We start from the raw sequence: 72,089 nt of genomic DNA, 5'->3' as shown, positions 1-72,089 counted from the left end.
TGCCGCGTGGTAAGAGGCCTGGCCGAACCAGTGTAAGTTTGGCTGAACAAGAACTAAGAGTATGGATTTACAGGGACATTTATACTAAAACTTGTGAATACATTATTATTAACACTTTGCATAAAATGAAAGGGGAGATTATTATTTATGATACATATGCTGAATATTTCTAAGAAGGGCAATCCAAATTTGGAAAGGGGAAAGTTCTTATACCATATTTGGTCATGATATTTTATGAATGAACTCACTACTCTGTTGTAGTGGTCGTCAGCACAGTGGAATGTGCTGGTCAAATGTTTAGGCAGAAATCTAAAACAAAGGGGCACTTAGATGTGGGTGGAATGGGTCAGTGGGGACTGACCACTTTCCAAATAAATCAGTGCGTCAGCGTTATAATGCGCTGCAAGGACATCTACAGTGGGGAAGTGAGGAGTGGGGAAATGGACACAATTTTGGGTCTTACACTATTATGATGACTGTATTGTGTAATCTTTCCTTTTCTAAATACTTAAATACCAAGTCAGGTCTTACAAATTGATCATCGCTGGAAAGGAAATAACGGTGTTTTTTATCATTATCATTATTTTCGAGTACACCATCAAAATCAAATAATTTCAAATATACAAGTATATTTAAATATCAAACAGCAACGGGGCTGTGTAAAAATTCACTAATGTTCTGAATACCTCCAACTTTATACAGGCATCAAAGATGTGAAGTTTGTCTTTTTACGTATACTGATATCATCTTTGTCGGTTGGAAAATAGAAACCACACTATTGGGATATATGGGAAAACATTGATTTTGTTATAACTTCCTGGAAAGCAGCACATATAAAGATGTCATGAGTTACTGAAGGAGATTGCACGTTAGGTTTTCAGATACTGAGTAACATAGTCATGACCAATTGCATCAAGTCTGGAGAATGTGTAGACATAAATGCGCATGAACATCATGATAACTTGAGAATAATTGCAGAAATTAACACCGAAGTCATAACTGCGAATTGCCCCATGGTGCAATTCGCAACTATGCCTTCGGTGATAAAGTGCCGTAGTTTCTGAGCCATTCTCAATCTATCAGTTAATTACTGTATCGAAGCAATCAAATTGACCGAGTTTGCTTTAATTTGCTTCCCCAAAGATCTTGTGTCGCAAAAGCAAGCACAATTTTAGTTACCTTGATATATTTTCTCAAGTACATGTATTAAGTTTTTCACTATATCCCTTATACTATTGTATTCATACTCTCACGAATACTGGGTGGAGCAACTTGCAACTACTTTCGATAACCAAGAATGTGTGTAAGACGTAATTGCGAGGCAATTACATCACCACGACGTCCAATTTGCTGCGAGGTGGCTGATTGCAAACCTATAGGAATTATGGTAGGAATTACGTATTCAACCATATCACGCGACACAATGCTAAAATGTCAACGCCACATCTAGGGAAATGCAAGCATCATGATTAGATTATTTGCCGTTAAGAGACGCCACATTAATCGCCCACGAATCCATGGTTACTATTCATACACTTAACAGTACAATTGACGTCCACTGCGACCCAGTTTTACGCCAGCCGTGACAATTATTCACAGAGGGAGGCTTAGTTTTACAATGTCTATATAAGCCAGATGGATATCGGGAGAAGAAAACAAAATAGAATTAAAACAAACAAATAACAGTTGTGTCTGTTCACGCACACTTACGACGACAAATTTCAATTGAACGATGCACACGTTCTTGTCGTATCAACCGTGCATAATTTTCGAGAATAATATGTTTAGCACTTTCAAACCGTATTAAATTTGTATTTGAAGCTTTAAAATAAGCCAGTCTGGAGTTTCACTCTAAGCATGAGCAGAAAAAGGTCATTTGTGCCAACAGACATGTTGGTTTTCAATCATCCTGATAGAAAAACATCTATGATAATGATTATTAATGGAATCCCTATATGCTTACACTGTACATGGTGCTTGCCAGCACATCCACCTGACAGCAAGACCGTTATTTGGTAATATCTATAAAAAGAAAAGTTTGTCAATATACACTCAATGACAAAATGATAAAATGGATGATTTCCCGAGCGTTTTGTTTGCACATGAGTTATGGATTTCAAAAATTGTGACGTCATAATCAGACAAGCTTATGCATAATATCGTTTTGAGAACGAGTGAAGTGTCAGACTAACTGAGGAAAAAAATAAGAAGGTAATTTGTACCAATGTGCAAATGAGCTAATTGCGAACTGGTTTATAGTTACATACATAATATCCTTGTCCTTTAGGTGAGAACCTTAAGGAGCAAATACAAGTAGGGTGTGTACACATCATCATGCCTATCCATGTGAAGAGTTTCACAATACGATGTCAGAACTGATTAATTAATTCATTAATTATAGTTGTGATTATGATGGATTGATATGAAATTCTATATTGCCTTGCCTTCAAAACTAATTGACCCACAATGATGTTGTCTTGTTTCAGGAGGAAAACGTTACAAAAAAAAATATTGATGTTCCCGATCGTGACAGATGGCAATGAAAACATCAGTTCTTATATCGTCTAGACCTTCAACAGACAATTAGAGTATACAAAACATAATGGCATGACGACAGTCTTGCATTATGTATTGGAAAATACAACGTCAAGGAAAAAGTTAAAATTGCATTGTTGGCTCGTACGCCTTCCCTCATCGCCTGTTTCAGCAAATTCTATCTCCTGTTGGTCTCCTGTGTTTTTATCTTTGTTTTTTCTAGACTTGTTTCGCCATAGGTGGAGCTGAATTTTATTTTTTTTTCATATCACGCTGAGGTTGGTACGACCGAAGAGAGATGTCTACTGGCCCCAGTTTTATGGGGCAGATTGAAAAATTACAGCATGGAGCTACTACACTAATGCTCCATGGTTTTAATCTAGAGTAGCTTTGGACACAATTTCAAGACATTTCCTCTGCAATGGCGATTACTGTTAATTAAACTATATGCAAGTCCTTTTTGTGGAAAGAACAACAACAAACAAACAGACAAGTATTACAGCAACAACCATGACAACTCCAATTCTTCCTCACGTGGACAAAGACAGAGAGGTTGAAATGTTAAAAACAAATTTTCTGGGGTGTTCTGTGCATGATTTTGAATAATTTCAGGCAATTTTTATCATCTCCTAAATTTTGTTACTAAGACATAGTCAAAATTTTGAGTAATTGCCTACTTTCGAGATAACTTTACTGGTAATCATTGCCCTTTCGCTTCTTCGCGTCATCGTGATGTTTTCGAGACTTCGGGGAGACTTTAGTGGCGTCAGACTGCTGTGCCGTCGTGGGCCGCGGCGACTTCGTCTTGTTTTTCTTCGGCGATGTGCCGAAGTTGTGGCGCCTTGCGAGATCTTTCCAGTCGGGAACGGTTGGGAAGTCGGGGATGGGCGGGAAAAGGCCGTCTTCCCTGCCGGGCCACAACGGAGATGGCGTCGGATCCTCGGGGGCAGATATCGGCAGTTGCCGGTGGTGGTTCACGTCTCCGCGGTCGGTGGATTTTCTAATCGGATCGAAGAGAACATCGTTGTCGTGAAGAAGGGACGGTTGAAGCTGCTCTTGCTGCTGTTTTTGTTTCTGTCGCTGCTGGTGGTGTTTTCTTGCGGCGGTAGACATCAGCGATTCAGACCGAGAACGGCGGGTAGCTGTCAAGCCGGAAAAATGAGCTTTGTGCTGCCGACTCGCGCCTTTTTCGCTCCCAAGCCTATCTCCCAAGCCGTCGTTTCTCTGAAAGCCCTCTCTACCGTTGTTATCATCATTGTCATTGTCATCGACGTCGTCGAGCATGACATCGACCTGAGCAGATTTCCACCGGCTCGTCGGGGAAAGATTGGGTGAGGAATTCCACACATTGTTCTCCGACGTCTCTTTGCCCCTCGCATTGTACCCACCGACCGTCAATGACGAGATGCTACCGAGAACGCGGGCGTTCACACTTGTTGGCGACCGGGAGAATACGCCGGCAAAAAGGATCAGTATAAAGTTGAGACGTAAAACCGAGAAAGCCATCTGTCTTCTGTCTAATCAAACAGTATACGTATGAGAAAGGAATCTTGTGACCGCTCTAACGTCTGCTTGTGATGACTGCATCCAACGTATTCAACAATAATTGACGCGTCGATCGTAATGTGAGTACACCTCTTCACAAAATTGACGTCCGCGTGGGTAGCTATTGGAGACAGTAACTGCGCCAAAAGGTAAATTCGTTGACTTGATTTCACCTGATCAGCCGCGTGAAAAGGTATGTGACATGATTATGGCCAAATGGGGTGTATCTTCAATTAGCACTATGTCTCTTTTTGCATGAATGTACATGGAAAGGAAAAACAGGTCAATCACTTACAATAGGCTGATCAACGGGACAGTAATCTTGACTATCAAGTCCGGCCTTGACACGAAATACTAAGTTCAAATTTTCACTTAGCCAAAAAATTTAGTTCCAAAAGTTACAGGCTACAGATAATTCATATTCCAATCACTGTGTCTGAAATAATCGACCAGGAAAAAAAAGGAACTATACAGCTCACTCGTATTCACTGAAGACGAATAGAACCAAGCCAATTTAGATGCACGTCGTGCGGAGACTAGAAGTAGATAACACCAGTGATGGTCTGCCTGACGCTCCCGTCGATCGCGGGTGTTGATGGCGACCAGTAGAGGAAAGCCAACTCACTGACTGAACTGCCGTGCTGCAGGAGTTAACAACCGTATTTATTCCAAGCGTATATAGCAGCGGTGATTGCATATAGGTCGAGCCTACTCAGTATTTTGTGACGTAGACATGCGCACGTAGAGAAACACATGCAGAAAGGACAAAAATACAATGAAAAAACAACAACAACGAGAGGAAGGAGGGGGAGGGAAGGGGGAGGGAGAAAGTTAGATACATGAAACTAGAGAGAAACGTGTAGTAGCTGTAAGCTCCGTAAGAACCAATGGGAGTGCCGCAAAATTACCGACATGCGCAAACGCCACTGGCGCTATACGGTATGTCCATTGTGAAAGAAAACTTCCTTCCATGGCTCTACAGGTACTAAGAAAGCATCTGAAAGACATCAAATTCTACCAACTTCCTGTGTCTATTTTCAAGGTTCTGTAGTTTCTAGGTTCATTATTAAATACTTTTCCAATTTTGGATTGAACTAGAATCGGAAATTCCGCTCCGTCACGTGCTACTCATGAACTTATAGGATGATAACACCTCCATTGACCTCGTGAAGTAATTGATGCATGAGGCCAATTGGAAAATCATGATATAACTAATCAATTTCGTTTCTTGTGTATCACAATGTAAACACAACTTAAGGCAATTTCGATCAAGCGCCCTTTCATTTAAAAGTTACGTTTACACGCAATTGCCAAACTTGAACTTAGGTGGAAAACTAAATGTTAACTGTTGATGATTCGCTCCACCCGTGGATTCACGACGCGGGTTCACACGCGCACCTAAACTTTAAGATGAAACTTACGAGCGAATCCCGCTTGAAGATTATACCGGAAGTGCAGAGTCTTCGCTATGACCTTATGCCCATACAAAATACACTGAACTAGAAAGACTGTTTCTAGTTCAGTGACAAAATAGCGCAGCTGGAGGTTGACCCGGAAGCGGACGAGAAGCGAGGTTCACGCTAACTCATAAGCTCGTTGATTTCACTTTCAGGAAGCTTTATTTTCACTAGCTCATCTTGAGTCCACATTATTAATACAAAAGTAAGAGCATTCAGACGACTCGTTGTATGAAATAGTCTTGGAAGGAAAAAATCATCTGCATCAACGAAATGAAAGAACAAGAGGCAGCATATCAAAGCAAGCCAACCGGAACTACCATCACAATACGATCAATGTAGTACCTGTATAAATACAGAAAAAGTATAGAGATGAGAATGAGGTTGGAGAGAAATAGACATGTGGATTCAACAATATACAAAATAAAGAGAAAATGGGAAAGAGAATGACGGATTTGATACATTTATACAATTACAGAATGTTTTTAGAGAAAGTTTTGAAGGAATTCTTTAACTTGAAAGTTCTGAAAGATCTGTAAAATCGAATGCCTCTCACAGTGTTTTTTTTTTCTTTTTCGCTGAGAAACCTAGCTAACCGAATTTGTTCCAACTGTCGTCAACAGTCAACGCCCTGCTTCGCCCGCGCGTTTTGACCTTTATGATTTCGTCCTCATTAGATTCTTTATGACCATGAAGACCGACTAGCATTGTTCAGTCGCCTTGTTTGGTGTTTTTTTTTTCTTTTGGGATGACGTTCTCAATGACTTTGCTGCTAAGCAATGTCACAAGAACGAAACCATATGTAGCCTTTCACGTACGAGCTCTGCTATCATTAATTTTTGTATGACAGCTCTACAACAAGACATAACCAAATACTATTCTGCGATATGCATGTATAAGGCGGTGAACCTATATTGTTGATATAGCGTATACATCTATTAATATCATTATGAAGAGCTTGCTTCTAAAAGGCGCTAAATCCACCATTTTTAATGTATTTAGCGCCTTTATGGTTGAAAGCTCTTCATATATACACAGCAAAAACAGGAAAGTAAACACTTTTTCAAGTTCATATTTTTATAGAAGATTTCGATGAAAGATCAATGTATAACCATGATAATTATCATTTAAGGGTGATTTAATTGGCTAGCAACTTATGAATATTGGTCAAATAAAGAAGAACTTTACGCATGAGTGAACACATTCATTTTTGTACTCCATGGCACGAAAGCAAAATTTGCAAAAATTGACATGTTGTCTTTCATTTGCATATGCCCTTCAAGATCACATCGATAACAAAAGACAAGTTTAACACGATGAGAGACATGGATGAAATACCATGCAATGAATAATAGAATGAAATGTCCCTTTATGACCTCAAACAAAATCAAAGTGGGAAACTAAAGGGGGAAAATACGAATTTTTTATCAACTCAAGCTTCAACTTATAATGATACAGCGAGTAGAGGCACAAGGTTTATTAAATAAACAGAATATTTTTTTTCATTCATTTAATTTAGTAATTTAAGAATTCATGAAACAAATTTAAGAACCAAATATTTGCGCTTTTCCTGATTTGATAAATAAGTTCAAATTTGTACCATTTTTTAATGTATTGCTTATTCTCACATTTCATTTGGATTTGGATTTGCCACAAGATTCTCCATTTTCCTCTATCACCTTAAGCCTTTAGTGATCTTTTGGGCTTCAAAGATATTACAGAGATCATAGTTTTATTTTTGGAACTCAATTCATGTTTTTTATTGTGCTAAATTCGTCTTTTGCTCTTATTGTTACATGAAAGAGCACTTCCGCATGAATGACAACTGCATGGTTCATTTTTGCAATTTTACTTTTGAGCCTTGGAAAGGGCTTTTTACACTTGTAAATTTTTGCTTAGTCCCGTACCAACGGTGGGGCTAAGGGGGGCCTTAGCCCCACCGTTGGTACGGGACTATCCTTAGCCCACTTTCTGTTTACACTCGTTTTTGCCAAAGTGGGCTAGCCCCACCGATAGTCCGGTACTATCTGGCCCTGCAAAATAGCAGGGGTTAGCACCGCAATTGCGATGCCAAGGAAGTGAGTGTAAACAGAACGAAAAAATAATCCTGGGCTAAGTGACGGAGACGAAATCCGACCCTCATTGACCAATCAGAAACGAGGTAATCAAGTGCTGCCGGTGCGTGCGTGTACGTGTACAGTACACAGCGTAATTATGAATATTCATGTGGTTTGGAAAGTCCGGGGCTAAGAAATACGAGTGTAAAAAGGTCAGTTTTCTCCTTAGCCCCGGACAAGAGATAGTACGGGACTAATTGGCGAGTGTAAAAAGCTGAAAAAATTGGTACGGGACTAACGATAGTCCTGGGTCAGAGAAAGTCCGGGGTTAAGAAACACAAGTGTAAAAAGGGCTGAAGAGAAAAACAAGTGTTAATTCATGCATAAAGTTTCCCTTTTGTTGACCTTCCAGATTGAAAGCCAATTAGATTACCTTTCATATAGTATATAATACAGAAACATTTAGCCGAATATTCTATGAGAAACATTAACTTGAAAAAGTGTTTACTTTCTTCTTCGTCGTCTTTTTGTTGAGGGGGGGGGGGGCATACGGTATATCTTATGATGTGTCATTGTGATGTAGACTCAGACTAAAAGATGGATAGATAAATAGATAGATAGATAGATAGATAGATAGATAGATAGGTAGATAGATATAGATACGTGGCAAGAGAGATTAGAAGTAAATGCTGACAACGGTGAATGAATGCTCCTTGACTACTTTAGAGGACAAGTTCACCTTCATAGACATGTGGGTTGAGTGAATGTTGCAGTGATGTTATTAGAACACATCAGTGAGAGTTTGAGGAAAATCGGACAATCCGTTCAAAAGTTATGAATTTTTGAAGTTTCTGCTCAGTCACGGCTGGATGAGAAGACTACTAAAGCTTGTGATGTCACATGTGTACAACGATATAAAGAAAGTATAAAGAAAATTCAACATACTGTATTTTCACTTTTCTAGCATAACAAAAAGTCACTCGACTTCTCTCTTTTAGAAGGCAGGGGGAATAATATTACCGTCAACATACCTCAGTAACAAGTTGAAGAAATGTGCACTTTATTCAAAGAGCAAAGTTTTGTGAAATTCTCTTTTTATTTTCCTTATATCGTTGTACGCATCTGACATCATACACTGTAGTAGTCTTCTCATCCAGCAGTGATTGCGCAGACACTTTAAAGATTAATAACTTTTGAACAGATTTTCGGATTTTCCCCAAACTTTCACTGATGTGTTCTACTAATATTGCTGCATTCACTCAACCCACGTGTCTATGAAGGTGAACTTGTCCTTTATATCAGTATGAGCAGCTATACAAGTGCATTATACAATAACATTGAGAAATGCCGGTTCAAATAGTTCTGCCAATCTTTTTTCGATAATATTCATTGTAAAGAAAAAAGAAGAGAACTATGTGTCGGTATTTCAAAAAAGGGAGAACATAACAGAATAAGGCAAGAATTATTATTGCCTTATACTCTTGTACTCTACTACCATAACTTGTTTTCTCTACCACAATGACGTCAACAAAACACGGACTGGAAATTTACATTTTAAAAGCCAGGTAAAAACAGGCATGGGCGTTAGGGGGATGCGTGGGTGTAAACGCACCCCTTCAGACCCTTAAAAAAAATAAAAAAAGTTGCGCTGAAGAGGCCTTTTTTTTTGGGGGGGGGGGTGGGGGGTTGTAAGCTGATAAAACCTGGAAGTGGAACCAGAAATATAAACGCACCCCCCCCCCCCCTTGAAGAAAAAAAAAAGCTGGTGACAGACTTGAGCAGGCATTGGAAAATTGATGTCTTAATTTTGCGTTTAAAGAATATTGACAGAGACTAGCTCACTTGATATCAATACTTTATTGAACTCATTGTGATCGTTAAAGGGGATGGCTAGTAACTGATCAGTGGGAATCAGTGGGAATGCTGGGGGAGGATTGTTAACGGCCCGTTAACGATCGCCCCGACACTGTAGGTCCTACAGGCATGCTAACCTGGTACTGCACATTACTTGATATGAGACCATTCTGAAGCAAATAATTTTCACACAACAATAGCTATATAATGTACTCTTAAATGAATCCCACAAGAATTGGAACAATCATCCCCCGGCATTCCCACTGATTCCCACTGATCAGTTACCAACCATCCCCTTTAAATCCCCGCAAAATTGCAATTCACATTCAAGAAAAATTGCCCTGCAATATCAAACCAGGAGAGATAACGAAAGGATGTGACATATCGACCAAAAGAAGCAATTAACGTGTAGTATGTTGAACGTTCTTGATATCGATGATAATTGCATTTGGCTCAATATTTTCAAAAACAGACCATGGCTCAAGTTTATCAACTCGTGATATAATTGAGATTTCCTCAGAAATGAGAGAAAAAATGTCTACAATATAATCTCTCACTCGATCATCTTGAATACCACATTGTAGTTTCCCTATACTCTTACGGGCAAAAGCAAAATAATGCGTGCCGTTGCATGTGTACGTGTGTGAGAAAAAAAACACACTCACACACACACGCACGCACACACACACACACACACACACACACACACACACACACACACACACACACACACACACATGTAAACATTTTAATCATCATTATTGTCAGCCGTTGCGGAAATGACATCATTTCTGTAACCATTGTAATGACCGTCTGTGGGTAGGCGCCTTATAGTAAGGTCATAGAGATTGAATACTAAAATTACAATCACTATAGGGTCAAGTTTCCCTCTCAAAAGTGGGACAAGTTCAGGCCACGGTTCAGGCACATCGTCAAAGCATCACGTGACTCAGGAGTGACCTGTATATGCGCACTCGCGTATTTTTGTGAATAATAGTTTCTCTGCAGCCCCCCCCCCCCCTCCAACACACACACATGCACTTTTTACGACATAAACAATGCTGTATCATTGTGGGCCTGTTTAGCGGAGAAAATTAGGCAATTGTTATGAAACAAAATCGTTATTGTCCGACAATGTCGTTTGCTTGTTTGTTAGGAATATTACCAGGGAATATTACTCAACAACAACAACAACAACAACAACAAAAACACTCCAGTTATAGGATAGGACCGTAAGGGTGAAAGGAAGAGGTAATTATTTTAAAAGGGTGCGTGCATGCAGAGTTTTTGTTTGTTTGTTTATCTGTTTGTCTGTTTGTCTGTTTGTGACCCTATGGCGATGGCGAAGGCTTGGGATCTTCGAGCGCTTGTAGTTATTGTGTTGTTGTTGTTGTTGTCGTCATCGTCGTCGTCGTCGTCGTCGTCGTCGTCGTCGTTGTAGCTGAAATAAAAAGGACCAGCATTATCATAATCCTATGAATAACATGCTATTTTTCAAAATGTTATTGCAATCTACAGTGCCATTTTCTTTGTTCATTTATTCAAACTATGATTTTCGAATCATCAATACACTGTACACACATCTTAACAATCTAGAGGGTTACCCGGGACCACACATTTTGCACACGACGATATTTCTCAAACATTACAAAATGCATTTTACAAATACTCCTACCATTTCTAAATTCACCGTCACATATCTGGAGTACATTCTCCTATCACCGACACTCAAGATCACAACCACGTTGTCCAAGTAACAAGATAAACTCCCCGGACAAACACATGGATACGACTAATTTCATGATGTTCGAGGTAAACGATATTGAAAGATGAATGGACCACGGGTAGCGGAACGTTTGTTAATGAGACGAATGTTGATGTGGGACCCTTGAAAAGTCATGTTGTTTGTATTTCAATATTTCATTTACTTATCTATTTGTAAGAGCCATAAGTGTGTTTGTGTGTGTGTGTGTTTGGGGGGGGGGGGGGGGGCTGGACCAGCAACTCACAAAGTTCAAAAATGCACAAATGTATTACATAAAGAGTCTTGGCTGCAGTTACACAAAGAGAGAATGAAATACGAGGAAGACAGACCGAGTGAAAAGTTCCAGATTCGTTGATTTTTATTGATGACTTTACCAGAGCCTCTCCTCTCACTGCTCTGGAGGGTACCCGCTTGTAAACACAGTTAGTAAATTAGTACCTATAGAACATAGAATAATCATACATTTAGGTCTGACATTAGTACATGACAGAGATATGAAGAGTTGGGAGGAGCATATATGTAAAATAATATTTTTAAGCAATGGAGACAATAAGCATTGATTGATAGTATTCCATATTTCTTTTTCATTTTAGGAATACTCCAGATATGTTGTCCGTTTATCAAAAAGAAAAAAAAAAAAGCTTGTTCAGGTGTAGCTTACAAGAATCATGTACATGACATGAACGAGACCGTTTTACTAGTACAATTGTATATTCAAATCTGATACATATCTCTATGACCAATGGTTGCTCCTAACAACATGAAAGCTGAGCGGGGGCTTGCCCAACATAGCAACACCAATTGCATGCAAAACTGTACTTGAATGCTTTCAGTGATTACACATGTTGAAGAGCTCGTTTCCAGATTTGTGGGAGGGGATTCATGCATAAATTTGAATACATGCTGAAGAGATTGGTAATGTTCGGTAATATCATGAACTATTTATATGTCAATTGTGTCATTTCTTCAGTTATAGTGACAAAGATGCAAGAATCGGTTTACTGACATATTCAAAGCTTTACTGCACATTAACAAAAAAGGGGCTTTCGATTTGTTGACTGTTGTTTTGTTTTGGTAGCCATTTAGGAAGAAATAAAACAATCATAGGCAAGTAACCATGGCAACAATGATGATATAAGTCCCTTTCTGAGGCTAGGACTGGTCACATGGACAAAACGCCTTGCCCATAGGCCATCCCACTACCAACTGTAATCTTGGACAGGGAACCTAATGATTGAGAGCCCTTGGCCTTACCAACGAGCCATGTAACAACTCCAGACCTTTACAATCAATCAAAAACAAAACTAAAGTGTCAAAGACTTGCCTGATAAATCAAGGGGACTTGAATATTGGATGTATTGTACATATACTAGCATTTACTATGAACAGTTCAATCGAAAAGGTCGTTACTAAACCCTTGGAAGAGAAAAGTATCCTTAAATTTGAACATGTCAGTAAACTGACCCATTAGTCCAATGTATGATAGCACATTGTCAATTCTTCAAAGACAAGAGAAAATCAGTTGCTAAACACGATCAAATCTGCAAAGCAGAATTTCAAACAAAAAAGGTGCTCATTATGAAATACATCACGGCAGTAGCACAGACAGCTGGTATAGAAAGACATGATTGAAAATGAGCAGAATATCTCGATCTGTGACAAAAGGTAACACGGGTTTCCATGAAGCAGGTTGGTAATCAGCCTTTGTGAAGATTGTACTGAATATGTTTGCTGGAAACGAACAAGCAAAAATAACAGCAGAGCAAAAAAAAAAAATAAATCAACAAATGAATCATGCGGTTATACTTATAACCTTGCAGCACATTTTAATACATGCATCTTCATTTTTTTCTAGTCTACACGATGATTCGCAGTTCATTTCTTCATCTGTAAGTACCTGAACATCTGAGAAAACCCTTGTATATGGAGTAATGGAGTACATGAAAGTACATGCAAGTACAGAAATATGTCAGATGGCGGATTCATATTCCTGAAATAATTCATCAATTCATTTTATCAATTTACACAGGACATTACATTGTTTTCAAACCGGTTTCCTGAAAGATTTGTATCAAAAGAAGCACCTTTTTTGTTGTTGTAGTTTAAATAGTTACTTAAACATTATTATCACCAAGTGTAAAACATCAAATTTAAGTGCTGGTCATGAACATGCTAAAAAAAGGGAGATCTGGCAGAATTTAACAGATACAGTACACAGATGCTGAAACATTTGCTTGGGCAGGGTTCTTAGAGAAATCTGGTAGTGGTACAACATGATGCGGAAGTACGTGGGGATACCTGAAAGGCAGCACTGAACATTTTGTGGCACTGAGGGTTTCCCTCGCAGGGTGTAGAAATATTACAATGTTTGGAGGTATCCGTGTTTGGTATATCATTTCACATCGTTCTAACATGTCTTGCTACGATCATCTCACAATTCAGCAGTGTGTAAAGTTAACTGGTTTGCAAACCATATCTGAAAACTGGGAGAAAAGCTGGCGAGCAGTTTTGACCTAAACTGATTTAAACAAAAATACTTTTGATGGTTTATTATTGTCCAATTTGTAGTAGCAGCCATTTTTCATGTGCTGGGAATATCATTTATAAACTGACAGATTTTTTTTGTGCTCTCATACAGCAGCTGCTGTGGTCACGTTCAATTCCGGTCGATTCGTTACAGGCCACCTAATGTTTGAATCACATTCATGAATATGGAATGGGCAGGGGGTGAGTATAATGGCAGGGTTTGTAGCTATTCTACATCATACATACATTGTGAAATAATATCTGCCTTGTCCAAATCGACATGAATGACATTTAGCACATGAATACTGTACAGCTGAGCTCAGCTATGCTTAACAAGTCTGGGGCTTTCGTTGAACTCTAAGTACTACTTGTTACCCTGTTTGTCTTCGATGATCTTTCATGATATGATTTCCTCAACTAGTCACTGTTTAAAGACCTCTCGCACAATCTTATTAAAATCATGATTTTAAATGTTAAAATGATGGCAATATGACTTTATACTATGAACACACCATAAAATGTGGCATGATTATTTTACACAAAAGTGGCAAGTAAAATGGGATATATGTTACAATTTTACTCAAATACATGTTAAATTACACAAATCAATAATGTCTGTATAATGCCAATATACATTTAACTCCTCTTCAATGTTAGTAGTCTCAGATTGGGTATATCAAACAAACAACACACATACTAACAGACCTTCATGGAGTATTACACAAAATTCATTATATAAACTTCAACTGTTGGTTATGCAAGGGTGATTGTATTGTAATTATTTGAGGCATACATGTGTGAATTACAGGACTTTTAAATATTCGCAGACATAGTCATCATGTAAGTCATTGTCAGTTTGACAAGACATCCTATACATAATCCGGGATAGATCAGATTGCTCGCAGTGTTTAAGCATACCACGTACAATGTAGGTCTTATCTGAATGTAGCAGTTCATTAATACTTCAGTCATTGTACAATTGAGTACTGATTGCTGTGTCCATAATCACAGGGAAAAATTCCAACATTGTGATATTCACCACCATATGAGCAGCTAGCGCTGCTTATTACATCTTAAATGGGATAAAGAAAAAGCAACAACAACACACTCAAACAATAACAAATACCACAGCAGGACTAACCCACTATTTACGCTGCTCCCAAACATCTGCAAATAATGCATGGAGAAGATGCTGCACAGAGGAGGCCAGCGAATCACCATAACACACTGTCCACTGCCTCCTCAACCTTTTACCATAAATTTGTGCGTATCAAGTGCGGCAACACAACATTTGCTACTACGACAATTGCTCTGGTCTTATTTTCAACAAGGACTTAGGGTTAGGGTTGTGACATGATTTTAGGTTTTACTCTGATGTGAGGATTAGGGTTAGGGTAGTATGTTTCTTGGTAGAATTTATGTTTGGGTAGATAGTGTACACATATATTTCATGGGAGCAATTGTCGCAGGAGCAAATATCATGGAACCATCAAGTACAACAAGCTCAACAGCTTCACTCTCAATCTATTGCATCTGATTGTCCAGTGAGAGCAATTAACACAGGGATGAATGGAAGTCATTTTAACCACTTAAAGGGAATCAATCTATTCTTTTTGCAGGAAACACACTGTCAGGTAAAAATCAAAGTATAAAATTCTCGGATACTTCCAATGTACAATGTACATACTGTACAGGGTATGGAGATCTTGGGTGTTGTTCCCCCCTCACATATAAAAGATAAATAGAGATAAAAAAAGGAGATATTGACAAAGAGCAATTTGGGGGATATGTGTTTCTTTTTTCTTTTTCGTTTTTTCCTCCTCATGTGCCTGGATGAATGCTTGGATGGGTGGGACAGACGTGGTGGATGAGTAAAATTTCACAGAAATAGAATATCTACAAGTTTAAAAAAAAAAAAAAAAATTATGAAAGACCTCATCCAGACTCAGTTTATACATTTATACAACCCGAGATTTGCTCATAGGTTAAAAGAAAAGAAGAAGAACAAAAAGAGAAAACTATAAACTTTTGTCAAAAATGTTTGGAATGTACTAACTCATACAATGTAGGTATGTGGGACATCTTTGACAGGGTATGAAGCCTGCGGGAATTCTAGTCATGTTTGAGCAAAGAGTGTGTTTCCTTTTTGTTGACCAGAATAGCCAGGTGTTGGCTAATGAACTTGCCCTTCCATTCAAAATATCTTTCCTTTATTTTTCCCATTTTTAAAGAACCCTTACTTCACGGAACACAACCAATCCACACTTTCTACACTTGCAAGTATGTGTTATGAACAACCCTAAAAAACAAAGGCTTCCCGGCTGTACGACAACCACTTCTAGCACTTGTTCTTCAACCACCGCAGTCGACAGCCCCAAAATACATTTTAACACACTTTAAGACCTGTCCTTTAAGACACTAGCTTTAAGAAGCAGCTAAAAACTTAGGTGAAGAGTACTCAAGGGATTAGTAAAAGGAGTCATGGATCATACACGGCCATAGCAAACACACCGAATTGGAAGTTTTATATAGTTATATGAAGACAGCACCCTACACTCTGACACTGAGTTCTTGTCTATGTGTGTGCATTCAACAGACCACTGGCAAGCTTATGTGTAATAGACTCCTACTTCTCTACACATGCTACACTAGCTAGTGCATACATACACAGAGCCGGACGGTGCAAGGCCTACGGGGAAATGTGCGCTTCTCTCTCTATTCACACCATCGCAATGCTATCATGTACATGTCGCATAAACAGCGCCCTCAACCGAGAAAGAAACTTTAAAGAGTCATTGGCATATCAGCTGTGTCAACTATAACCGTCACGGCTAACATGCTTGTTAGAGCAGCACATCCAACAAACATGAGCCATATGGCTGAGGAAGAACTACACAGCCTTATCTCTGCTATCTACTTACTTATTTATCATTTTTTTTTTTTTTTTTTTAGTCCAGTTGTTTTTACCTTTGGCACAGTGAGTGATGTTCCTAGACTATTGCTTTATTTTGCTTTTGGTTCTACTTCGACCAGATGCATGTGGCGAACCAAAAATTTGCGATTAGTGACGCATTTCACGCATGGCTTGTTGGTCATGCCATCTGTGTTGAAGTACACTTTACATGTATGACGTTTTCACATCTGTGCCCCACCCCCCATCCCCCCCCCAAAAAAATACCGAAAAATGTAAAAGTTTGGCGTTCCCAGAAGTACTACATACAAACAGCGCCACTGACCAGACTTTTATTTCAAGCTGCAGCAAGACTTTTGATTGTCATCCAAGACCTTCATGAGCTATGATCACCTTTACACTTGCAGCCGGGTAATGCATGACTGTATAGCACACTTCAGGCACACATCCTACACCATAGTACATGCTTTTGCAATTTGTCTATAACAATGCAGTTTGTCTTGGTGACCAGACATTTGAGCACTTTGCAATTCAGCTCCCTGGATGCTAGTGCTGGAAATCGCCGTTTACTTTTAGATGCAGATATCGAGCACACATAATACAGCCTTTCACAATCAGTGCATCAAATCCTTATCTCTACCCACCTTATGTTTTTTTTTTTATGTTACCATTTAATTGTAGCAATGTCATTATGGCTTCACTTTGTTATAGCACATAACTCTCACAGGTATGTTTTGTGTTCTTGGGAGGGTTTTTTGTTTTGTTTTGTTTTTTGCTGAAGGGTGGGAATGTACCGGGTACTGCCTTTTACACTGATCCTAGCAAATTTCAAAATCCCTTTTCTCACAATTCACATGCTGCACTGCAACACTCCGCTGCACACTGCTCACAAATGCAGTTTCAAACACCCAAATATATCGAGTGCCCCTCACGTTTTCGCTACATCTCGGAACTTTGTGGGAGGCGCATCTACGCTACAACGTCCTAACACTACTGGGGTGTTGTCCACGACAGTTTCAGTCATGGTACACGATTGCACTTACAAAAAATTTTTACATGTATAAGATAATACAGTAGTACAGAGTGGCAATACGCTTGTTAGTAACGCACTGGAGTTGGAGGAAGGGGTTGATATCGGAGAGACGGAGCGAAGACCACTTTTAGTTCTTTCACCTCTCCTGGTTTGGCATTCGGTACCTCATGATGGCGTCCCACACACGGCACTGGGCACCCACCCTGGAAGGACGGGAAAAGTCACAACGAAGAATGAAAAATTTGTGAGAAATCTACAGCACAGTTATGAATACCTGAATATAAAAACGACTTAAGTTCATTCCAGAAAATTTAGAAAAAAAAATAGAAATCATTAAATAATTTCTTAATGTTTTTACTTTTTTCAGTAAGAGGAATGTTATTTATACAAATTCAAATGTAAAACATTCATTGAACTCATAATCTATCTTAGCATGACTTCATAAAGGGTCTCCACAGACGATAGCCAAATTTAGACTTGGGTTGTTTTTATATTCAGGTACATGTGTATTTGTTTCCCTGCAGGCTCTACATTGAGAATGTCATATATTTTGTGGGGTTTTTATTTTTGCAAATCTTGAGAGTTGGGTGCTCTTTACAAATTTAACAACACATGAAAATATTAAGTCTAATCCTGACATGAATGCTACGTGCACACATACACTTCTACATGTACAGTACGTTCATTACCGTACTCCACTATCGCGAAGTTGAGATGTTGATTGATGATTTGAAATATGAGATGTTAATTGACGCTCACAAACAACAGATACAGTCAAACCTGTCTATAGCGGCCACCCAAGGGATACGGAAAAAGTGGCCGTTATAGACAGGTGGCCGCTATAGACAGGTAATCCAACTTTGTGTGCATTGCCTACATGTACATGTATCATCGTTGTATACATGTACATTTATGTGTGTACGTATGCACACGTGTGTATCATGCATAGCACAATGCCGGTGTTTATGAAATTGTTGCACAGTACACTAGATGTAGCATGTGCACAGTCATGAATTAGTGCATTATTGTGACTGAATAAGTGATGAATGCAACGGTGGCGATCACTGAATGTTGCCCAGAAATGACTGGCACAGCTAAAAAGCAGAAAAACACCCTGAATTATCAGCTCGGCTACGGCTCCATCGGGTTTTTGGCCGCTATAGACAGGTTAAAATCTACCGCGGGAAACAAAATTTGTGGCCGCTGGCCGCGTTAGACAGGTGGCCGCTATATACAGGGTCTTTAACATGGCTTTTCTCTCGGGGGGATTTTTCAGTGGCCGCTATAGACAGGTGGCCGCTATAGAGAGGTGGCCGCTAAGGCAGGTTTGACTGTATGATGACACACAAGCCAAGTGTCTATGAATCATGGTATGATATGAAATACCTTTTTTTGAATAGCCTCAACACAAAGTAGCTTCTTCAAAAAAAAAAAAAAAAATGCAGACTGGCATCACAAATAATGTAAGAAAACGGAGAAACAAAAGAAATCACATTTTTGACATAAAATGACCTCAGAATTTCACCCACCTGATTCTAAGGTCCCTAAGGTCATCCCGGGTCATGACATTCAGGACAAGCGGCAGGGTGAAGTCCTCCTCGATAAACTGGACACAGATGTAAGAATGACCAAAAAAGACGCAAGTCACTTGTCGTTGACCGGTGCAATGTAAACACATTTCTGTCATCATCATCACGGATGCTTCGTCTTTTATTTTTAATGAACATTATTATAGCTTCATACCATTATAAACTACTGTATTTCTGTCCAACATTATAGATGGTAATTAGTAATTCACTAGTGCTTCCAATTATTCATCAATGACCTTTTATTCTAAAGACAATAACTACTTTTAGCATCATCATTTATTGAGAGTGATACAAATTAATAATGCAATGTACAGTAATAAGATGTGCTTATAGAAATCAAAAGCTGCCTTACTACAGAGAAAATATGAACAATTTAGAGCATTAAAGCAAGTTTAAACGTTGATGAATTCAGAGAGCACTGAATTTTCTGACTGTAAAATCAGATTCTCTGGACTCTAAGCTTGCCAAGACTACATGATTTCTCGAGTTATATTTCCAATATTTCAATATGGTAATTTTTTTTCCCCCTCATTGAATCGTAGAAAGGACGTACTGGCAGTTACAATTTCAAACTTTCATTTCAGAGCAGAAAACCATTTCAGATTATTTCAACAGAAAATTTTGTTTTTTCGATCTTCACAGCAAGAATTCTAGCACACATTGTGGACCTTGGTCACAAATGTCTTGCTACTATAGGAAGTGCTCATTTGGTGGAAATACAGCTCACTAATATTCACATCAGTGAGTCTAAGCTCATAGAAGATAACAATCAATAGAGGGCGCCACTCACCCTCTGGATGCTGTCCTCATCAACTCCTTGTCTTCTGAGCCACTTTTCCAACTCCCCTCGGTCATTTTCAACTGAACCTGACAAGAAATTTAAAAAAAAAATGAAAATGATATCAATAATAGCAACAGTTATATGTAAAGTAATTGGAATGATAATAGAAACAATATATTGCAGTAGTAATAATATTATAATTAAAATTAATTGATACTATTATTAATCAATAATGTCATAACTGGGATTTCCATATGCAAGGCAAAAGTAAATCTTATCTGTTCAAAAGTTAAGTAAATATGCTCTTCATTTAATTAGCAACACTTTGATGATTGTGCATTTCCTTTGGTTGATTCTTAATTTTGTCAAATTTCATCCTGCATAGAATTCATTTTGAATTTCACGTAGCCTCATTCAAGTTTTTTAAACAAAAGCAAAGTATTGTTTACAGTATATGATATCGGCAAAAATGAGAAACTTATATGATACAAAAGTTCACGCATTAGTACAATAGAAAGCAAACACAACAAAATACACCAATAATCACAAGTTATCATGATTTACTGATTGAAAAGATGGTGAAACATTCAAATGGAAACTACTACTCATGACATTGCAAGTCTCCCAAGTAAAACGCTGTAAACAGAGATGCAATGGTCAGGCACATGTTTTGGAGATGCATTAACTATGCAACATAATTGGCATTTGTTTGTATGTGTAGGTTATATATTTTCTCAACACTTCAGACTAAATTCCATGTTTGTCTCACCTCTGTCCTGTACTCCAGAGTCCACTGATCTTGCACCATTTGAAGCAGAACTTCTGAAGGTGATAAATAGAATACTTCGATTTACACAGACAAGGCATCACTCAAAAAAAAAAAAATAACTAAATAGATAAAAAACGAGGGCATCCTGTTATTTCTTCCGAACTAGAAGAGCAACAGGGCTGAAATAACTGAACTCTTTCTTCCTTATTGCTCTAACTTTCAATCATCACTAGTTTTTGTTTTTTGTTTTTTGTTTTTTGTTTTTTTTTTGGGGGGGGGGTTCAATTTGTAGCATTGAGAAACAATGTATGTGATAAGTTGGTAGAAAATGATTCTTTCATCATAGGCAAGATAACATTAACAAAATACGTGCAAGCTTGTAGTGGTAGATATAAAGGCAACGTAATGCTGCTGCTTTTGGCAATACACCTAATTTTTCTATAATTGACGTAAACGTTTGACAAATTCACATACGTCACAATTTTTGATAATTACCTATTTTAAAGGGAACGTATAGTTTTGGTAGAGACCTAATTTCAGGTTTCTAACATTTTTGGTGAGATAATGAGAAACCTCTTATGAAAATGAAAGAGCATGTAATTCCATGAGGAATTCAACGTTTATTTGATGAAAATTGGTCTTGAAATGGCTGAGATATCCACAACAGAGCGATTCTAATAAAGTGTGGGACCCACATTCTATTTGTTTTACTTTGTTTTTGGATGTTTCAGTCATTCCAAACCCGATTTTCATCAAATAAACTTTGAATTCCTCTTAAAATGGTATGCTCTGTACTATTTCATAAGTGTTTTCTTGGTATCTCGCAAAAAGTTAAAAGCCCAATTCTCATCTCCACCAATACTGTACCATCCCTTTAACGACGCACAAACAAAACAGGGAATAAAAAATGTGTCCTTGATAACTCTGGAGTCATGAAGTCAAAATCAAAATCATTATCATTACAATGCTTATTATCATCATGAGTAGCAAATTTAAGTATGACAATTATTATGAAACATACCACATGATTACCTCAAATTTTGTTGTGGATTTTTCGATAACAATTTTGTTTCATGATTGTGTTCAAGGGAAGGTGTAAATTCATAGCCTACTTATTCTGGGTAGCACACTAATTACACGAAGATCAATTTTGTTGCCCATGTATTACAATCAAATTGTTGTGCATGTGACTTCATTTCCGACTTCTTTACACCACACACTTCCTGTTAAAGAAGACAAGGGTTTTACTCCCAAGTCTTCATATTCAAGTCATGGTGACTGCAGAGAATTGTAACAGTTGCACCACACACACACACACACACACACACACACACACACACACACACACAAAGATATTGATGATAGGAGACTCACCCAATGTTGTCCACCACTGACTGGCTGACACACAACTGAGTCTGAAGGACACTGTTTAACGCTCTCTGGACGTCCACCAGCTCCTGGAGTAATCTGATACAAGACAATGAGGGCAGCATTAGCATTTCCTTCCTTCATATAAAAATTGAACAAACATTTCACTATTAGAATGACGGGAAAGGAGAAAGAGGAATAAAAGAAGGAGGAAGAGAAGCACAAAGAGGAGGGGATAACAAGATGGCTGAAGAGGATGAAGAGGGGGAGATGAAGGAGGGTATGAAGAACTAGAAGGAGGAGGAGGGGACAAAGGGGAGGTAGAAGATGATGAAAATGTGGAGAAGGATTAGGAAGAGGAGGAGAAGGAAGAGGAGCATGAGGAGAGGATGAAGAGGAGGTGGAAAATGATGAAAGAAGAGAGGAGATGAAGAAGGAGAAAGAGGTGGTGGAGGAGGAGGAAGAAGAAGACATGTAGAAGGAGGAAGAGAAGGAGGAGGAAGAGAATGGAGAGGGAGAGAAGATGAAGGAGGACAAGCAGAATGAGGAGGAGGAGGTGAGGTGGAGGTTGAGGAGGAAGAGGAGAAGGAGGAGGGATGAGGAGGGATGAGGAAGAAGGGGAAGGAAGAAATAGGGAACCAACCCACCTGCCCTGCTCCTGGACCAGTCTCTGATGGTCCCCCTGCAGCTGTGCCATGGTGCTGCGGTCCAGGGCGTAGCCCTCGTTGGATTTACTGGAGCTGTCGAAGGTGGACACGCCCGACGTGTTGCCCGCCTCCTCTTCCAGTCGGGCGGGGATGGGGAGGAAGTGATGGGAGGTGGTCAGTCCCCCCGGTGGGTGGGTGTCCATGCCATGGGAGTGGGCGGGGCCGGGGCCATGGTCATCCTGGTCTTTGCTGCCCGGAGCGATGTTCTCACCAAGATCTGTCAAGAGAATAGAAATGCAATAACAACAGTTGCAACCAGCTTCTTTTATTTTTTAGTATTTATCAGGTATGAAACAGAACAATGCATCTTTCATCCCTAAATACATACTATGATGTATAAAAAATTCAACACAAATTCTTCTCTTTTTTTATGTAAGGTACACTTTCCCTCAACTTTTTACTAAAATATGTAAAGAGTAGTATTAATCCTCTTGCCTTCTGAAGGAGTTAAATTGAGTGCAATTTAATTATGTAGAAATATAAAAATATGTCAAATTTGCTTCATATTAAATGCTATTTTACACTCCTGTGACATAACAAATTGCTGTTGCTTTCTTATCCAGCAATGACCACACATGGTTTCAAACAAAACTTCTGTCCAATGCCCTAAACTTCACTGAATGCATGTACATGCATAATTATTATGCGCATATTTATTTAGGGGTACATTTCCCTTTGAGACAATACAATTTTTGCCTTCTATGAATACTGTGCATCACTGCTCTGACTGAGTGCGTGATGTGACCCTCAAAGTGTTCCTCCTCTTAAACTCACCGGGGCTGAGGATGGTGATGGTGACCTGCACAGCATCCCGGATCAGGTTGTCGAGGGCAAACATCCAGTGTGGCTTGATGTTGTGCATGTGTTGCCGCAACACCTGGTTCACCTGCAACATGCACACATAACACAATTTCTTATATTTCTCTGTTTCCACCTCATACATGTACAGTATTTCATGCCACATTGTTACAATTGCAATAAAAATCAATTCTCCCCACATTAGCATCATGTACTAATGATAGTACACAAACTGATACAATATTATCATAATATACAATTTAATCATCATTATGTATTCTGATACGGACACAAACTGATACAATATTATTATGATATACAATTTAATTATCATTATGTATTCTGATACGGACACAAAATGAAGTACAGTTGAACCTCTCGTATCCGGACAAGTCGGGACCGGGGCTCATCCGGATAAGGGATTTGGCCGGATACGGGAGACTCAATGCTTTATACATGTACATATACATACACATGTACTGATGTAGCCCATTGTAGTACCACATGTAGTAATGTGTATACTGCAACCTTTTCATTGTTACATTTGGGGATGTTTGGGGATGTTAAAATGTCTGAAGGTAAGTAATTTGGAAGGAAATTTGATGTAATGTATGTTAATCATGTTGGAAGTAATATGTAATTCATGTGTGTTTGTGTAGGAGTTCTCAAGGAATTGGGAATCCCCCTTTCCTCCCGTAAATCACGGCGAGATTGCGTCCGTATAATAGAGAGATCCGGATAAAGGGAGGCCGGATAAGAGAGGTTCAACTGTATCTTCTTCCAAATGTGAGACTTTGTTTTGTTTGGGTTTTCTTTTTTTGGTTGGTTTGTTTTTCTTTTTCTTTTTCTTTTGTTTTTTGTTTTGTTTTTTTGTTTTTTTGTTTTTTTGTTTTTTTTTTTTTTTGGGGGGGGTATTTTCTTTACTGCAGCGCATACTTATATTAAAAGTACCAAGTAATGTAATGATGACAGTACTTTACGTTTCTGAATAAGGACTAAAAAAGCACTGTCTCTCGTGTCGGTTTGCCCTTTAAAGTCTAGAAGTCATCACACACTCATTCAGTTTGACTCACCGAGTCTTGAAAGACGTAGAGCGCCGTCTGGAGTTCACTTAGTGCTCCAGGGTCGTAGTCCAACTCATCTCGCAGCCTTTCTGTGATTGGATGGAATGTAGGAAAGGAAAACAAAAATCATATTCGTTACAGAGCACACATCAAATCACATTTCATAATGCACAAGAAGAGTAAAGTTCACACTGCCTGCAACATTCAATAAATTGCTGATTATTTAAATCGCTCGTGCTTAATTAAAACATTTGAAGAATTTGTCTTTGTCCTGGTTCTAGCTGGGCAAACTTAACCCGTTGAGGACGATCTGATTTTGCTACAACACGTATTTCCCATAGACATTTGCCCGAGTATACTCAGGACCATGGGCGTAAATCCGGGGGGGATGGGGGGGATATATCCCCCCCTGAAATGGAGGAGGGGGGGATGGCCTGTACAATCATCCCCCCCTGATTTTGAAAAAAAAAATGGAGGAAGCAGAAATGTGATTGTATCAATTTTGGCATATTGCATGAAGTTTGTACGCCGGCCTTCAGACAGGTAACAGAGCTGAACAGTATTCTATCTTGTAGGAAAATGTATACATAATTTTCTCAAGCGCTCGCTCGCTTCGCTCGCTCGCGAAGAAAGTAACATCGACATACACTGTAAGGTATGGCTCAGACGTTGACAACGTCAAATAATATAGGCCTATATGTAAACATGCTATGACGCAAGTAACTGGGGACCATCTGCAAAATATGTACGAAAACAAACTAACAAACAAACCATAACAAAAACTATATCGCCATAATTGAACCCCCTCCATTTCCTGAATCATTCCTGAGAAACGACAGTGACTGGTGACTCAGTCAGGATACATCTATGAGCATACCCAGGGAAGATCAGGGGCGTCGAATCTATCTCGGGGGGGGGGGGGGGGGGGGGGGGGGGCAAAGGGGCATTTGCCCCGCCCCTACGGAAGTGTTTAGGCAGACAAATCATTTATCCCCCAAGCAATTCCCGAGATGAGGACAAATCTCGAACTTTCTTAATGGAAAATTGTCCAAATATCGCCAGAACTATGCACCAGATCGTTGTATTGCAGTCATAAACATGCAAAAGCTCCGCTATACAGGATCCCTTTCGATAGACTTTGTACACTTTTGAGATTGACGTATATTTCCCTAATTTATCAAAGAGTGTGCAGCAGATCTTTCACTTAACAAAAGCACCCTCATATGCAGAGGCGTCGATGGGGGGATGGTTCCCCCATAAAAGTGGGACAAACAAAAGCGAAAATATAGCTACAAACGGCAGTGTTTGGAGTGTAAAATGTCAAAATTTTAAAGCTCGCTCGCTCCGCTCGCTCGCATTTAATCGCTATGCCATTCTCCTGATGATGCTGCCAGTGAATGGCAGCAGTTGCGCCCGGTGCGCCCCGGCCCCTTAATTTCCAAAGCGAAAATATAGCTACAAACGGCAGTTTTGGGACTATAAAATGTCAAAATTTTGAAGCTCGCTCGCTTCGCTCGCTCGCATTTAATCATTATGCCATTCTCCTGATGTTGCAGCTAGTAATTGCCAGCAGTTTTCACCCGATGCGCCCCCCTTAATTTCCAAAGCGAAAAACTATAGCTACAAACGGCAGTTTTGGGACTGTAAAATGTCAAAATTTTGAAGCTCGCTCGCTTCGCTCGCTCGCATTTAATCATTATGCCATTCTCCTGATGTTGCTGCTAGTAATTGCCAGCAGTTTTTGCCCGGTGCGCCTCCTTAATTTCCAAAGCGAAAAAATACAGCCACAAACGACAGTTTGGGGGACTGTAAAATGTCAAAATTTTCAAGCTCACTCGCTTCGCTCGCTCGCATTTAATCATTATGCCATTCTCCTGATGTTGCTGATAGTAATTGCCAGTAGTTTTTGCCCGGTGCGCCCCCCTTAATTTCCAAAGCGAAAAAAATACAGCCACAAAGGACAGTTTTTGGGACTGTAAAATATCAAAATTTTCAAGCTCACTCGCTTCGCTCGCTCGCATTTAATCGTTATGCCATTCTCCTGATGTTACTGCCAGTAATTGCCGGCAGTTGCGCCCGGTGTGTCCCCCCCCCCCTTGATTTCCAAAGCGAAAAAATACAGCCACAAACGACAGTTTGGGGACTGTAAAATGTCAAAATTTTCAAACTCGCTCGCTTTCATTTAATCGTTATGCCATTCTCCTGATGTTGCATGCTGCCAGTAATTGCCAGCAGTTGTGCCCGGTGCGCCCCCCCCCCTTAATTTCCAAAGCGAAGCATATAGCTACAAACGACAGTTTTGGGACTGTAAAAAGTCAAAATTTTCAAGCTCACTCGCTTCGCTCGCTCGTATTCAATCGTTATGCCATTCCCCTGATGTTGCTGCCAGTAACTGCCAGTAGTTGCGCCCGGTGCGCCCCCTTAATTTCCAAAGCGAAAAAATACAGCCAAAAGCGGCAGTTTTGGACTGTAAAATGTCAAAATTTTCAAGCTCGCTCGCTTCACTCGCTCGCATTTAATTGTTATGCTATTCTCCTGATGTTGCTGCCAGTAATTGCCAGCAGTTGCACCCGGTGCGCCCCCCTTAATTTCCAAAGCAAAAAAATACAGCCACAAACGGCAGTTTTTGGACTGTAAAATGTCAAAATTTTCAAGCTCGCTCGCTTCGCTCGCTTGCATTTAATCGCTATACCATTCTCCTGATGTTGCTGCCAGTGATTGACAACAGTTGCGCCCGGTGCGGCCCCTTTGATTTCCAAAGCGAAGAAGTATAGCTACAAACGGCAGTTTTTAGCATGTAAAAGCATTATGTCAAAATTTTCAAGCTCGCTCGCTCCGCTCGCTCGCATTTAATCGCTATGCCATTCTCCTGGTGTTGCTGCCAGTGATTGACAGCAGTTGCGCACGGTGTGCCCCCCTTAATTTCCAAAGCGAAGAATATAGCTACAAACGGCAGTTTTTGGACTGTAAAATGTCAAAATTTTCAATGTAAAAAGATTTCACCGTGGGAGGGAGAAACCCCCCTGACCATACCCTCCCCCCTCTCGCTTGCTTCGCTCCCTCACGATCTCATAACCGCTCCCCCAAGATCAAATCCTGTCTACGCCGGTGATAGGCCCCACTATTTAGTAGGCCTTCGCAGTGATGTCGCACAGGCGGAGCAAGAGCTGAAATACCACGATTTAGTCATTCAATAACATATTGTGAATATTTCATTTTCTATTGGTTTTTTAAAGAAAAAACAAACAAAAATTTCACCAAAAGTGTGCACCAGATCGCTGAATTTCAGGTCTGAAAATGCAAAATCTTCCTCGTGTGGGAGAGGGACACCCCCCCCCCTATACATCCCCCCCTTAACCCGGTCGCTCCGCTCTCTCTCACAGATATTTCAAAAACAAAAAAAAAATGTCTTCATGCTTTTAAGGTCTGATTTTCCCCCGCAAGTCATCTGACAAGCAAAAAAAAAAGCAACAACAAGAACAAAAAGTCTTCATATTTTTGCTGCCACTTTCCTTCCACTTTATATTTCATGCAAAAGAGTGGGACATCCGATCCCTGTAAAGTGTGCGTGTGGGGGGGGGGGGGGGACACCAAGCTCCCCCCCCCCCCCCCCCAAGGCTGCGCCGGTCCGGTTATGGGCTTGTAATCGTGGTGATGGTGACCATCCCCCCCACTCCTCAGTACGGATTTACGCCGTTGCTCAGGACTAGTACTCAACGGGTTAAAGACCCAGAAGTGAGTGGATACCATGGAGTGGTAAGATTGGCTTGGTTTGGATATATTCTAGAATTCCTGTAAAATTAATTATGTACACCTTTATCACTGATCTCATGTAAGCACACACACAGCCATAGAGTATTGACTAGAGTCAACTTGACTGTTACCAATGAGCACATGGCTTCAATGCCCATATTCGCTGATGGGCACTATTCCTAGTTTTTATTCTTAATGTACCCTGGTTGGCAGCAAAATGAATAAAGATTGATTCAACCTGACAACTCACATTTCTCCATGCTACCAGGTCTTTACGCTTTTTAACCCATCGAGGACAGACTGATTTTGCTACAACACGCATTTCCCATAGACACCTGCCCGAGTATACTCAGCGGCTTAAAACATGGACTGCACCAGGCTGAGATGATCCCATATAGAGTTTGACAAATAATCATTTCACCAACATGGCACATATGACTCTATGCTACACTCGAATATCACATGTATTTTGTTTTTCTTACATAACACACACCCCATGTGGACGACATGCGAACAAAGGTTGGGCTTGGGACTTACCTATGGTACCAGCCAGAGATTTCCGTTCCCTCTGCTTAATGAACAGTGCTATCCCGTGGTTCAGCTCAGTCAGGTGTTCCTGATTGAAAAAATAATAATAATAATAATCGTAATAAATTTTGTACAAAGTTGTACTAGAATTACCCAAGAGGTGTGCCTAAAACTTCTAATGTATGACTAGGAAATACATATCAAATTTTTAGTAGTAATTTAATGATACGAGCATTGTGTATAATGTATACATACCGTGAATATTTAGTGTCTCTGTATTGAAAAATATTCTGTTTGAAATCAATATCTATATCAACTCTGTTTGATCTTCACCACGGGTTTACCAATAACTCGGTTTACAAAGTTTGTGCAGCACACTACAATTCTCGCTATCGCCAATGACGTAAAAAGTACCCGGATGTTGATTTAAGCGTCATTTACGGTGCATTATGGGATAGTCCGGTAGCAAAGTCACTTCCGTTCGTACGCGCGTGATACGTGACTAATGCGATTTACACACACAACCGACTGTATTCTACGTGTACTTCCGGTTTTCTCGACTTGAATTACAGCTTTAATATGATTTGAAATTTCTCCATTCTTAAGAAATTGCTGTTACTACAACTATTGGTTGTTGCTGCGAAGCTGCCATGTGTTGTTCGCACGACAATAAATGAAAAAAATCTGCAGAAATAGGACCCTTACTGGCATGCGAGACGTGACGTGGCAGCGTGGGTGAAGTTTGCGGGTGACTCCACAGCGCAGTATGTGCACGCGCGACGTACTAGTAGTGGTAGTAGCATTAGGTAGTAGGCCTAGTACAGTGCCTACGTACATTGTACGTACTTACTTGGAAGAAATTGCTTTGGAGACAGGATAAGCTCGAGATCACTGTTCGTTCCCGATTGTGTTCGCGACATTTCGACAGAGAACAAATAAAGAAAAGAGATGGGCATTCCATGACGATATTCTGTATATCCAGGTGGGTGAATATTTCCAGCATATTTTCAGCGTATGCAGAGATGACTGATCTGTGATGTACGCCGTACCGGTATGTGTTAGCTTATGCGCTGCGTGCATGCAGTGAGGAGTGGTGCATGCTAGCAAGAAAGGCCGGCCGCCGGCGGCGGGGACTACAGTGTACGAGTATGACAGGCCTGGCCACTCGCTGGCTCGGGCAGTACAGCGGCCTACTGTACTAGTACTAGTATCCGTGGTCGGCGCTGCGCTATAGGTAGGGTACACGTACGCGCACGCTAGCGTTGTGCAAATTATGCCCCGCGCCGGAAGTGCCCTTGCTACCAAGTGAACTAAATCTTGACGAGAAAGCCACATCCGGGTACTTTTTACGTCATTGGCGATAGCGAGAATTAATACTTTAAAACATCTCTTATCACTTCGGTAAGATTATCATGAACACTGATTTTTTTTCCAATAAACAATATCACAAATACTCACTAGACCTCACAGAATTCAAACTTGTTACAAAATGTGTGTGACATAAAACTGCTGGTTATTCCATCAGATTGCAAATCTGCAGTAATCTTTCTGCGATTTTCCTGCGATTTCAGTATTTACATGAAACCACAGCACATCCATGTGATGTGGTTGATCGGCAATGATTTTCTTCAAAACTCTTTAAAGATTCACTGATTTTGAGGCTGACATGTGCCTTCCAAATACAGTACATAAAGCAAGGCTTATGAAAGCTTTCAAAGTAGAATGGATAAAACTTTCCTTAAGACACACACATACACGGCTGTATACATTGTATATGGGGAACTCTCACTGATAATAAGACAACAGAAAAGTGAATTAATTATCATTTTTTTGACTGGGTTTTAATTTCATTCTCACAAAACTCGGATGTAAAGTTCCTGGCTGAACATTACACAAGAGCAAAATTAAATTCATAAACTGCTGGACAGCTCCACAGATTTCAAGTGACCCCCCCCCCCAAAAAAAAAAGAAGAAGAAGAAGAAGAAGAAGAAGAAGAAGAAGAAGAAGAAGAAGAAGAAGAAGAAGAAGAAGAAGAAGAAGAAGAAGAAAGAAAGAAAGAAAGAAAGAAAGAAAGAAAGAAAGACACTTCAAAAAGAACATCTAGTATTCATACCTTGCTAATCTTCATTGGTGGTGTGTCAGAACTCAGCTGTAGTTTTCTCATCCAGGCATTCACAATCTGCGTAGAAAAACAAAGAAACACACACTCAATGGAGAACATGTTAAGATGCTGTAACAACATGCCCTATAAAAACCTATTAGCATAATTTGACACAAAAATCTTTAATCATTGTCCACAGGGCTGTCACATTCATACATTCATACTAAGTAAACAATGAATAGATAGATGAACAAATAAATGAATAACTACATATCAAACTTGTTTTGTAATTAGCTTAACAAAAAAAATAAATGAATATTTACAGTGACAATTTAAAGAATATCTTCAAAAAGCATTTCAAAATGAGTTTGAGAAGATAATATTAGACAACTATTTCCCTCTTCTTTTACCACTACAGAGTTAGGGGTCACAGGTCGTCTGACATTTGCTCAACAGAAAGTAGACATATCTAATCTAACCCGCTGCATTTTGGATTTCATAAAACTGCACAGATTTTTCATTTGGCACAACTGATTCCAGTCAGTGATGATGTTAATAGTTCCTTCCCACCTTGTCACAGTCACCCTCGATGATGGTGAGCAGCGTCTGTCTCCTCTCGCTGTCCTTGCGCAGCATGTAGAAGCCGCCCAGATCCCTGGGGTCAGGGGTTATGGGCGTCTCCAGTCCATCCTCACTGGAGCTAGAAGTATTTCAGACCCCCCAGGAAGAACACACACACACACAAAAAAAAAAAGGAAGAAGAAGAAGAGCTTGATAATACTACTACGTTCACAAGAGGCTGACATCTTAGATGCTTGTTAACCCGCTGAGGACGAGTCCCGAGTGTACTCGGGAAGGTGTCTATGGGAAATGCGTGTTGTAGCAAAATCAGTCGGTCCTCAACGGGTTAAAAAAACGAAGACTTGAACACAGACTACCCTCTTAGCACATGCACATGTAAAAGCCAGATTAGCCAGGCTAACGTGAAGTTAGTAAATGGAGCCTCTGCTCATGGCTTATGACTCTAAAGAAAGCACCCCAAAAATAAACAACAAGGCAGCTTAAAGTGAGGCTAGCACTGATCACGGCAAGCAAAGCTGAAGCCGAACATTGAAATATCCTGAAATATGCTATGTCCACTTCAAGGTTGAGTCTGTGCATATGACAGTGGACCAACAGTGATGAACAAGCAGCCTCAGCATAGAAAATACAGTTGAACCTCTTGTATCCGGACAAGTCAGGACCGGGGCTCATCCGGATAAGGGATTTGGCCGGATACGGGAGACTCAATGCTTTATACATGTACATATATACATACACATGTACTGATGTAGCCCATTGTAGTACCACATGTAGTAATGTGTATACTGCAACCTTTTCATTGTTACACTCAGTAACAGACCCCAAAATAGAGGTTCGTGTTTGCAAGAATGAAATCATTTTCTTTTATGAATTCTTGGGATGATTTACCTAAATAATAAATTAAGAAATGTATCAAGTATAATATGTAATTCATGTGTGTTTGTGTAGGAGATCTCAAGGAGTTGGGAATCCCCCTTTCCTCCCGTAATTATTTTTTAAAAAATCACGGCGAGATTGCGTCCGTATAATAGAGAGATCGGGATAAAGGGAGGCCGGATAAGAGAGGTTCAACTGTACTGTAAAGTCTGTCTGTGAATGTTCTCAGTCATCCAGGTAAAGTATCACATGAACAAGATTCCTCGGCGCTTTCCGAAATTCCCCGACCCTGTTACGGGTCAACAACCAATTGCCGCCAAAGATCAGTCGGCCTGATGAAGCGTCCCGGAGCGGACGCGAAACGTCGCTACTCCAAACTACAAGTAAGTCCAGTTGACTAGATTTACCGATATCGTTCATGTGGTACTGTAAAGTCGCTTATTTGACACTTTCCAGCAGTCATTCTGTTCAGACACAGTTTACAAAGAGTGAAAGGTTTTGACAACAATGGTAACATATACATGTATTTCTGACTTAACAAGGATTGTTACGGAAAAGAATGAAAACTTTGCAAAAAGAAATGCTTGTTTGAAGACTATTATGACTGTACAGTCAAGGAGACTCTGCATTTTTTGTCTGAATGTTACCTATACCACACTCCACAATATCAGGAAAAAGAGGAGAACTTGTAAACTTTTAATAATCGTAATGTTTAGGAGAATCTCTATTCAATAAAATGAATGTAAGTTATTCACAGCTTGGCCAGTACTCATTAAACAAGATCCATTCCACGACCATCTGCAAAACACACAAGTAACGTGCACTCTGGGGTAAGTTTGAAGAGCAGTCCTGCAGGGGTGGTTTTTGTGGTATCAGCAAAACTCATTTAACTGCAATGCTGTCAGCACACAGACAAAAATGTATCAATAGCTAGGCTCATGCACTAACCTATGTAATTGCACTGAGGATATCCACAAGTATAAGCCACCGAAACCTGTGATTACCCCTCATACTGTAATTCTCCCTATCACATTTTTATAAATGTAAAAATATCGTCGCTGGTTGTTGGGTAGGTACACTGGCAGGACGCTATATGCAAATGAACAAGGTGATCTTAGGTACCGTGTGCAACACGCAAAGCCAGGTCTAGTGGGGTCACACTTTTGGAATTGACTTGTGTGCTTCCAGGTAATGCAGAGTTACTGTGCAGCAGTCATGTGCACAGCGTATATGCGGTAATCACATCTAATTTTTCCCCTATCATGACTAAAACAATGTCACTTCAAAACAGAAGGAATTTTCAGAGTTCACAATTCAATATTTCTTTTCCCAACACATAACAATTAATGAGAAAAATCCCCCAAAGTAGCTTGGAGATAGAGATAGTGGTCCATGCTTTTTGTGTGTGTGTGTGCCATCAAATAGAGCTCGCGCTGTGCACCAGCACAGCGCTGTCAACACATTGTTGCAGATATCAGATACAGCCACTGCTGTTCTGAGTTTTTACAATTATATGAGACAGGGAGAATTATGATACTTAAACAAACACTTTTGGCTCTTAAATGTGCATCTTCAATCACACTTTTTTTGACAGCAGGATGGTGTTAAGTGTGAGTGTGAAGCATCAACCATCTTATTCATTAGTACATCATAACCACAAAGAAAATCAGGTTTAAGAAAAAAGAGGGAGTCCCTCTCCTGCACACAACTTTACACCTTTTTTTTTTTTGTTTTGTTTTCAAAATAACAGCCCTAGCAGGATAGAATGACTTTGCAGAATTCCAAGTGTTTGAAAGATGCTTTCGTGTTTTTGGAAGTACTTTATTGGATGATTCAAATATCAAGAAATAATAATGGTAATAATATGTCACCCCCTTCTAAAAAATGGACTCACCCAGGTGACATAAGCTCTAGGGACCTCCTCTTGTTGAAGCGAATGCTGCAAGACAAGGGCAACGACATGGCGGTCAGACAACTAATAACGACAGCGAGAAATCATATCACAAAAAGCAAATTAAAGTACAACGACATGCACAGAAAAAAATGAAGATCTTTGACGGGCAAAGAATAAATCATACCGCCAAATAATCAAAACTGCTGAAATGGAAGGAAGTTGCAGGAAATAAGGATGCTGTGTAGAACAATACAAAATGTATATATTAGATGTTTGATGATATCAATGGAAATGAGGAATTGTAAAGCAATGTCATTCAGAGAATAGATAAATCAAATCAAATAAAAAATCTAACTCAAACTTGAGTTAGAAATATCGCTTCAGATATTGCAAAGCATTTTGACAGCATCAAAACAACAGTGTTTGGTAGAAGCACACTGTGATTTTATAGCCTACTGCCACAACACTTTTGTGACAATATTATATATCTAAATTTGTGCACACAGCATAGCATCTACACTTAATATTTCAATCAGCTGCTGGTGGTTTCCCATAACTCATTTGAAGAAAAAATAAAAAGAATATCTATGTTCTAATCCATAGATTCGATACCAATTCAAATTGCTGCTTGGTTGGGTGAAAGCAAAGCATAACATTTCGCAAACCATAAATCAAGAAAGCAAAAGAAACTGAACAAGTGTGAATCATTGAACAACTGATAAGAAATTAAAAGCACAAATGGAATAAACAAAGAGTGGAGCAGAGCAATTAAATTTCATGTCTCTTTGTGTAAATGCAATTGCTGTTATGAAAGGTTCGCACATAAATACATTCAGCAAACATTCCATTTTACATTCAAGTACTGGTGTATGTGTGAATCTGCTGTGATAGCAAGTTTCAAGGACAGGGATTCTTCTTTTCTCTGACACTTACATTTACTGTGTCGCTGACTTCAAATTCAATCTTCTCTCTTGAATTCCTGTAAATGGGAACCACATTTCTGCTCCCGTAACACTGATATCTCTAATATCCATAAGCAAACTGAGGTGTCTTTTGGGGGGAAGTAAAATTTTGCTCAGTGCTAGTTGGGTGGGTGGGGGGAACTGTACAGCAGAGGGAATTTACCTGGAGGATGCGTCCAGCTCGCTGAGACTGCTGACGGAGGCGGTTGCCACGGTGATGGGGGACTCCGGCCTGCTGTCTGGACCAAGCTGTGGCACTGGGTGAGGAAAGGAAATTGTGAGATCGTGGGAAAGGGCCATTCGTACAGCTCGAGCAAAAATCTGTTACAAGCCACACAAAAATATCCCGCATAAAACAACTCACAAAACAGATTGTACATGGATTTCTGGGAGAAAGGTCCACAAATCCCCATTTCTATGTCATATCAACCCAGACTCTCAGTGAATAGGAATAAGAGGGAGAACTATTGCAAAAATACCAATTTTCACTCATTTCCCTCATCACACTATCTGCAGGTGAAATATTAATATCGCTATTATCTAAACAGGAATAGTTTGCAGGTATGCTATGTGTATATGTATCTCGTAAGTACGACATTTTCTTGGACAATTCACATTTAAAGTCAGCAAAAGCTCCTTGTTATGTGTGCTAAAGCCCGCCGCACACTTTACAATCAGACCGGTCGCACAACTCATGGGCATGCGACAAGTCGCATGACTTGACATCGCACACTATACGATCAGACTACACAACTAGGCTTAACGACCCTTCTTGCTTCAGTGCATCCATACCAAAGAGCCGTCGGCTCCAATTCGCAAAAATTTCATGGCGCGAAAATATTGCGTTTTACAGTATAGAAGCGCACACATTGCGCACTGTGTGTGCTTGCATACTACTGTACCATGATTGGCTGAAAGCCCATGACTGGTCGTGGAAAGTCAACATGTCAAATCTCTCCGACTGGCACTAAGACCCAGTTGCACAACTGAAAACTGGCAAGGCTGGTGACGTCACACTTCCAGTCTAAGGTCGTACAACCGGTCTGATCATATAGTGTACGGCAGGCTTAACCCATTGAGGACGAGTCCTGAGTATACTCGGGCAAGCATTAATGGGAAATGCACGTTGTAGCAAAATCAATCTGACCTCAATGGATTAAGATACCTAATCACTTTTTCCATGCTTGATCATTCATATGACATCCCTCCCTACACTGAAACATTAAATAAGCATCAAGTGAATGATGACTCACGTGAGATGCTCCGGTCCGCCCTGTAGTCTGACGGCATCGCCTTCTTGATGGACTTCTTCTTCTTGTTGAGGAACGGGTCTTGGAGCAGCTCGTGGGCCGTGGCTCTTCTCTCGGGGTCAGGTTCAAAGCACCTGGCCATCAATATACATACAGTCAAACCTGTCTCAGTGGCCACCTGTTTATAGCGGCCACCAGCTCATGGCGGCCACTGAAATATCCCCCGCACAAAATTGCTGTATTATAGATCCTTTATTTAGCTGTCACCTGCCTAAGGCAGCGAGCGGCCACTCATTTTGTATCCCGTGGTGAATATCTACCTGTGTATAGCAGCCACAATAATTTAGCTGAACTGTTACATCAGCCATGAATACGTTGGCTTTTACATTCACTGCGTAATTCTACCGACTCCTATCAAGAGAACTGAAGTAGGTTCAAAGAAAATAAGTGAATTGTATTTTAAAAAAATCTCCATATCATACCTGCTCATGCAAACTTATTTGCTGTTTTTTTTTAGAGAATCATATGCAGTATTTTATGCTATTATGCAATGCAGGTGTTGACATTCAAATGGCCACTGACCTGTCAATAGTGGCCACCTGTCTATAGTGGCCGCTTTTGTCGTTTCCACCTGGGTGACCACTACAGACAGGTTTGACTGTATAACATGCAAAGTAAGTGGTTCAGATTCTGTTGCCAGTAGAATCCGTTCTTGCCAACTGCTCCAAGCAAGTGTATTACAGGGATAGTATAGTTTTGGTTGAGAAGGGGATTGAAGTTTTAACTTTTTGCAAGATACTAAGACACCATTTATATGAAATATTAAAATGTGTACAATTCCATGAGGATTTAAATGTTTATTTGATGAAAATCGGTTTTGAAATGGCTGAGATATCCAAAAACAAAGAGGTCCTGATAAAAGGTGGCTCCCATCTTTCACTATGACCATTTTGTTTTACTTTGTTTTTTATATCTCAGTCATTTTAAAACTGATTTTCATCAAATACACTTCAAATTCCTCATGAAATTGTATGCTTATAATATTTCATGTAAGTGGTTTCTAATTATCTTGCAAATAAGGTAAAACCTAACTCCCCATCTCAACCAAAACTATACCATCCCTTTAACAATTGGTTACAGGACTTCATTCAAGCAACAATTATCAGAGCATTAATATTTGATCAGCATACTATAAGGAGAAAGATTTTGTATTGAGTCTTTAACCTGTAATATGTTTGTTGCATTCCTGTAAAAACAACTTATCAATGCAATATCATCCCATTTCATCAGTTTTGACGGTGTAAGTGACATTTGGGCAAGGGCCATTTTGATATCTTGAAATGATAAAGCAGGAAAAAATTGCCCTAACTGCTTATCAAAGAAAAAAAAAATGGTCAAGTTAAATGGAAGTGAAAAGGGGCCTGAGCTTTCAATCATAGCACAATCTTTGTTACAGGCAAAATGAAAAACTTAGAAAGCAAACTTACACCTCCATTCACATGTAGAGAAAAATAATAGTAAATAGGGGGTTTTCCACCACAAATAAAGATGATATCCGATATTAATACCCTTTTTGTTTGCTCTATTTTCTTTCCTTTTTTGTGGGGGGAGCGAGCCTTGGAATCATCTCACATCTTCTTTTAAGTCTTACCTGAGGATGAAGTCTTTGGCATTCTTGGAGAGGGAAGCTGGGATCTCAGGATGAGCCTTGTAGAAGCCCACCTTAAACATGGCAGCTTGTGGGGACCCCAGCTGAATGAGGAGAAAAAGAACTTGGTCACTAACATTACTACATACGTCTCAGGGAATGTTTCATGTTACATACTAATCACACCACTCATGCGTATCACACCACTCAATAACACCTCATCACGCATGGAGCGAGGACGACCCTCAAGAAATCATACATGGGCATAGACCAAGAGATTAATTTGAATACTGTTGGCCGCATCATCAAAAACAGGGTTTCCATGATTTCTGCATTAAGCATTTGGGAAGTTGCACCACACACAGGTTATACTGTCTACTCTCAACAGCCAAGTAATTTGTAGCATTCCAGTTCAAAGATACATTGTATTCTCTGATGTGCACACCAGCCATAATTAAATATATTTTGCCAATGCACTTCACGAAGTGCAAAATCAAAATATCATTATGTTACACTTTCATGCTGTATTGATGTAGGCATTCAATATTATTCCACAGATAATGTATACAGCAGACACATGAAATATATTGTGTAATCCACTCAACAAATGTAATATGCCATACTGGTATGTTACAATTGTTGTAATTCTGTAGTGATTTGGTATTCAAAGTTATTCCACAAAAAATATATACATATTGTAGTACATGGCAGCAACACAAAACATGTTTTCAATCCACTCCAGAAAGTGTTATTTACATGTAGTCTGCAAACCTACATTAACAAGATCCTACACATGGCAATGCATAATTATGTAATTGTCTGCTAGTACTTACAGTTGAGAGCTTGAAAGAGCTGGATTCCTTTGACATATCATCACTGATATAACAGTAATTGTGTTAGCTGGCTTTCAATCTATTCAAAAAGTGCAATTCAGCTCAATACAAAACACAGATAGTGGTGTGGACAGCACAGTCAATTTTCAATAGTTATCAGAAGTTCTTTTGTTGTAATTGTCGCAGCAAGTTGTCGCAGTTGAACCATACATGTACATGTTTATTGTACTTTCTCACCTCTATGAAAGGAGGCTTTCCTGTAGCCATTTCCACAACGGTGCAGCCAAGTGACCATATGTCCGCCTGGAAAATATACACACAGGAAAAAAACAACAACAATATGGGACCAAAGGTCAACATACTGACGATGTCCAGATTGACAAAAAAAAAAAAAATGGTTTGAGGCAAAAGATGTCTCAGACACACTGGGATAGAAGTTGATGTATTATTAGGGACTCAGAACACACACAATCACATATGGTCTCTCATGTCACGGTGATACATAGAGCAAGAAAAGAAAACACAAAATGATTCATGTCCTGCCTTACAACCACTATACACTGGCCCCATGTTTTCATTTCTTCATTGTAATTACACTGTTATTCTGCATGGTTACTATGAGAATACTAAGAAGGAGCAAAACAAATAGCATCGTTCAAAATAAATGTGACCTTTAAAAGAGACTAGTATGGAGTGTTTGAAGTCATTGTGTTTCTGTGCTGGTTGAAATCCTGGCAAATTTGTTTAAAGAAAGTGATGACTGCTTAACAGAGCAGTAAGTGACTTGACTTCATAGGTCGTGATCATAGGGATAGTATACATTTTCACTCTATGATAAGTGTTCACATCAGGTCGATTACAGTTGATGTCCTTTGGGCAAGGCAGCACCAGCTGCAGAAACCCAGCTGCTCTGAGGCCCTTTTAAAGCAATCACGATAAAGTAAAAATTAGATCAAATTAATGTGATGAGGTAAAGATGTTTGGAGTGCTGTCCATTTTACTCCCAATGACAAAAAGCCACACGGAGAAATGGTTAAGTTCCACAAGAATCACTTGTGCGTTATAAGACAAAATGTATTTTTAAAAACCCAAGGTCATCTAGAGGTGAAAGGTCAACTTACCGGAGCACCATGACCTCTGATGCCCTTGTCAATCACCTCTGGAGCCATGTACTGTAGAGTGCCTAGGAGACAATAGGAGAGATGCACATGTTTATCACGCCATCAAGCACTCCATGTGGCTATAAACCTGTGTATGTACACAGTATGATGTTATACCAAAGATCTGCATTGTAACTGATTGACAAATTGCCTAAATTGATCTAAATAAGCACCAATTATTCAGTGTTCTAGTAGTAGCCATCATGATAAAAAAAAATCATGGGCAAACATACTCAGGTTGGCCTCGAACCAACAATCTCCTGATTACTAGACAGGCGTCGTATCGAATAGACTACCAAGCTTCCGCTGTCAATAGAAACATTGACTACAGTGCTACGAGGTGGACATTCACTGACCTTTGAAAGAGCTGGCGGCTGGATTGAGACCGGCCAGGCGCTTGGAAGTCCCAAAGTCTGAGATCTTGACCACTCCACTGTAGGTGTTGACCAGCACATTGTCTCCCTTGATATCACGATGGACAATCTTTTGATCATGCTGAATAAAGAACAAATTTAATCAACAATATGAAACATAATAAATTATTTTCTTCTCTTTTTTTGTAGGGGTGGAGAGATGGGCTATCAAGAATGTAAGGATACACAATTACAAATGGGGTTCATATGTGAGGTAGATATATGACAAAAATGCAGGCACACTAAAATAGACAAATAAACACACATACTCACATACAATCAAATTGCTACAGCTCGATGTGCAATATAATGATTCCACATTTGCAATGTACACCTTTGTAATCTTCAACCCCAGCCTCTTGAAATATGCATGTGCCGATCAGTTTTAGATGTTTAATTTACTTTAAAAAAGGAAAAGTTCAGGGAAAATCAAAAAGAATCAAATCACTCTTTTGTCAAATAATTTGGAGTAACAAAAAAAAAAAAATGGTATGTACATAGCTACAATTGTATTTCATATCTTCAGAACAATGGCTAACGTGTAACACATGATAATTCAGAATCTGCCCCCTTACCAGATATTTGAGGCCTTCGAGGATCTGCTTGGTGTAGTAAGCAATGGTGTCTTCATGGTCCTTCAGCGGCCCCCACTTTGATCTCAGAAGAGCTGAAAGGCTTCCTGAAACAGAAGAGAATACCAACAAGAATGTACTTCGACTAGTTCGTCATGTGAAAATTTTATACCAACAGTGAATGGTCATGAATGTAATGGTACAAGATTGCACACACAAGGGAGAAAGATGAGAGGGTATGATATACAATGTAGGGAATCTAATTTTTCAGCAAATGGTAAATAATGTTCCATTGCACAAATACATCCTATGCATTCCAAGGGCTCTGTGGAGAAGGCATCCCTCACAAAAAGGTCACAAGTTTTGCAGCAACAAAGTCATTCGCTTGTGCGCTTATGCTACAGACAGGTGTTTTAATACAGAAAATGAAATCTTTGAATCATGATGAAGTGTGTGATACGTGTACTGTTCTTAGGTCAAATTCTGATACAGTACACTTTTGGACCAGTTTGTGTTTTGGTTTGAGCGCTCTCTGGCACAGTATGGTATGGTACAGTGTGGAACGGCATGCTTTTGGACCACATCAGAAAGTGGTCAACTTTTGCACTGGCACAGTACAGTATGTTTTGGGAATGTTTGAGCGCTCCTCTGGCACAGGCACTGTATCAAACGGTATGCTTGAAGAAATCACTCAAACACACACAAAGAGAGAGTAGAGGGGGTAGGAAAAGAGGAAGAGTAAAAAGGGAGAGAGGGAGAAGGAGAAATGAGAAGTAGACAGACAGATAGATAGAAGGACTTGCGCTCACCTCCTGGCACCTGCTCCATGAAAATCTTGAAGATGCTCCCCTCCGCCTCAGAGCCGAGGTACTTGACAATGTTCTTGTGGCTCAGCCGGGAGTGGAGGAGGATCTCCTCGTGGAGTGGTTGTACTTCTCTGCAATGGACAGAGGAAAATAGAAACTGAATGACTGTGAGATTTTCTTCCCATCTTAGTCAGTACAGGATGGGCTGGCTTAGGAGGCTATACGGATTCAGTAATGTGATTACACGATTACTATGAAGTACTATGATGATGATCATGATAATGATGACAATAACAATGAAGATCATAATGATAGAAGTATTAATTGTAATCAAAGAAATTTATAGCAAGTGGAGGTAATACTAGCAGTGTAATATGCAGAAATGATGCTAACAGCAGTAATTGTAGCAATAGTTTGTAGTAGTACCAGTTGAAGTAGTAGTAGCAGTACAATGTAGTAGCAGCAATAATAGTAGTAGTAGTAGTAGTAGTAGTAGTAGTAGTAGTAGTAGTCGTCGTAACAGAAGTAGTAGTAGTAGTAGCAGCAGCAGCAGCAGTAGCAGTAGTTCTGTAGTAGTTGTCGTCATCATCGTTGTCATTGTCGTTGTCATAGTAGTAGAAGTAGCGGCAACAGTAGTACATGATGATACTTGCAAATGACAACACATGACAAACTGTTGCTTAAATGAATTTCGAGAGACTGACACAACAAATTGTGTCTACACCTCACTCTTTTGTCCTATGTTCACGAGTACAAAACATCCTTTCTGTGGCAGAAGAAAATGTCCCCTCAGAAAGCAAAGTTTGGCTAAGATCATTGTTTAGAAAACACACATTATGTGAATATCAGCAAGAACATATCACATCCACCCACAGCCGTGGTCAATTTCCAGGAAAGAGGGACAGATAAAAATGCATCCTGTGGACAACACAATATGTATGAGGGTCAAATCCCTGTCATATTTATCCATGCCTCATCCTAAAGACTGAGAGATAACTTCTTTAACTCAAGGTCACCTCACTCAAACAGATGAGTGGGCGGGGGGTAAATGTGTAAAATAGCACCTGACACACACATACAAGCAATGAAAAACGACTACGATATTTTACATGTACAGTGGCGGATCCAGGGAGGACCTCACCGGGCGCACGCCCCCCCCCTTATTTTTTGTTGAAACAAAAGAAATACAAAGAAAAATGGGGGAGGAGTGCATGCATCTCCCCCCCCCCCCTTTAATTTTGTAAACGCGCCCTCTCTTTACGGAATTCCTGGATCTGCCCCTCATGGATGGAACATTTGGTTAAAAGTTTACTTAAATCAAATTAGAATCATAAGAAGACTCTTGGGACCATCCTTCTAATCATGACCATCCCACACGGCATACACCGAGTGGATGTTTCCTACAAAGTAGCAATTCATGACATCACAAAGAGATGATGGTGACTAAGACAAATTGTACATCTGTAATGCTCACAATCCAACCTAACAATACGCCTTCCCAACCCCCTCCTTCCCCGATTTCCTTGTTGATACTCCCTCTTCTTTTGTATTTTCCTCCTTTTTTTTGGGGGGGGGGGGAATTATATAACTGTGTTCTCTATTGCTACAAATAATATCTCACATAAGAGCTAAATTTTGTGAAATGATGACAGCAAATGATACTATTCCATGAAAGCTTTAACCCTCTATGGCCCGTTAATCTTCAACACCACTGATCTTGCATGCAATCAGTCATCATCGGTGCTGGGGGACTTAAAGGGGAGAAATACATATACCACCTCACCTCATGTCTTTGATAGGGATCTCCTTGACGGCTACAGTGACCTGCGTCCGGCAGTCCCTGGCCGCATACACCACACCGTACGTCCCACGACCCAGGATCACTCTCTCACGATTTTCTGTCAGCTCGTACTCCGTCTGAAACGTCAGTGACGGAAACATTTCTTTAGTTACAATTATATTTTCTAAATTCCTTATTCTATTCTCTTATTTTGTTTTCTTTCTTTTTAAGCTGTATCCCTGATTTCTTACAATCCTCTATTTAACTTTGTTTATGGTCACGTGTGCATTATGTACAGAAGTCAATTTATCAGTTGACAACAAAGTTACACACAGTTAGATTCTTAAATAATCTTACTAGTTAATTTGATCTCAGATAATTTCTGGTTTTTATTTTTTCAAATTGGTACAAAGAGTCATTCTGCTGATACATCATTTCATGAAAATCATATATAATTTGGGCAGATGACAGAGAAAAAGTGGCTGCCTTCAAAAGATACGAGATATCAAATTCTCCAACCATACTCTTAACCGACAATGCTATTTTCATGAAATCTCCCCTTTCCACTCATATATCACACTGCAGTATTTTTTTAAAAACTATATTGCTACAATGGGTGACGAGCATAATGTCTATAATTCAATTATCATGGCACAGCACAGAAAGCATGTTCTCAGTTACGTCTCACCTGTATCGGCTCGTCGTTCAAGTCGGAGTCCACCTCAGCGCCGATCACGGCCCTGCCTCCCAGCATATTCATGATCAGTTCGTGGAATCTTTGGGGAGGAAAGGGAGCAGAGGTTATACACTACAGTCCATAATATGCTTGTGAGAATGAACTTTTGCAAATCTCATAGACCAGCACATGGCCTGCATTACTCATAAGAGCGCAAATTTCTTGCAAGATCACAGCGTACATGCAGAGCATAACATTAAGACCCTTTAACCCTTGATATTTTCACTTTCTGGAGCAGGATCAAACAGATTACTCGCCAAAGGCAGGACTACCTGTATTCCCCCCCCCCCCCCCCCCCCCCCCCAAATTAAGCCCCAATCTAATCTGTACAACAATTTACTCACACATGGCAACTTGCTCCAGAATTTCATTCGCCAAATAGAACATGATATTTGGCAACGAAAAAAAAAAGAGGAACAAACCTTCCTAGAATGTCCATCACTTTCTTTTTTCTTTTTCTTTTTTCTTTTTTTGCCAAATACTCAAAATATCTTCTGGTCACCTTGGAGAGAAAAAGGTCAAATTCCAGACAGATAAATGTGCCACTTATGACTAGATACTCCTGCTTATCAAAATGCCATCCTGCTTGTAAAAAATTCCACCACAACATCCATTAACCCATTGAGGATGGACTGATTTCGGTATAACTCTCATTTCCCATAGACACCTGCCCAAGTATTCTCGGGACTCATCCTCAACAGGATAAAGGAGAGAAATTCCCCTTAAACCAATGTAGTGGTGGGTTGAAAAGAAAAAAAAAGAACGGTAGCATTTCAAAGTAAGCAAACTTAAAGACATAAATATATATCATCAATCACATTCAAATATGACATCCCTTAAAATGAATCCATGAAGGAGATTTGGATTATCTACCACATAATTAATTGTAAAAAGAGACAGAATTTTATTTGATTTAATCTAATATTTCATTGTCCACAAATGAGGAGTTTATTTGCAAAAGGGGTTAGATCCACTTTTAGTACTTAAGAGAAAAACTGTTTTGTTTGTGAGAATTTGTACACAAGTGTATGGAAAATCAAAATCTAATTTTGCTATAATTTCTATTCAAATGTTTGTCTGGATTTGAAATTTTCACTGTAACTAACTCAAATGGAATTCTGTGCAGTGATGCTAATAACTCAATTTTCGTCAAAAATGAAGCTAACACCTTTTGCAAATGAGCTCTTCAAATATGGAAATATACCTTCCATCGTTTTACATACAAGAGATATACACAAATTACAGAAAAAGATGAGATAATGAAACTGATAGACAGACGGACAGACAGAAAGATGGAAGGTATATGAAAATATCTTAAGTTTCAAACAAGAGTTGGAGGAAGAGCAAAATGATGAAAAGACGGAAAGAGTTTGTGTATTCTAGTTTTCACATCATTATGGGATGTAAGAAGAAGACAGATGTATAGTACAAGGTTGAACTGCTACAGGGTATCTGTGCAGTCCCATCATCACTCTCTTTACCTTTGTCTGAGATGTGAGGATGGGAAGTACAGCTGGAAATCATCGGCATTTTGCTGGACATACAGGAAGAGGCATCTGTCATCTCTCTTGTAAGTACTGAAAAAGTAAAGATAAGATATTAATACTCTATTTATATGTTTCATATCTATCAATTGAGTACGTTTTCTCTATCTATTCATCAAAGTGGAAAATATCTTTAAAAATCTATTCATCAAGAATGTATTTCCCAATCTCTTCTAATAGAGCACAGCAAAGCCCCAAAGGTATTATTTCCACTCCAACATACACAGATCGACTGGAGAGAAAGATTCCTAAAAAATTTTGGTTTCTAATGTAAGTTCCTAGTGATTTACGTAGCATCATAAAAGTTTTGGCATGTAATAATAAATAAATAATAATAATAATAATAATAATAAAGTCATAAAACAATTTATCCACTTCATGATACATGATGCTCTCACACTTGAATAGTGATGTGATTTTCTTCATCATCATGGCAGTATAAAATTAGTGGTGATACTTTATCTAAATGTGTTGATCCTGCTGAAAATTAATATTCTATCTTTTCTGAGATCAAGCAGTGAGGCGTAACACATGAAACTTTGAAACTGCAGTCACACTAGATTCTTTTTTTTTTATATTCTTTTCTTTCTCCTTACCTGATTCCTTTAATGGACGACACATTGAAGAGCCATTCACTGATTTCCTGCCAAAAGATAGATCAGAAAGTGTTCAAGGACTTGCCCAGTATGATCTCATACCTCGGCCACATGGAAGGTCACTGATAAAAATAATTTTTTCACATGCCATATCTGATACGAGCCAAGGGTAGGCCCGTGTATGACTGACAGAGCTTATACTCTTTTGAGACTGTGAATTGAATGTACAGTGTACAAACATGCTCTCAATAGCAGCAAGCATCCTACAGGAACAATCTACCACACACAAGACAGTCAAGTTTTCACATCAGAATGCTCAGAGAGGCCATACAAGGCTTATGGGTACACTGTACACCGTGTATACGCCACATGCGTTGCCAAAAAAAAAAAAAAAAACTAATAAAAACTAATAAAAGATTTATTGATTTTCAAGGGTAGCCAGAGCATGACTGAAAATGACTTGTGGTTTTGACCCAACTTCAAAGAACACTACACTTCACTTCACTTCACACCATTGCCACTTATTCATAATATTTCATGCACTCACAGAGGCATCAACAAATTACATAACATTAAGCAAAGACGTTTGGCAGCAAGTGTATTAGAGGTACAATCCAAAGTACACAACAGATTCTGTTGTCAACCTTAAAAGCCATACAAGAATTTCCCAAACTTCGTTGAATTTCATGTCCGATGAAAGACAAACTCTATTTCTTCTCAACCTCTTAAAAGTGACACTAGACAACTTAAGTGAAAGTAAACGTCCCAACATGGTATAGTTCTTTCTCAGTTCGCTGTATCTCCAAGTATTGAGAGCTCTGTACACATCTCCCCCAATGAATCCTTCCCTTTGGGGTTTACATAAAACCAGGACACATGCTTTCTTAATCTTTTAAAATTGTCATCATCATAATCTGTCATAGGCACACTTCTTAAGAAAACAAAAGGCAGATGTTACATATCAGACTGAGCCTTACCCTAAAGAATTACATAGAACCAGGACACCTACCCTGCAATCCTTCTCGATGGCCACGTGCCACAGGCGGACAGACTGTTCGATCTCGTCGTCGCCATCGTTGATGGTGATGTAGCTCGGCTTGTAGACTTTGCTTGGCTCCTGAACCAACACCTACGATACGAAACCACAAGGAAAAACAAAACGAAACAATACTACAGAACTTCAATATAGCACTACACAACTGCTAAAATTAGTGACTGCAGTCACTATGGCCATTGACAGGAAAGGAATTAAAAAAAAGGCCTATCAGTATTTTAATTGTTGCCATAGTTACTGCAAATAATTCCATCTTATAAATACTAAAATTAGCTCATGATCTGACAGTAGTCAGCGTTTAGACAGAAATAGGCAAATAACGGCTAGTCAGCATCTGTTACCAAGTAATAGTACACTTGCTTTGGGTCATGGTGAGCTCAAAATTCCAATTCTAAAGTCCAATTAGTCTGGGAAGCTTTGTGAATCAAAAGAATGAGACTGCAGGTACAGTTATATATCTTTACTTGTGGAAAGTTTTGAGCTTGATCTCTATGTCACTATGTTCCATACTCATTTCTCAAATAAACTCTAACTGTGGCCATTGCTCACCGGAAAGCGGACGTCGGTGACCGACTCCTTCGTGGCCTCGACGAAGAAGTCCAGCCAGAAGTTGAAGAGCTGCTGGTCGATGGTCGGGTCCTCGTCGGGCGTCGGACGCACCCGGCAGATCATCTGGATGTTGCCCAGGGTGGACTTGAGGTACCTGGGGGGGAAAACAGCAAGAACATCCAGATGATTATTATGTCTATCAAGGGGGCAGAGCTTTGTCTGAATCAATGATTTAGTTTTATGTGCATTACTAGCTGCTTAGCTGGGAGCTGTCCAATTTCTCTGTGCATGGTCTTAGCACAGTTGCACAATCCTTTCAACTACTGTCAAGGGTAAAATATTAAATGAAATAAATAATAAACTGCTACTACAATTGATAATTTCATCTGCCTTGGAGTAACTGTCATCTCCGCATTCAAAGACTGCACGATGGGATACACCGTTGTGACAAGGAAGGAAAGAGAGGTTTGTTGTTTTCTCATCATACAGGGAAGAACCAACAAAATTTATGACAGAAATGTGATGCCCTTTTTAGTGCAGTCCCACCTATTCATGTCTGATGCACTCTATTTTTTCACTATGAGAGAAGGGGATTGTAGTAACTGCACTAAAGCCAGCCTCACACTGAGCAACTTTGTCTTACGATAACTCTGAAGCATTTCAATGCAACTCAATGCCACATTGCACTTTGTTACAGGATATTACAATAATTGTCTCCTGTTGTATCACACACCTCATTCTCAGACTGTACGCCATCTGACAATCTTTTGCCATGTGACATCACATTGCAGTAAATCACACTGTGAAGCAGACTTTCAAGAATGATCACATGACATAGGATTGGGAAGCGATATTCCAAGTGACTAATGGACTAATCATTTTATTAACCAAATGACTTTTGAACAATGAGGAAAACATGAAAACTGAAGATGATCATCATCTCTCACCAGATGGGCGGCTTCAGCTTGAACATGCATTCGGCAGCCTGCGAAGCCTTGCTGAAGTCGCCGGCCAGCACGCTTATCTCGAAGAAGGTAGCCACATCCCAGTAGTCCTCCAATGAGACCAGACTGCCTTTCTTGCCCAACAGGTTGTTCAGCGTCATACCTGATGGGACAAACACAAACAAACAAACAAACAAATAAACAAAGAGACATCAACTTATCAAACATTTAATGTTTACAACACATCACCTGATTGAGTGATACCACTAACCACCTCCAAAGTGATACCGGGGAATGAATTCTGTACATTTTTGCTTTACTCTGGTAGCCCAGTAGGTTGTTCAGCATCATGCCTGATGGAACAAAGACAAACACACAAACAAACAGACAAATACAACACCCTTTGATTCAGTGATAATGCTGACCACCTGAGAAATGAAATCTGAATCACTGTAAACTATACCTGCTTGCCAAGCAGATTTTTTTTTTTGGCATCACCATAACTTATGGGACAAAAACAAACAAATGAAAGGAGCAATAGTTGCTCATCACACCATTACTATTCTAATTCAAAACCAGCTGACTCACTGATACAACCAATCATCTAAGATATTAGAATATGAATCAATGCAAACTATATTCTGTCTGCCCAGGAGATGTCATGCATGCTGGGACAAAGATAAACAAATCAATAAATAAACAAATGAACAAAGAGACCCCCAGCTGACCAGATGATCACTCTCTACAATCCAACACCATCTGACTTTAGTGAAATTGCTAAAGATGTGATACTAATAATAACTTTGGTAAACTTTTTTTCTTTACTTTGCTTGCTCGCCACAATGTTCAGCATCACGCCTTGATCGGACAAAAAGGAAACACACATAAATAAATAAATGCACATAGATGCCAGCGAGCAACCAAACACTAATTTTTTTTTTTTTTTCAAATCAACATCGACTGATTTGGTAATATGGCTAAATTGTATACATGACAGACTCCAACCACTTAACTTTTTCTCTAGTATAAAATTTTAGCACTTGCCCGGTGGGATGGAAATGCATTTTGAACGATGAAATCGGAAAAAAAAACCAGGAATTACGGATAAACAACAATCACTGAGACATTATTACGAATCACATTCATTGTGTAAATTCAACACCATTGCATTGTGGGTAATGCACCACCTCTACTTTCCAGTCATACTTCTAATCAAATCAGAAACGATAAGACTTCGGTTCATCACAATAACTTTCTCTCTGACGTGAATGCAACTGTGCGCCCAGCTTATTGTCCATCATTGTGCTGGATGGGACCAAGCACACAGACAGACAAACAAACAAACAAACAAACAAACAAACACAGAGACAGTAACTTACAACACTGGGTGAATGGCTTAATGGGAAAATCCAACACCCACTGCAATGTGGATAAAAGATTTGGTTCTCACTGACTTTGTTACACTGCTAATCAAATCATTACTGATGTGCTGTAGATCACTTGTGTAAACATCTTTTACCCCTCTGAGTATTACTAAGTCTAAACAAAAGGTGACTTTAACAAAAAAAATAAGGATCACCGATGAAAACTTGCAATCGTGAACACAAACATAATTTGTGCAACATACTATGATCTGAACTCTGGTAACACAAGAAACAGCTGCTCATCTATTTTAATGTGCAAGAATATTGATAATGTTAATTAATTCTGTCCTTCCTGTTCTCTGTACAATGACAATGAACATAACTTTATGACAGACAATATCTTAATACAGATGATTTCAGAGTCAGAATAAGGATCTTATTCTTCAACACACTTTTGTGATAACTAGTCATTTGGAAAAAAAAAAAAATGTGACAAGCATGGTGTATAATATGGCAAATGAGTGTAGTGTTTCCAGAATTCAAATCATCAACATTAACTTAATGATCCTTTTGCAGATTGGCTACACTGCCCCACTAAATTAACATAGTCGCTTCTCTAGCCACTTGTAAAAATACTGTACGTAGTCAACTACAAAAAGCAGGATGTTACTCCGTTGAGTCATCTGCAAGACACTTAGTTACTAGACAGACTTTTGGAAAATACTTGCTGGTTTACTCAAACCTCTTGGTGCACTCCTATGAACGCTGCATGCCAAGGAATACCATGGAAATGGCACCTGTTAGAAACAGAGCGCCTAATAAGAGAAAGGAGAATATAATATGTACCTATTTTCTGCAACTCTGGGCACTTGGTGAACTCTTGACCTGAGAGGACCAGGAGGGTGGCCAGGTTGATGCCTGCATACTCGTTGGGCTGAACCTCGAAGCCCTTTCTGTACCTACAGGGAAAAAAAACAGAAACGTGCATACAAATGTAATCCTTACAGCTGAATGACAAATTGCCCTTCATCGATGTAAATTAGCACTAATTATATTCAGTGCTTTAGTCATAGTCATGCTAAAAATCATGAGCATAAATACTATGGAAAAGGTACGGATAAGATCCAGCACTGGCTGTCAGGCTGATGCTTGGTGGTCTAGCAGATAGGCACTCACCAGTGGATAGCATGGTCCCTACTCTCAGCATCCAAATAGTTGGATTCGGTGTAGATGTCCTTGTAAATCCTGCCGCACAGGCAAAACATGTCCGGCACCTGATTTTCCTCGCTTTCCAGACCCTGCAATGGACAGGACGTAAGAAATCACAGTGTCTTTTATATGGAGAAGAGCTGCTTTTTAGTTTGCATTATGCAACAGGAATGCGGGTACAGTGCACATGTTCTAGCAACATTCACAGACTTCTGTTATTTATTGACTTACAAATCTTCATGTGGAAAAAAAAAATCAACAAAGACACATGTAGCAGATGAAAATTTTTGTCCAAGATAAGACTAAAATGATGCAAGTGTGACATATATATAACACTTTGAGTTGGCATAAACAGGATTTCATTTCGTGTTACATTGGGGGTAACTGGAACCATAACTACATGTATCATTATAATTACGATCATAATCATTATGATTAGATTTGCATCCTGCTTCACATAACACATATTTTGTTCATAGTGCTCTCATACAGAACAACGACACAGTATGATGGTAATGTTTGAATCCACAAGCACACAGATATCAAATCGCAAGTACTGAGCTTAAAGAAAGAATTCCACTGAGAAGAGTGGCTGTATTACCTTTGTGATGACAGTTACGGCTTTTTCTCTGTCACCAGGCTTTCTCCTCCTGTAAGATTTATGAGACAGCAAGGAAAATGAAAATGGTCCCAGAATACATTTATTACATACTAGTATATTTCAAAATTATCACATTTGTGAAAATCATGCATACTATTACGGCTTATTCATTGACATTGGATGGCAGCAAGTTCTACATTCTAAAAATACCCACAAAATCTATTAAAACAAAAGTGTGACAAAATAATCAACTGCAATATTTGAAACAAGGGTGCATTGTAATGTACTTGAGGTCAGTAAAGTTGTCAATTACATGAGACACTTACAAACTTTTGACTCTGATGCATATCAAATGGTGAAAGGGTACGCACTGCAATGTCAAGAGCAACATCTTCAAATCTTTTCACCCTGATGCTGGCGGGAAAAAAAGGTAAATGGTCTGAACTAACCTGTTGAGGGCAAAGGCGTAGAGATGTAAGATGGCGGGCTTGTCGGTCACATGATCATTGGGAAGCTGTTTGATGTCTTCGACCAGCGACACCATGGCATTGTAATCCTGTCAAGGGTAGAATAAAGAGTACAGAAGATCATTTTGAAGTTGAAGTTGAAGTTGAAGTTTGAAGTTTTTATTAGCAACAACATTTTGAACATGTACATATAAGAATCATAACACAATTGTATTTACATACATATGTGAAAAAAATATACTTATCTGTTACTCCTTTACAATAACATGATTAAATGATGATATTTGAGAGTTAAATGTGATACATGTAGCATAATTCTACAAAGTTGCTGTTGCTAACATGAAACCCAAAGTTAGCCCAAGTGCTAGTCAAGATTGGTCACCTTGATCTTCATACTAAAAGCTAAATACAAAAGAAAAATTATTACATGGTTAGTTGAAATGACTGTGAATATATATACATCATTCATTTTCTAACATAGAAAACTAATAATACCTGACACAGTATAATATCTATTAGAGTAGGATATCTGCAAGGCATTTACGAAATGTAGATCTTTTGCTTTGTTCACACATTCTCGTGGCAATGTGTTTCAAAGTTTTGGTCCTAAGTAAGAAATCGAAAATTGTCCCTGTGTGGTTCTAAGTTTTGGTAAGTACAACATTCTTTTTTCATTTGTTCTTGTCCTGTAAGTATGATGCACAATTTGGCAATAGTCATACAGAGGGTGCGGAATAGTTCCGTTGCAGAGATCGTACATAAATGTAAGAACTGAGAACTTATGTAACCTAACAACATCTAGAAGTTTGAATCGTTGGAACAATGGTTCTGAATGTGTTCGTAACGACGAAAATGTTATAGCTCTCAGAGCCATTTTTTGAGAAATATGTATACAATCTAAGTGAGATTTATAAATAGTGCCCCATACCTCAATACCATATAATATATTTATATTTCAGTACAGTACGTCAAACTAAAATACAGATTTGATTAAATTGCATAATTTCACACTTTTTTCAACTTAGGATTCAAGCACACGGTAAAATCACACAGCACAGTGGAAGAGGTCTTATCAAGATAGGCTCTAAAACAAGAAAATCATTCAATTTCAAAGTTTCTGATGCTTTTTTGGAACAGTGTTCAAAGCAAAAATACTGATTTGATTAAAGTGTAATTCCACACTATTTTCAAGTTAGCTTTACTACACACAGTAAAATCATATGAATGCAATGGAAGAGGTTTCATTAAAAATGGAGTTAAAATATGAAAGTTATTGAATTTTAAAGCCTCATATGTTTTCAAAAATCAGCGATAATTAGCCACAACCACATACAGTTGAACCTCTCTTATCCGGCCTCCCTTTATCCGGATCTCTCTATTATACAGACGCAATCTTGCCGTGATTTTTTTTTAATAATTACGGGAGGAAAGGGGGATTCCCAAACACACATGAATTACATATTACTTCCAACATGATTAACATACATTACATCAAATTTCCTCCCAAATTGCTTATCTTCAGACATTTTAACATCCCCAAATGTAACAATGAAAAGGTTGCAGTATACACATTACTACATGTGGTAGTACAATGGGCTACATCAGTACATGTGTATGTATATGTACATGTATAAAGCATTGAGTCTCCAGTATCCGGCCAAATCCCTTAACCGGATGAGCCCCGGTCCCAACTTGTCCGGATACGAGAGGTTCAACTGTATTCAAATTGGCGAAGGTGTTGATGTCATCACCCCACAAGTCTCCCACTGAACTAGAAACTTCACCAATTTCCTTTGTTTCGTCGCTGAATCCACGAACCGGCACAACCGGCCAAAATCGAGTAAATTGTCGATTTTGAGATTTTTGCATATTATGATAGTATATACCGAGTTCTACAACCTGACAAATTTTTGAACCTCAATCTTGAGTAATTACGTAATAATAACGACTGTGCCACTTCGTGAAAACACCGACTGGTCGGTCTAGATTTTCACGAAGTGGCACTATCGCGTGCGTACACGCCGGACGTCATCGAATTCACTGATCTGTCAAACGTCCTCGTACGCGCTCGTCCAAAATGGCTGCGCCCTGAGCAACGGAAACCAGACAGATGAAATCGGTAAAGATACATATCGCTCTGTATTGACAGTTGAATTATTCGAATTTTTCACTTTATTGAATGTAGATTTGTAAATAAGGAATTAGAATATCAAAAAAGTGTAAATATGTACTCTAACAGGTCACAATGACTTAGTTTGGCTCTGTCCTGCCTTCGTACTCTACGTTTGCAGTCCCACAGCTATTGTTCGGTGTAAGTGAAGAATAGGGAAAGCGGTTCGAACTAAAGAGTCAAATGAACTTGTCTCACATTTGCATCGAATCTGTAACGCACTAAAATGGTGATATATTGTACAATTTTATTGTTGCCTGTAATACGCGAGCTCAAGTTGGTAATGCTACGGCCTACTTCTTCCCAGGTAATTTAGCTCTCTTATAGATCCTCTGAATATTCCAGGAATTATCTACAGTTCTTCTAGATCTAATTTAGATAGTTAACTGTGTTACAGTGCTAAATTATTAATAGTGTTCTTGAATACCGTTACCTGTCCAGGTTACTGTGACATTATTTCACTGACTACCCTTGAGGTCTCAGTGGGAAAAAAATGATTTAAAGCTACTTGTGCTAAAATCTAAATGAGGAAGGTCCTCCTCCCACCTCATTGTCTAAATTGAGGCGTTAAGAACAACAACAAGGTTTGATAAAGTTGTCGTGAATATTCATACCAGCAAATTTGATTTGGATAGACAGCAAGCAAAAACATATTTGTTACGCAACGTTAATACTCGGCACCTGAATTCATAAATTGTTCTATCATGCTATAGGCCTAAATGTAAACATTATAAATATGTATGTGGCAAGTAATTTTGCCTTAGTTTGTGATATTTGCTTGTAATGATTTTCTACAATCTATGGTTCTTTGAAACACAATGGTTTTTTTTTTTTTGGGGGGGGTGGGGGGTGGGTGGGGAGGTACGAGGATTCAGAACTGTGCAAATTGTAAAATTAGACCAGAGTGATGTTCCCAAACCTCAGATTCTAATAAGCCATATAATGTAGACATGAAAAGGAGGTGGGTAAGGGGGCAGTGTGATGTTGTGCAAATTTGTGGTTCATATTAATGATCTTACAGAATTGTAAGTAGGGATGGAGTTTCATGTGATTGACATCTAGCATTCATCTTCCATTCCAAACAGATATTGAGGCATTTGTGTGGACAACGCAACAACTTGCAGACTGGACTGAAATGAGTGATGTTCTTCGATGATGGGCTGCTTTACGAAATTGTACTCCAAACCGCACTCCTGCAGATTTCTACCATCATCACAAGCTTGAACAAGAACCGTAAGTTACATTACTATCTGACAAGGATTTAGACAAACCAGTGTGTAATACTAGTACACAGTGCAGGTATACGAGTAATAATTTGACTTTTCACATAATGAAATGATTGTGTATCTTACTCTTTTTTTTTTATTACAACTGTATTTGTAGTTTTGATGGACGTGAAGCACTGACATAACATGGAATCCGACATTTTGACATCTAATTACCTGCAGTCATGCTGCATTTTGGTATAAAGGCAATGCTGTCTCTAAATCTGATCTTGATATGGTACCGATATGCATTTCTTCAGTGTCATTTATCTTTCATTACTGTTATAACTGCAGTTGTGTTTGTTTTTTTATGTTTGCTGTGTGTGTGTGTGGGTTTTTTTTTTTGGGGGGGGGACAATGGAGATGGGGAATGAGCAGCTCTCTGTGCTGATATGAGATACCATCAACTTTGCAAAAGTCAATGGCACGTACTGTATGACAAATACTTGGCAAAGACAATGAAAATGAAAGGTCTCAATATCCATTTATAGCTTCACTCATATTAATGTTGGGTTGTTTTTTTTTTGCTTTGTACACTCAGAAGTAAAATGTTGTAAGAGTCTGAGACTTTACTTACATGGGGTTGACTATGTCACTGATTTTCACTTGTGATGTTCTGCTTTCTTTATTCTTTGTCTTATTCTTTACTTCAGTTCTGCTCCTGATTCTAGTCAACAATGTGTTCATTCACCATTTTGTGTGGTTTAGCATCCTCTTCTTACTGCACTCAAAGGTTACATTGTGCACAGAGCAAAAGGTGAGCAAGATATAAACAGCAATCAGTGCAACACCTATTCATGTAGTATTAGGTTTTATTTTGTCATAGATATTACTCAGAAAATCCAGTGTCATTGGACAATTAGAAGTTATCCTAGTATAGTCTTCTTATGTACATTATCACATTGATTTAGACTTATAATTCAACAGAATTGCATTAGCACTTTTGAGCAAAACATTACCAAAGTGTTGATATGAAAGGAACATTATTATATAATTATTTTCTCAGGCAAATCAATATAGTTTTACAAATGTGGAAAATTGATTAAGTAGTATGTTATGACTGTCGTCTCAAATGTCATCATTCCCCTCTGCAATATAGAAGTATCATTGTCTGTGAAAAACAATTGTTCATCTTTGCATAGGGAGAGAAGCTGATGACAGCTGTCTACTGGATATGTCGAAGTGGAAAAAGCCAAGAGAAACCAGGAATAGCTTCAAATGACTAGGGTGGCTGAGCTGAACATCTGCACCAAAGTCCAAGCAAGGGATCATTATGGAAGGAGATCATAGCAATATTTCACTACAATCGCAGAGTTGCTTCAGACAGCACTCAGCGAACTTTTCACAAATGTGTGTGCCTGATGAATGGGCAGTCAGGTTCTGGCAGAACGTTATCTTGATGTTCTGCATAATGTCTTATTAATGACTTTGGGTTGTGTGTGTGCAGAAATGGGGGGGGGGGGGGGTAGTGTGATTATAATATATGACATCATTTTAACAATAACAATAATAAAAATGATAGTAATGATACAACTACTTATAATTATGATAATGATAGTGATGATGATAATAATACTATCCATAATAATTATATAAATGATAATAAAAGTTATAATAACAACAACAGTGCTTACATGTAGCACATAGAACATTCTGTATTATGTCCCTATGTGCTCAAAGATAAAAATGACTACACAAAAACATACAATTGCAAATAACAATAATACCTTGTTTCATGTTTAGACTGTAATGAAGGCATTCCCAAGGCAGACTTAGATTTGTTAACATAAATTGTAAATCATTTTAAATTCTGGGGTAGATTATTCCATATGGTAGAGACATGACAAGCAAATATGTATGTTGTTGCTTTTTTATTCAGCATAACAAATAAGTCCCTGCCTTTCGAACAAAGGTTTCTCTCTGGTGTGTCTCCTATTCAAAGTAGTTTTCTCAAATAGTGTGTATTCAAAAGTTAATATCGACATTTTGTACTGAATATGAATTTTGACTTGAAGCTAGTGCAAGCTTCGTAGAACCAGTGAAATTTGTGTTAATATTTTTTTTTTTAATTTGAACACTACTCTTGCAGCAGAGTTTGGGATAGCTTGTTATCTCTGTATCTGTTTGACTGACAATCCACAAACTAATTAATAATCAACATGTCAAATGAAGAAACAATGAACTGAACGTACTGCTATGTGTTTATCAATGGAGTCTCAAATTTTCCAAATATTGTATGTGAAAGAATCAAGGGGACATTAAGGGACATTAATCATATGTACTGTATCTTACACTGTCACTTTATTCATTGGCATTACTCGTGATAACCATCAATCCATGGGTCTCTCCGCACAGCTTTGTCACAATGATGCCATCCTCAATGTCCACTGTAATATGCTTCCATTCTCTTTGGCTTAACAGTGCTTTTCACAACAAAAACTACATAAGTATCAAAAGCGATATAAAATGTATTTTCTTTTACTTTGTTTATGAACCAGCTCACCTATCATACTATTCATTTTGTCTCCTTTAGCCAGGCCGCCATTAGGCCAACCCCACTAACGATTCTCAGTATTTTTTAATCATGCCTACCCCAGCACCTGGGACACCCACAGCAGACGTAAACTAATTGTCAGGACCAAGCTTCAAGTCAAGTTGTGCGAGTTAGAAAGGTGTTAGGAGACTGCAAGAGGGTTATAAGCAGTTGGATACTTACATTTTCTCTGTTTGCTCTCTCTTCACCTCGAGAATGACTAATAAACTTTGACAGAAAATGTTTTATTGGATGATCAATGTACTGCAGAACACAGCCATATTCTTGCAGTCTGTGTCCACATCAGGACTTATAGCATGGCCATCATTACCTATGTCATTTTATATTGAATATTGTTGTGGATTTCATTTTTCAAAAGAAAAATGAGGAAATGTAGGTCTGATATGTTAACAGTCTACTTGTAAACAGGAACAGTGCCAGAAAAAAAAACAGTCACCTAGTTTCAAGGTGTCGATATTATTTTTAATACAGAAACATGTGCAGAAAATTATATACAGAAATATTTGTGACGTAAAGAACCGCAGAAATATAAAAACATGTAAAATTTGATTGCGTTAACGATAATGTGGAAAGTGTGATACTCGAAGAGATATCAAAACTGATTATTTCCACGTAAATCTATTGTAAAAATATAAGGTAGAAATTCATCTGTATGAAATCTTTTTAAAGAACATTACTTGTGTAGTTAACTTTGTAAAGTGTTTAACAATATCTTTGTACTGTTTGAAGAAATTTTTACTTAGAAGAGGTTAGACTTTCTTTCTGCAATCAAAATAAATCATACTTAAACAACAGTAACGTTTAAGAAGTAAAACTTATCATTAATTCGTGTACAGGGAATATCCAGTAACTGATTTTGGAGAAGGAAACGAGATTAATATCATGCCGATTCGGAATGAACATGAAATTTCTTTCTGCCAGAGAGCTGAAAGCTGCGAGAGCAATGAATCTTATAATCGGTTCCAAAAAAGTAGAGATGAATAATATTTAATTTGATGATTAAAAAAAATGATTCCTTCATTTTTTGGCCAGAAGTGGATATAAAAAATACTAAGCAATATTTTATTGTATAAAGGTAAATGAATATTGTGTATGGTAAAGGTACAATGTAATATATTTCTATTTCATTGTGATATGGGTTCCTCGAAATTGTCTTGTTCATTAGAACATGTGAATAACATTAAGATTTCTTTCATTACGGGAAATATAGTTACTTTGAATTATGATTGAATGAACTACTGTCTATCCTCGAGATAATATGAAATCTCATTTTAAAAGCTTCTTATTTAACAGCAGTTTTGCTTATATATTTGTCGTTACGGAATACCATAGTAATGAACTTTGAATTTGACTGAAAATGAAATGTGGAAATCCGTTTAATGGAATGTACAACTTATATGATACTTTGAAACAATACAATATAATTGTAGTAATGAATGTATATATTCAAACAATTATTTTTCCTACATTTTTTTTTTTGGCAGTTCTGCACGAATTAAATGTTGAATATACTAGTAATCTAATAAAGATAAATTTCATTTGTTAAAAAAGGAATGTGTATTTCTTCCTTTAATGAATGATTGAATATAATACCGGACTTGAGAGAGTTTGCAAATGTCATTATTTTTCGAAGAAAACAAGTGTAGATGATGATGATGATGATGATTGAAGGAGGAGTGATGGAGAGAGGAGGGGAGTACGAGGAATTTGTGTGAATTCTAATTCGATATTAATGTACGTCTTCATACCTATTAAAATGAGTCGGGAATTTGTTCGTTTTCGTAAACAAGCAAGTGCATGAAGAACATAAAATATAAAAGGCTGCCTCTCTGTTTAAATGAATATTGAGAATACGTAATGAAAAATACAAAAAAAAGAAGAAGTAAAGATATAAACATGAAGCTCCATGATCTAAATGAGAACAATTATTCTACAATACTTTTATCCACGGATATTAGATCAACAATGCCAAGAGCACAGTGCTAGGATTACTAGAAGAGCTAATTTAATTTAAACTTTTCTTAGTGAAATAACCTTAACCAGAAATAAATTTGAAAGCCATGTGCCGTTTTGTGAATATATTGGGTTCTGTTCATTATTCCGAAGGTTCGCTATTCCTAAGGTTCGTGATTCCGAAGGTTCGTTAATCCGAAACGCACTAATTCCCTATACCTAGACGTTCGTTAACCCGAAAATGAAATAGGGTTCAATAATCCGAACATTTGCGGCGTTATTCCGAAGGTTCGTTAATCCGAAAATGAAATAGGGTTCGTTATTCCGAAGGTTTTAATCCGAAATGATAGGGTATAGGGTCCGTAACGAACCTTCGGAATAACAAGTTTTGTTTCATTTTCAGAATAACGAACCTTATTTCATTTTCAGATTAATGAACCTTCGGAATAACAAACCTCATCACATTTTCGGATTAACGAACCTTCGGAATAGCGAATCATCGGAATAACGAACCTTCGGACTAAAGAACCTTCGGAATAACGAACCTTCGGAATAAAGAACCTTCGGAATAACGAGCTGTAACCAATTTATTTTGCGGAGAATGCTGAACGCTATGTGCGGCACAAGCGCATTGTGCCGTTTCGTGGATTTATTTTGCGGAGAATCCTGAACGCCATGTGCGACACTAAGCGCTGTGTGCCGGTTCGTGGATTTATTTTGCGGAGAATCCTGAACGCTCTGCGCGACACTAAGTGCTGTGTGCCGGTTCGTGGATTTTTTTGGACGTAGTATGGAGTTTTCACAAAACGACACACAACTTTATAGCCTCGCTGTGTGCAAGTTTTACATCACTGGGAGTATTTTTATGTATAGCAAGAAAGAGCAGATTCTTCTCATACGTCACAGTGAAATTTATTGAATATCAATTCCATTAACATATCTCACTAATAGTTTGAAAAAACAGAAATCTTTAAATGCGATTTACTCGAAATGTACTTCGCGTACCGGCGGTGCGCGTGTGCCGGTTAGTGGATTCAGCGACGGTTTACATGAAGGACCTCATCGAAAGGACCTCATTCCATGGTAAATCCTACCAATCATGTTTCGCTTCAACATAAACTACTATGGCAGGTATGCTTTCAGCATGATATCTAAAGTTATTACTTTACAAGTTTTGCATTTCATTGTTGGCAACCTTTTGATGGAAAAAAAAAAGAAGTATATTTGTATGGTACTTATCTAAAGATTTGAGTTCATGACATGTTTAGGCTTTTATGACATGCAAAACAAATTGACAGAGCAAATATTTGCTTCAATTGAATAGAAAACATATTTTAGGTAGTAGAGAGTATAACAAATTTGTGCAGAGGATTTATTGATGAAAACGGTCTGGCAAAGTACACTAACAACTGTGTAAAACATCCTATTCCCTTTTATGCAAATATCATAAATGAAAGAGCAATGCAATGTAAACACCAGAACAGTGCAAAGACGGAAATATGCAACTCTTGGCAATCTTTAGTTGTATACCAGTGAAGACATACACAAACAGATACAGAAACACAATGTAATGAGGTTACACACATCCTCATATACATGAGTGAACAACCAAATTAAAAACAAAACAATGCAAAGCAGAAGAAGGAACTAGTTTTAGTTTCACACACTCTGTCCAGCAAACACAACAAAGGCAATGTTGTTTCCGGGCTCTGGGATCAGATATAGACTGTGAAAATAGTTTCTTTTACCTGAATTTCTCTGTATGAGAGAAGAAACTGGTGCACGATGTCCCCACTCAGTAACAGCTGCTCATCCATCCTGGATTTGAGGTTGCCAAGTTCCTGTGAAAAAAGGAATTACATCACTGGATGAAAACCTGACTTATCAGAATTGACTTTCAGCAGTAGACAGTGAGTGGGCCAAGCATATGTGCATGTTAAATTTCATATGCAAGAGAACCTTTGGGTGTAGCATTTGCAATTCACCATGTGTGCATACAAACCTGCAAATGTTTGTTTGGGTAGAGAAGAGTATGAAATTTAGGGAGGTGAGACAAAACATGAAGAAATTCTTATATTCTCATTTTCTCTCACCTTCCGAATCATCTCGATACTCTTCACTGCTCAAACAGACCTTTTCAGCTCTATGCACATGATGAACCACAAGTTTACACTTTTATATGGGCCATGACGCGAGAAAAGGGCCCTTAGGGCATTATATACCGAAAATGAGTTTTCACCTCCATATTGTACAAGAAACTCTGACGTATTTGGATATGCAAATCTCTGTCTGAAATTCCACTCCTAAATGCTCCAATTACCACATTCAAAACAGCATGTTTTGTCCAAATCCTGTCACTTTTTGATGCGTCAATGCATTTCCGCGTAGTATGCTAGTTGATCTTTTTTGCGCGTATTGCTTTGTTAAACGTCCGCGCCGTTTTCTAGCGTTTGCGCGCAGCGCCGCTAAGGGCCCTTTTCTCGTGTCATGGCCCATATATATTCATTCTGCCATGTAAACTCCTTCCTTCAGGGATCATCTCAGAAAATCTTGGTATCACATTGGAAGAAAGTCAAAGTCAGAGACAGCAAGCATAGATGGAAAGCAAAAACATACAAACAATAGTCAGTGAATTTGACATATCCCTTTTAAATTGTGCCTATGTATATATGCAATCAGTATTCTTCATTTTGTGAGGTAAGTTTTGGAAATCCCAACACACAGACCACCAACTGTGCACTTATCACTTGATGACTTTTGCAATGGATCATTACAACATCAATTTACAACTTCATGAAACAGACTGTTTTCCATAACATATTCAAATTCTATACACGCTTTGTTCACAAAAGATTACCTTAACAACCATGAAGGTTGCTGGAGGCTTGCCCTAGCTAGCAACAACTGATGAATACTAAGTTAATTCTTGCCTAAGAAATTTATCTGGACAGAGCAGGTGGATAAAATCACTTGATACTAGGCTGTGTTACTGTACACACCATACATACTTAATAGCGAGTCTAACTTTTTGCAAAGCCAAGACTTTGCCACGATTTCATGAGTGATCAAATTTGAAATCATAGAGTACAGCAATGGATGGAGAAATGTACATGTGCACATCACATTCACATCAGGATCAGTATTGATATATATGTGTGTGGTAAAATTTGCGAATAGCACCCGAGTCAAGAAATTTGTGAAAATCAAGTACTGCAAAATATATGGCATACACAGAACTCACCTTCTCTAGCTTCTCTCCTTTAAGTTTCATACGAGCTTTACGAATGTCATTCAGCAGGACTTCTCTGGCATTGCTCCTGGAAGAACAAAATCGGTGATGAAAATGTGAACATTCCTTTCCTGTCTGTATACCACGCCAGCATTCAAGCTTTCACTTCTATTGTCCTTGAATCAAAGGCAAGACATTGCCTTTGTTTCCAAGTTAGATATCTACATACTGCAAATATGATATATTATGGCAATTGTCAGGGTTTGGTTGCAATCACATAAATTACAAGAACATCTGAAGTACCTGTACATGAGAATAGAAATGTGATTTCCATGCTATACTGTACACACAGACATTTGTAAGTATAAATATTTTCGGGAATGGCAGTTGATTAGACATTTTCTCAAGTTGTAAATCTCATGCTTTGTGTTCTTCTGAGTATCATTGAAATCAAAATAAAATATTACCACACGAGCATTTCAAAGAACTGTGACTTCCCAAAACGAACAATCCTGCCAACAAGCTCAAGCCAGGGAGGATCCTCAAAACCGAAATGTCTGCAATCTTATCCACAGGTCCGCGACAGCGCAAGTCTGATTCTGCATTATCCCTAACTAGGCCGGGCTATTTAGGTAGTTGATAGAGCCGGGGGGGGGGGGGGGGGGGGGGGGGGGGGGGGGGGGGGGGGGGGGGGGGGGCCTCCCAGGCCCCCCCCCCCCCCAGATCTCGGCCGTCGACCGTCCGATCGCGACGAAAATTGGCACACACATTGCCTATGATGTAATTTAAAATACCATGAAGTTAATTTTTCAAAAAAACAATCATTTATGCTAAATTATGCTAATTTGTGCATAATGATGCATGAAATCAGACTATTTGGTATAAATCACAAAATAAAGCTCAAACAGGCACATTTTTTTTGTAAATACTCTTTTTAGTGTCCTTAGCAAATGTAATCAAAAAAATTGTGATATCAGAAAAAATTCTTAAGTATTTTATTGTTTTTTGAATTTCTTATGTATTTCTTTGTTTTTTCGGCTTTATGTTTTTCATTGTTTTCTCGATGAAATTTGTCCGCGACATCGCTCTGAACACGAAAATATGTTATTCATTGATTTTAATCAATAAAACACCAAAATAATCATGCTTTTATGAAATTTGACTGTAAGCACAGTTTGCTTTGAAATTGTACACGAATTCACGTTTTTGAGCAATTTTTGGTCTGACATGCATGTACATATTTATGCGTAACTTTGGAACCGCGCGCCTGGGCGTCGCAAATTTGGTGTCAAAAGATGCGGGAGACTTGAAAGAAGAAAGTCATGAAACGTCGCGGCGATAGCTTTTTGCGATTGCGATACATCGCGCGGAACGTCGAGGGGGGGCCTCGGAGGCCCCCCCCCGACCTAGTTAGGGTTATCTAGCCAGTGACTCGACATTTGCTCCTGCGACAATTGCTCCGGTCTTATTTTCTCCAAGGAGTGTTCTAGGGTTAGGGTTGTGAAAGGGTTTTAGATTTAGATTGATGTGAAGATTAGGATTAGGGTAATGGTTAGTGGGTAGGTTTTATGTTTAGCTTGGCGTGCAGACATTTCATGAGAGCAGTTGTCGCAGGAGCAAATGTCATGGAACGCATCAAGCCATCTAGGCCAGCTCACCTGTTACTGATGTGGACTTCGTCGATGGTTTCTTTCAGCCGGTCAGTGAGGGAAGGGCAGAGTTTGGCCATGGCTTCGTCATTCTCCCTGTCCGCTGCCTTACCGGCTCTGAAGACACACGCCATGTCGCAGACGTAGCAGTGGTTCTTACTGTCCAGCTTGTACGGGATGAACGTGTATCCTGATCCATGGCAAGATTGCTGGTTGAGGAGGAGGGGGAGGGGGAGTTCGGGGGGGTGGTAAACGAGGAGACAGAAGGGGTTGCAAAAATTATGTAAAAATAAATATATTTTATAACTGAATCCATAAATTAATGAATAAACTAATCAATAGGTTCATACATTTAGATTACGTCACTACATTTGTGCATGCACATGTACTTTCTATTTACCAGTACATGTTCTCACATACACACACACACATACACTGTACATAGGGTATGTACATGTAAACATACAAACGGTGCATAGATGCATGGAAACATTAACCATACATACGGTGTACCGTTATGTACACGCAAACACATGCATACACATACATGTACAGAGGTACATGTATACACAAGTTACACTGTATACAATCTGGGCTTATGCATACATGTATCAAATGCATCCAAACAAAAAAATGAAAAATATATATGATGTTTCAGTTTCTGTTTTGGACAGTATGTGTTGTAATACAGCATAAAAAGAGGTTTTCATCACTTGATATGACTGATTTGATTCCTAAGTTGCATGTAAATACATGTTACAAAGTTTTATATTTATGCAACAAGTTATTGACCTGTAAGTAACAGTAACTGTGAATCATTAAAGTCTCAAATCACTATCATTCTTTCATTTATTCTTTTCAGTCCAAATCATTATCATCATAATTTTCTCATGTGCCATGTTATGAGCAGGATAATTATTCTCTCACATGTATATAACAGATTTATGTTTATACACAGCATATTACTTTTTTAAAGACATAGGTAATACTGTAAAACGACAATATTTTTGCAAGCTAAATTTTTGTTGCCGAGCGACTCAAAAACAAATTTGCGGGTTCCTGAATTGGGGCTGCACAATTGCTTTAATATACTTGTATGTTTGAACAGAAATATACACATTGTAACTACTGCCTGCACACACATGCTCCCACACACACACACACACACACACACACACACACACACCAGGGAGGCACCACTGACAAAGCCCACAATTCAACCCATACAAAATGTGCAAAAAAAAAATGCAGAGATATTTTCTTGGGTTCTAGAAGTCGCGTTAGCCTGAAGAAATGTGAAATACACGAAAAATTAATGAACCACAAAAAATTCTGCATTCAAAGCATATAAAAGAAGGAAAGGTCCTTACTGCCAGTGACCCTGAAATGTCGGGATCGACGGAGTCATTGAAGAGGACAATGTTCTTCTCTTTGCCGAAGCTTTCCCGCACCCCCATGTGATAGAAGAGCGTCCTCTGCTGGACCATGACGGAGACATCGACGACTACCACGTCGGCGGCATAGAAGCGGTCGAGGACTCCCGTCTCGCCGAAATCAAGCTTCTCAAAGTTTACCTTTGTGTTTGAGATGAGCACACAATATATTGCATCACTTAACACTGTATATCTGGTATCAGGGCTGCACACCAACCCACTTTTTTTACTGGTCCGACCTGTCTGTTGGACCAGTAAGTTAACCCAGTTTTTCCATTTTTTAGTGGTCCACTCCTGAAAAAAATACTGGTCCAACAGTGATTTTCACTGGTCTAACAGTGATTTTCACTGGTCTTGGACCATTGGACCAGTGCTAGTGTGCAGCGTTGCCTGGTATTTGTTACAAGGTTGCTAATTGATATTGAAATTGTTAATTAATTGCTTTATTCCCATCCCATCGATGTGAATTCTACCACTCGCAACACTGTTCTGTAAGTCCCAATCAAGAAATATCATACTAACAAAATATATTGCCCATACAGTATACATGTAATACCACACAAATACTTGCACGACTGACATTATGGAAATCACAATTGCGAGCAGTGAGAAGCAAGTGTGCTATGCTACTCTTTCTCCAAATGCTTGAAACTTATGTGATCTACACAGGAGCATTATTATCTTATACATACTGTATTTGTATAAAGGACAAGTTCACCCAAATATATTCATAGATTGAGTGAATGCAGCAATATCAGTAAAACATGGAAGTGAGAGTATGAGGAAAATCACATACTCAGTTCAAAAGTTAAGGATTTTTTCAGTTTCAATGCCACCACCATTGCTGCATGAGAAGACTACATCCAGAGTACTCCGAATTCTGTACTCAATATGTAAAAATAACTGCAAAAGTTATCATTAATGTGACTGAATTAAATTGAGTACAATAGACAAAGCACAAGGTTACAATAACAGCCTTTGACTGGGGCATAAGATATGTGACAACATATGAAAAGCTTGCTTCCAAAAGGCGCTAAATTCATCATTTTTCAATGGATTTTAGCGCTTTTTGGTTGAAAGCTCTTCTAAGGTAATGGCTATGGTGGTCATTAACAACCAAAAACAAAGGAAAAAAGACACACGCTTAGACAATTTCTTGAGCTCTTCACATTCCTGTGTCATGTTACACAAGTTTATAGCAAATTTTATTAAGCAAACATGGGCAAACAGCAGATGTGCACTTTTAGGTCTGGAGGAGACCTGAAGAAAGCGTCAAGTTTTACGTCTCCTACCTTGAAGAGTGTCACATTCTTGACCTGTTGACATGCTGCCTTCAGACACTCCTCTGCATTCTGAGTGCCCAGGCTTGGGTCACTGAAGACGTAAGCGATGCGGAGTTGAGAGGTACCGAGGGTGGACATGTTGCCAACTGTGGATAAAATAACATGAAATGCAGTCATACAGATGTGCAGTTACACACAAATGTCCACCTACATGTTAAGAAATAGGCACCCTGCTGCAAACAGAGTTGAGTATCGTACTCAATAGACATAATAAACACAAATTTAATGGCTCTGGTCACAAAATATTTTGCAAAATATGGATAAGACTGCACTGTGAAAAAATAGGCCTCGAAGTTACTGGAAAATACTAACTGCTTTATCGAAAAGAGTGGTCTTTTGAAGATCAAGTTTTTTTTTACATACTTCTTCTTTTTTTTGGGGGGGGGGGACAAGTTTAATTCTAATAAATTTACACTGTAACTGTATTGAGGAGCTGTTTTGGCCAAATGTAAAGACAACAAACTTTCAATAACAATGTTCCTGTTTCAATTGCCCTGGCTGCAGCGATCTTGTCCCTAGGCAAGGCACTTTATTCTCATTGCTCAGTTTAATATACAGTCATGTGATTGAGCACTTGCTTACTTTTTCCTAGAAGTCAAATAAAGCAAACCATCCATCATTTCAAATTCAAAATTGCAACGGTCTGAGCAAAGTTGCACATTTTCTCCACACATGGTCTTCTGAGGGGGTTTAGATTACGTCCGAGGGAATTTCTGGAACAAGCCCCGTCTGAATGCAGAACATTTCTGGAAGGAAGAAGCAGCATGTTAATCAGAAGCTTTCATGCACGTCATGTCACACTCAGTCTACCAGGAGAGATGTTTTCAAAACCTACTTATTGTACCATACATTACCAGGTTCAATGTATGCAGCATCCACATGAAGTGCGTAATAATGGTATACAGCATTGAATTACATTATGTAAGGTTACCCAGCCACAGGCCACATCTGTCACAGAGATTTCAGTTTCAATGATAAACATGATGAAAATGTTTAATTTCATATCAACATCGCGCGCTCTTCAATCATGATACTGCAAGTGACTGAAACAGTCCACACACGTGCGCAGCTTTTGCTGATTTTGTGAATCTAGAAAGTTTTTCACTAGCTAATCCGAATTCAGATCTGATCTCCAACACTGTTACACTCTAGATTAAGATAGCTGGTCAGAAAAGGCACTGCCCACTGTCCACTGAGAAAAGGCCAGATTAGTGAAAGCTGATTGATAATGTCGGTGATAGAGAAGCTTAAAATTTATTTTGATCTCCCCCGCCCTGCCCGAGGCTGATGAAAGTCTTTCAACAATCTTACACTAGTGCAAGTGTAGCATGTACATGGATCTTGCTGGGAACCAACCCATTTTGATAGATCTAGCAATTGGCATTAGGTTCTACACTAAATCTAGATTCTAATTTGTTACACCAGACTTTTTTGCTACTGCCATTCATTCAAGTCCATCATAACACGATATGCCATAGATGGGACTGGGCGACGAACGACATAGGCGTTACACCATCGCATCGGAAGCGGCCGCGGTCGGCCTTCAAGAACGGTATCGGTCACAATCAATGAATTTACTATGATGCCAGAAATTTCAAATCTTACTCAGTTTTCATGTAATCCTCTCCGTTCAAGCACTAATAGGCTAAACATTGTGGAATTACGGTCATCAACACTGGTTTCGAAGTCGGCAGTAACTTTACACCTGCGTCAGTTTCCAGCTTTCCAGAAAGTCACCCTGAAAAATAAACACACGCCCTCACGCGTAAACCACAATCTCATATCTACTGGTATTAATTACGTCGGGCTTCTGATAGATTACCAATAGGCGATGTACCTATACGAGTACACACAACACAATTCGTGATCCGATACCATGAAGGGAAGGCCATAATGTACGAATGAACAAGGATCAAATGTTTGTTTGGTTGGATTTATTTCTGCACTCACCAAGTACAAATTAGATATACATTTCAAAAGCACAAAGACAAATTATAAGAAGTGCAGTGATTTAAAATGATAACATAACATTAGTCATTACACAAAATAAGCATAAGAAATGGAATATTGTGCAGTTAGTGAGTATAAGCATAATGAAATATGCAATGAAGATGCATAGTATTTTCCGGTAGATAACTGAGATAATTATTGCATATGCAGGAGACCATCATCATGAGCGACTGAGCTTGAAATGGATGGGGGGGGGGGGGGGGGGGGGGGGCTCATAAAAAAAGCACCATTGTTTTATAACTATTTCGTTTTTATTCCTAGAAAGTCATTGCAGTTATGACCATTACTTGTAATTTTTTTTTCATTATTTGCTCTGTGTTGTTTGATTTATTCCCGCATTTTCCAACACAAACAAACTGTAGATGGTTTGATACTTATAGTTTTGATACATAAGTGAATGAAGGTACAGTTACTCGTAGGAAAGTACAGTTTTATCCAGCGAGACAAAAAAAAAAATGTATACCCAACTAATATGAATCTCGTAGGCCTACCTTATAGACCTAACTCAACAAAATATTTCGTTTGGGTGATTTGTTGTTGTTGATGGTGGTGGTGGTGGTGTTGTCGTCGTCGTCGTCGTCGTCGTCGTCGTCGTCGTCGTCGATGTTGCATCATTGTAACCATGATTGTCACTCAAAGGGATTTCATTGTTATATCTCATACTGCTGAGTGTTACTCTAGAGCATGCTTCCACATCATTCTGACTGAACATAATCAATTTGAGCCAGTGCCCTCTTCAGTGTTAACTTTAACTGAGTTAAATTCTTTTGACTCTCGCCCTACTCTAGTCTTTCATAGATCTCCCTCTTTTTGCGTATGCTTTATTGGTGTACTATGCCTGTCACTCTTACCCAGATAATACCAAGAAAATAAACAGCTACAAATATTTAGATAATGATTATAATGCAGATAGGTATACAGATGGATAGATAAATAAATAAATAAGGCAAAACAGACAAACGGACAAACAGAGGGACAGACAGTGGACAGGATAGATAGATAGATAGATAGATAGATAGATAGATAGATAGATAGATAGATTGATAGATAGATAGATAGATAGATACAGAGACTCCAACTCTCCCCGCGCTTTCAACGGGAGATCTCCCGCCGAAAGCCCATTTTTGCAAAGTCTCCTGTTCTCCCGCTTGAGATTTAATTTCTCCCGCTTGAAATGATTTCTTATTCTGTGTCATCGCATGTTGTAAAATAAGCCTTAATTAGCGCGAGATAACATCTAGGACCCTAGAGTTGGACCCCGGCAGCAAGGAACTTAGCGCTTCGCGCACATCGAGTTGGAGTCTCCCGTTTAAATAGGGGTTTCAGGCGGGAGAATCTCCAGATCAGAAGGTGCTTGGGGTTGGAGTCTCTGTAGATAGATGGATAAATGGATAGCCATGGTGGGTAGAAAGATAGATAGATAGATGGATAGATAGATAGATAAATAAATAGAGAGATAGATAGATAGATAGATAGATAGATAGATAGATAGATAGATAGA

At 38.9% G+C, this 72,089-nt stretch overlaps 1 protein-coding gene across 1 annotated transcript; it reads right to left on the bottom strand.

Moving 5' to 3' along the window:
• Positions 1-16,950: 16,950 nt before the first annotated feature.
• On the bottom strand, positions 16,951-70,304 carry LOC139712106 (mitogen-activated protein kinase kinase kinase 5-like). The gene is made up of 37 exons (XM_071623942.1): positions 70,184-70,304; positions 68,528-68,664; positions 67,173-67,376; positions 65,812-66,011; positions 64,166-64,241; positions 62,673-62,765; positions 52,965-53,071; positions 52,516-52,564; positions 51,882-52,003; positions 51,552-51,664; positions 49,345-49,504; positions 48,398-48,551; positions 47,804-47,923; positions 46,795-46,841; positions 46,136-46,231; positions 44,607-44,694; positions 43,922-44,055; positions 42,142-42,269; positions 41,336-41,439; positions 40,704-40,842; positions 40,309-40,370; positions 39,425-39,490; positions 38,358-38,458; positions 36,710-36,840; positions 35,620-35,713; positions 34,495-34,575; positions 31,713-31,842; positions 31,155-31,220; positions 29,050-29,128; positions 24,769-24,848; positions 23,672-23,783; positions 22,838-23,114; positions 22,197-22,289; positions 20,823-20,875; positions 20,054-20,139; positions 19,213-19,289; positions 16,951-17,886 (listed from the first exon to the last, which is right to left on the bottom strand). The coding sequence occupies exons 2-37, from the start codon at positions 68,654-68,656 to the stop codon at positions 17,820-17,822; spliced, it is 3,918 nt and encodes a 1,305-aa protein (XP_071480043.1). The 5' UTR covers positions 68,657-68,664; positions 70,184-70,304; the 3' UTR covers positions 16,951-17,819.
• Positions 70,305-72,089: the final 1,785 nt, after the last annotated feature.

This window comes from Diadema antillarum, unplaced genomic scaffold, assembly GCF_040938485.1.
Source record: "Diadema antillarum isolate AM-2024a unplaced genomic scaffold, OU_Dant_1.0 seq00001760_RagTag, whole genome shotgun sequence".
Classification (NCBI taxonomy): domain Eukaryota; kingdom Metazoa; phylum Echinodermata; class Echinoidea; order Diadematoida; family Diadematidae; genus Diadema; species Diadema antillarum.
Note: the sequence above shows the minus strand (reverse complement) of the source record. Positions and strands in the feature narration are given on the sequence as shown.

Excerpts from the sequence above, each read along its gene's own strand:
- LOC139712106 (XM_071623942.1), bottom strand. The coding sequence starts at position 68,656 with ATGTCCACCCTCGGTACCTCTCAACTCCGCATCGCTTACGTCTTCAGT. Across the intron at positions 62,766-64,165 it reads AAGGAGAGAAGCTAGAGAAG|GAACTTGGCAACCTCAAATC; the intron begins GTGAGTTCTGTG and ends CTTTTTTCACAG. Across the intron at positions 23,784-24,768 it reads TCTACGTCTTTCAAGACTCG|GTGAACCAGGTGTTGCGGCA; the intron begins GTGAGTCAAACT and ends TGCATGTTGCAG.